The sequence below is a fragment of a genome, unplaced genomic scaffold, assembly GCF_019419815.1.
Source record: "Pyrus x bretschneideri cultivar Hongxiangsu unplaced genomic scaffold, Pyrus_bretschneideri_v1 Contig13, whole genome shotgun sequence".
Taxonomy (NCBI): Eukaryota; Viridiplantae; Streptophyta; class Magnoliopsida; order Rosales; family Rosaceae; genus Pyrus; species Pyrus x bretschneideri.
Window position 1 is genome coordinate 5,386,621 of NW_025999424.1, and position 60,948 is coordinate 5,447,568.

At 36.3% G+C, this 60,948-nt stretch overlaps 8 protein-coding genes across 10 annotated transcripts; 6 read left to right on the forward strand and 2 right to left on the reverse strand.

Moving 5' to 3' along the window:
• Nucleotides 1-333: 333 nt before the first annotated feature.
• On the reverse strand, nucleotides 334-2,733 carry LOC103942306 (lipoyl synthase, mitochondrial-like). The gene is made up of 4 exons (XM_048579108.1): nucleotides 2,201-2,733; nucleotides 1,891-2,102; nucleotides 1,311-1,690; nucleotides 334-707 (listed from the first exon to the last, which is right to left on the reverse strand). Exons 1-4 carry the CDS (start codon nucleotides 2,632-2,634, stop codon nucleotides 588-590), a joined length of 1,146 nt encoding a protein of 381 aa, XP_048435065.1. The 5' UTR covers nucleotides 2,635-2,733; the 3' UTR covers nucleotides 334-587.
• A 15,204-nt stretch (nucleotides 2,734-17,937) lies between these two features.
• Nucleotides 17,938-24,668, forward strand: LOC103942270 (protein STRUBBELIG-RECEPTOR FAMILY 3). 3 transcript variants are annotated; one of them, XM_009352461.3, is made up of 17 exons: nucleotides 17,938-18,380; nucleotides 18,586-18,776; nucleotides 18,966-19,095; nucleotides 19,191-19,262; nucleotides 19,760-19,825; nucleotides 19,960-20,031; nucleotides 20,123-20,194; nucleotides 20,284-20,355; nucleotides 20,429-20,494; nucleotides 20,622-20,687; nucleotides 20,794-21,224; nucleotides 21,324-21,730; nucleotides 22,565-22,836; nucleotides 22,942-23,080; nucleotides 23,585-23,721; nucleotides 23,812-23,968; nucleotides 24,210-24,668. In XM_009352461.3, exons 2-17 carry the CDS (start codon nucleotides 18,656-18,658, stop codon nucleotides 24,315-24,317), a joined length of 2,388 nt encoding a protein of 795 aa, XP_009350736.2. In that variant the 5' UTR covers nucleotides 17,938-18,380; nucleotides 18,586-18,655; the 3' UTR covers nucleotides 24,318-24,668. The 3 variants fall into 3 exon arrangements, with proteins under 3 accessions (XP_009350736.2, XP_009350742.2, XP_009350761.2); XM_009352467.3 differs by having other exon boundaries at nucleotides 17,938-18,139; XM_009352486.2 differs by lacking the exons at nucleotides 17,938-18,380; nucleotides 18,966-19,095 and having other exon boundaries at nucleotides 18,651-18,776.
• A 1,950-nt stretch (nucleotides 24,669-26,618) lies between these two features.
• LOC103942983 (secretory carrier-associated membrane protein 1-like) lies at nucleotides 26,619-30,856 on the forward strand. The gene is made up of 12 exons (XM_018646208.2): nucleotides 26,619-27,541; nucleotides 27,927-28,031; nucleotides 28,151-28,213; nucleotides 28,451-28,484; nucleotides 28,567-28,689; nucleotides 29,072-29,134; nucleotides 29,216-29,309; nucleotides 29,515-29,560; nucleotides 29,649-29,716; nucleotides 30,072-30,120; nucleotides 30,357-30,422; nucleotides 30,521-30,856. Exons 1-12 carry the CDS (start codon nucleotides 27,488-27,490, stop codon nucleotides 30,605-30,607), a joined length of 852 nt encoding a protein of 283 aa, XP_018501724.2. The 5' UTR covers nucleotides 26,619-27,487; the 3' UTR covers nucleotides 30,608-30,856.
• A 408-nt stretch (nucleotides 30,857-31,264) lies between these two features.
• On the forward strand, nucleotides 31,265-32,599 carry LOC108866956 (pentatricopeptide repeat-containing protein At1g73710-like). The gene has a single exon (XM_018646405.2). It carries the CDS (start codon nucleotides 31,265-31,267, stop codon nucleotides 32,597-32,599), a length of 1,335 nt encoding a protein of 444 aa, XP_018501921.2.
• A 461-nt stretch (nucleotides 32,600-33,060) lies between these two features.
• LOC103942982 (pentatricopeptide repeat-containing protein At1g73710-like) lies at nucleotides 33,061-46,321 on the forward strand. Its single transcript, XM_018646404.2, has 2 exons — nucleotides 33,061-33,957; nucleotides 45,974-46,321. Exons 1-2 carry the CDS (start codon nucleotides 33,071-33,073, stop codon nucleotides 46,308-46,310), a joined length of 1,224 nt encoding a protein of 407 aa, XP_018501920.2. The 5' UTR covers nucleotides 33,061-33,070; the 3' UTR covers nucleotides 46,311-46,321.
• Nucleotides 46,322-47,191: 870 nt separating this feature from the next.
• Nucleotides 47,192-47,571, forward strand: LOC103942260. The gene has a single exon (XM_018646412.2). The coding sequence runs from the start codon at nucleotides 47,248-47,250 to the stop codon at nucleotides 47,452-47,454; it is 207 nt and encodes a 68-aa protein (XP_018501928.1). The 5' UTR covers nucleotides 47,192-47,247; the 3' UTR covers nucleotides 47,455-47,571.
• Nucleotides 47,572-53,850: 6,279 nt separating this feature from the next.
• Nucleotides 53,851-57,139, forward strand: LOC103942248. Its single transcript, XM_009352444.2, has 3 exons — nucleotides 53,851-54,771; nucleotides 55,358-55,435; nucleotides 55,637-57,139. Exons 1-3 carry the CDS (start codon nucleotides 53,851-53,853, stop codon nucleotides 56,879-56,881), a joined length of 2,244 nt encoding a protein of 747 aa, XP_009350719.2. The 3' UTR covers nucleotides 56,882-57,139.
• Nucleotides 57,140-57,456: 317 nt separating this feature from the next.
• Nucleotides 57,457-60,614, reverse strand: LOC103942239 (protein ULTRAPETALA 1). The gene is made up of 3 exons (XM_009352437.3): nucleotides 60,260-60,614; nucleotides 58,540-58,864; nucleotides 57,457-57,837 (listed from the first exon to the last, which is right to left on the reverse strand). Exons 1-3 carry the CDS (start codon nucleotides 60,468-60,470, stop codon nucleotides 57,663-57,665), a joined length of 711 nt encoding a protein of 236 aa, XP_009350712.1. The 5' UTR covers nucleotides 60,471-60,614; the 3' UTR covers nucleotides 57,457-57,662.
• Between the last annotated feature and the right edge of the window lie 334 nt (nucleotides 60,615-60,948).

Genomic DNA, 60,948 nt, shown 5'->3' on the forward strand with positions numbered 1-60,948 from the left:
CCGAAAGATGCCCCGTACTCCACCACCCGTCAATATTCAATATGGTCCCCAGAGGAGATGCATGTGAGCTTGTGACCTACAAATTGAAAACTTCGGGCATCAAAGGCCCCAGACAAAACAGAATTTAGTAGCAGAATAGGACCAGTACTAAGTACTGGTACCAACAAACCGGTGGGACTTATAAGCAAAGAATATATTAACTACACTGTCCATTCCTTCATCATCACATTGTGTTAAGTTCTATAAGATACATCATCGTACGGCCGTTGCTTGCAATCTGCATCCGACATTTCGCGTGTTAAGTGCCAAAACTAGAATCCGAAACAAAAAACGAAGCACAATTCATGATTTTCTATTGAAGAATAAGCAATTATTCTTGTTATTAAGTATTAATAAGCTGATTCACAACTGACAATTACAATGAATTGAGAATACAACGGGAATTGATATCGTAACAAGACTGGGTAAGCTTGGGCCCTCTATAATCATCACTTGTACAATTCACAGACTGAGCCTGAGGGAGAAGAACACAGACCGGAATTTCATGGAAGACACGAAGATTTCATATGTAGGAAACAAACCACTCATCACGAGGCAGAAACATGCGAAGATTTAGCCCGGTCTGATTCTATCATAGATTTGATGTAGTATTCACCAGCTTTGTATGACGACCTTACCATGGGACCAGATGCCACATATCGAAATCCCTGTTCCATTTAAAATACACAGTAAGTTAAACTTGTATACATACAAGAGGATCGGGTGATAGTATGCTTGATACAATGAGATGTAACAATACCATGAGATGCTTGTGAACAAATTTATATAGGTGAGGCGGGCCAGAAGATCGTATGTTTAATAATGTTATGTTAAACACCCAATATAAATAGGTTGACCAAAAATCACATCCCCTCATTTTTTGGCAACAATGACAAGTTGACGTTCAAAGCCTTGAGTAGTTTAAGTGTTTCATCCCCTATACGAGTTAATTATATAAATCCTGCGTCTTCCTATGGTTGTATTGCAGTCAACATTTCTCAAAAAGTGAATACTAGTAAGTGAGAAAAGGAAACACCCTACGATTTCTCGAAAGTAGAGGACAAATCAAGTCAATAAGGAAATCCCTGAATGGAGTCAATACTGTTGCCATAGCCAATTAATAAACTGGTTAAAGTCACATGGAAGAGCTACTAATCATCCCAATGCTCAAACAATTACCACAAGAGAATCTGAAAATACCTGCTCCGAATGGAAACATGGAATCAAATAGCATAGCCAGTATAGTTAAGAACAAAAGGGTAAAAGTATACCATTTCCAGGCCAAGAGCTCGGTATCTCTCAAAAGCCTCAGGAGTAATGTATTCAGACACAGGCATGTGGCGCTTCGAAGGTCGCATGTATTGACCAAATGTCATAACATCGACACCTGCAGCTCTCACCTTCTCCATTGTCCTCACAACCTGATCAGGTGTTTCTCCACACCCTAACATTATTGAAGTCTTTGTAAGTGTTCCAGCAGGAGCATGGTCTTTGGCCATCATTAAAACATCTAAAGATTGTTTAAAATTGGCACGATGATCCCGCACTGCCCTCTGAAGCTCTTCAACCGTCTCTATATTGTGTGCAAGGACATCTAATCCTGATGTTGCAACTTTCTCTACACAGCTTGAGTCTCCCCGAAAATCAGGAACTACAAGGCAACAAATTAACATCACATATGAACTCTAATCACATAATTGCCAAACTTCACATCCATTAGCTTAATACCCACAACCTCTTAATCATACAGGCATACAAAAGGCAATATTTCGTCGAATCCAAATAAATGTTCCGAATTCCATACCGAGCTGACAATATCATCCTAATTTAAACTGAAGAACAACACCATACCCAAGGCCTCAATGAGCATGCTGGGTTTGAGCACCTTCAACTTTTGCACGGTCTCTGCAAAATGTCCACTCCCTTGATCGGGCAAATCGTCCCGGTCCACGCTAGTAATCACCACATAATCCAAACCCCAAGACGCAATCGCCTCGGCCACATTGGTCGGTTCATTAGGATCCGGCGGCGGCGGAGTCCTGGAAGTCTTCACATTACAAAACCTGATAATTTCAGCACAAAACCCAAAAATTCCCATCAACACATATAAACCAAAAGACACAGCAATGCTCTCACATGCGCGTTTCATCAAACAACTTGCCTGCAACCGCGCGTACACGTATCACCGAGAATCATAATCGTGGCCGTGGCGGTGCCAGTCTCTCCGCCGGACCAGCACTCGCCGAGGTTGGGGCACTTGGCCTCCTCGCACACGGTGTGGAGCTTCAATTCTCTGAGCTTTTTCTTGATCTGAGTGTACTTTTGGCCGCCGGGAATTGACTCCTTCATCCATTTCGGCTTCGGGAGAGGATTCTTCTTGGTTCCGACTTCGACGGAGTACGGGCCTTCGCCTTCCACGAAGTCCGTCAGAACCGGAGACTCGGCGGCGAGGCGGGCCCGGAGGCCCGCCAGAGTTTGTGGGAACCGAGAGGAGGTTGCGGCGGTTGAGGGCGGGGTTTGCGTGGAGGAGGAGGAGAAGGACCGGGCGGTCGATTTTAGGGTCCGAGCCGCTAGGGCCGTGAACCGGGTCTGCATCTCTCGCTGGATTTGCGATAATGCGATGGGAGATGGAGAGAGATTCAGATGGTTCGATGGTGGGGAAGAAGGTGATGAGATTTTGGTGGTTTGTTTGTTCGTTGGTTTGGTTGGAGCAGACAGTTTTGGATCTGAAATCAACGGCCCATGTTTGATTTGGTAATGGGTCTAAGATTTTGATTTTAAATTGGATTAGTTTTGGGCCACTGGGCCTGATAATTTACAATCAAAGGCAATCACTTCAATAATGACTAATTATGTTGCCATCGTAACTGAAGTGAAGTGATTTTCACACGCTACTTTTTTCTTCCTCTATAATCATGTTGAATTGTGCAAAAATGGGTGAGAGCTCTTAGTTTGAATTTCGTAGGCAGCAAGTTTAATGCTAATTTATTATGATGGTTATTGTGAGACTTAGTACAAATCTTTCATTTTTTAGTATACATCGTGATATTAGAAAAACAAGCAGACTGGTATTTGCATTCTAAAAATATAATATTGCCTCGTCATAAGAGTAATTTTTTTTCTAACTATAGAAAGTTTGGAATGCAAAGTTAGATTTTTAGAGTGCCAATAAGTATTTTAAAAAATAATAACTAATTATGGTTGTTATAAATAACTAAACGAAAGTGATTTCCACTCACTTTTTTTAGCTCTTTAAAAAAACACCTTGCAAACTCTTCGAGAGGTACATATCACACCATCGATAAAAATCATTTTATCACGTGATTTTTAAATGGAGTGGACTGTTGCGAGAAGCTTGTGGAGGTCCAGTTTGAATCCGCTCTCCTCAATATCGATTGTATAAGAAAATGGAGTGCCTTATCGACAAAGGAAAATAACTCTTTTGAAGTACTGAAAATGTTGAAACAAATAAAGACCTTTTTGAAAGAATAAATCATAAATTTGAAAAGAATAAAGAGTTATAACGCACTTTCCCTTACATTCCTGAATTTTCTAATTTTATTACATACGAGATTCTTTACTTTTCGTTAAATGATTCTCAATTATCAACATAAACAGTAATAAATTTGACTCAGTTAACTCTATGATACCATAACGATGGGATTTCATGTGATTGGAGAGGAGGGGCTCAATTAGTCGATTTTGGAGGTTGGTCCCAATAACTAGAAAATTATTTTTTTTGTTGGACTATATGGAGAATTTGATCATATTATATTCTCCCTACATATATATAAAGTAGCTTGATTATGGCGCGACTCCCACAGAACTTGTGGCTGCGATTGGTGGAGGAGTTCATGAATTTGGCTACTTTTTCCTTTTAGTCTATATAAATTTGACTTATATGCATGATAAAGACGTAAAATATTTGTATTGAGTTCGATACTAGGAATTAGACTCTAGCCCACCAAACTACAACACAATGGCCCCTGCATTTGATTCGGAACCTAACAGAATTTTATGTAGGGCTTGCCGCTTGATACCAACAACCATATGGTGCTAACTCTCAATCCACACTTGCATGTATGTGCATGGTTATGAATATCTCGACAAGTTGACTGCTAAATGTAGCACGAAACAATAATTTCTTTTTTCAAGAAAATCGTTACGTGATAGTACTAATTCAAGTGTTATAATTGTTAAAAATTTTGAGAATACGAATAATGTTTCTCCTACAAGAATTCACACAAGATGAATATTAGTAAATTATAATTTATGTTGACATGATAAATCATATAAATAATGAAACAACAATGAAATACTTATTTTTTGTAGCGTAGAAACCACTCTTCGTCAATATTTGATTAGAAACAAAACTTTAGGTTGAGGCATGTAAGTTACTGTCCTTAAGGGTAGACTTCACTCCTCGGCGACAATATCTGGATGTAGTAGGTTACGACGCCCTACCCTCCAAGACTTGTGATCTTTGTAGTGTGCACTCGTAATACTTAAATCGGATGAACAACTCAATTCCTTAGCACTTGAGATAATAGGTGATCAAATTAAAAAATCAAGGATTGAAAACTTATAGAATAGTAGAGAACTTGACTGGAACTACAATTTACCCCTTTGATTTACGCAACAGTAATATATAGTGCTAGTCACAAACAAAATGTTGGCCAGATAAAGGGAACTCGAGGAGCATTATTGCCCAATCAAATGCTAACAATAAACCTCCTTTAATGCATTAATTTTGGTTTGCAAACAAAACTGAGAATTAAAAGAAAAATTAAGAATGATATTAACATGATCAATGAAGCTTTGATATATGAATTGTGTTTTGAAATACCCAATTACATATTCTAATAATCTCCGACATATTTCAAAATACAGATCGCGTTCACTAGATGGGAGTTTGAGATACAAAAGTTTAAAGAGGAAATGAAGTACCAAAGGAAAGTGAGAATCCAAACACATCAGAACTGGTGTCTTTTGGACTATGAACTAGCCTTAGGACGAGCTAGTCGTAACTCACAAAAATTTGTTGAAAACTAAATTTTCTATGAACCAATGTTTATTTGCGTGAATCATATGACTAACCATACACATTAAATCCTCGAAATTGAGCTTGTTCGATTAGGTGGGCATGAATAGTTCATGCACCCACTTGGATATTCATGAATGCTCCAAAGAACTTGCCTAAACTCTCATAAAAAGCATCCTTACTCCTACACTCATATAGGTGAATCCATCAAGTACGCATTGCATTCAAGCATACCACCTATATATAGGGTATAGTATTCATTAAGAACATAAGTTCTATCTCATACACTGCAGTATTTGCACTATCTGCACTATAGGGATAGACTCTCGAAAATAACAACATTCGATCTAAATTGATAGTGCACACCCAACCAACAAGTGATTTGTTCTTACCCATACGAACCTACTTCATGAGATCTCCATTCATATAGGTTGGATTACCATCATTCTCGACAATTGTTATAGGCATACGTTTTATCCCCCTGATGTGATAATCAACACTAGCATTTAGCTTAGTAGATTTGTCAGAGGATTAGCTAGATCCATTTTCGACCTCAATAGGGGTTTAGTATACAAGAATTACTACTAATTTCTGGTTAATATAGTATATATAGTACCTTAAAATATTTAGTATATATTCAGAATATGCTTTTGTAATGGTCCATGAAACTTTTCGTACACCTGTTCAATTACATTAGGTTCTATTTGGTGAAATGGATGAGATAGATTGTGATAAATTAAAATGGACTTGAGTCCAATATATTGTTTGATGTGTCAAAATATAATATGGACATGACTAAACATGATGGGTTACAAGTCCATAATAGAGTGAGTTATTAACATATCTTTATACATGAGTTACAAGTCATATCTTATAAATTTTTGCCAATCCAATCCCATTTCTAAAGCTCAATCTTATCCACCCACCAAACGGGCTCTTACATCTGACTAGCTGAGTGTTAGTATCATATTGGCCACACATAATTTTCCATACCATAATTGGTAAGAACAAAATTAGTTTCTATTGTATTTCAAGATAAATCTGATGCCATGCATATGAACAAAATTTCAAGGAAGACATGTTTGCCAGGGTCACTATCAAATTTAAATCGTATGTTTTAGAGAAAAGGAGCATTTGGAAGTGCACCACCATAAACTATGATGTATGTTTACCATACACCTAATCATTTGTCACGTATCATTTCCCTTAATCTTAGTTAATATTTTTAAAATTTGAAAAAGTAACATTTAATGTGAAAGTTAATTAGAATTTAAGTGATAGGACATGTGACAAATAATGAAATGTACAATAAACATATACTATAGTTATCGTGATAAGCAAAAACGCTCCGTAGAGAGAAACTTACATACTTATAGCATATCCCCATACTTTCAAATATGTCTTATCACCTGCAAAAAGATTTGTTTGTATACACTATTTCTTACTCCTTTTGACACTCTTGTTCAATTGTACAATATGTGAGTGAGTGAGAGCTTTTAGTTGGAATTTCACAGATGCTAATTTATTATGATGATCATTATGAGACTTAGCACAAATCTTTCATTTCTTAGTATATGTTGTTGTGTTAAAAAAAAAAAAAAATTAAAGAAACTACTATTTGTGCTCTAAAAATTTAATTGTACACTACTCATAAGAATATTTTTCTTTCTAAAAATAAAAAGTTTGGAATGCACAATTAAATTTTTTAATTGCCAATAACAAATTCTCAAAAACAAAAACGAAATTGATTTCCACTCACTATTTTTCTCCTTTTACATCTATACTTTCCTGCTTATTATTTACCATTGAATTAAATATAATCCAGAAAGGATAAATAATTGGCCATAAAACATAACTGAAAATGTAAATAAAATATAAAAGTTTAATATTACTTATCGGTTTTATAAATAAACAAGATTCAACCAAAATGATAACAAATGGAATGTTAGCTTGCAATATCACGGGATAAAAATTGGTGCCCGTAAGATTATATTTTAGCTATCGACAAAAAAAAAAAAAAAAATTATATTTTAGCTCTTTGAAAATGTCTATCTTGCAAACTCTTCAAGAGGGACGTATGACAATTTCGATAAAAATCATTTTATTATATGATTTTCAAATAGAGTGGACCGTTGCGAGGGGCTTGTAGAGGGCTAATTCGAATCCATCATCCTCAATATTGCTTGTATAAAATCGTGTCTCATCAATAAACAAAAATAAAACGCTTTTGAAGTATGGAAAATGTTGAAACAAATAAAGACCTTTTCAAAAGATTAAATCCTAAATTTGAAAAGAATGAAAAGTTTTGGACATACTTCCACTCACTCACTACGAGATTCTTGTCATCACGTTAAATGATGCTCAATTATCATTCCACGTCGACGAAAAGAGAATAAGCAATAAGTTTAACTTAGCTAATCCTACGATGGGATTTCATGTGATTGGACAAGATGGGCTCAATTAGTCAATTGTGTAGGTTGGTCCTGATAAGTTGAGAATTCTATTTTTGTTGGAATTTAGAGAATTGATCATATTATATTATATTATATGTATATATAGGGATTCTCATTTTTCGAAAAAAATAGAGATTAAGTGTGAAACTCACTCCACATTAAATTTTAACTATCCAAACCATCTATTTTGTAAGTCTCAATTCATAGATCATCATTGCAACAATTGAATTCAATTTGAAACAATTTGCCTATTTAGTTATCAAGATCAAAATTCATTGTTTTTCGTATAACAAAGTATTCGTTCATTTCTTTGAATCTAATTATATTCTTAAATATTTCCAATTTGACTAATATTTTGCAAGGATTATTTATGAGGTACAACTTAAAATAGACGGTTCGGATCGTTAAAGTTTGATTTGGTGTGGACCCCACAACTAATCCCATTTTTATAAAAAAAAAAAAAAAATGGGGATCCCTTCCCCTTAAAGGCTTCCATATATATTACTTTAAGGGAAGGGATCCCTATTTTTTCATAAAAATAAGGATTAGTTGTAGGATCCACACAATATCGAATTTTAATGATCCGAACACCTCATAGATCATCTGTGCAAAATATTAGTCAAATCAGAAATATTTAATACATCTAATTGAGTTCAAAAAAATTAACGATTACATGTTATATAAAAAACAATGAAACTTTATCTTCATAATTAAATAGGCAAATGATTTTGGATTGAATTGAATTTTTGTAAGAATGATCTATGAATCGAGACTTACAAACTAGATAGTTCGGATCGTTGAAATTCGATGTGAAGTGGGCCTCATACCTAGTCCCCATTTTTTGAAAAAAATGAAGATCCCTTTGCATAAAGAGCCTATACATACATATATATATATATATATATATATATATAATGTACAACATAACGGTCCCTGCATTTGAACAGAACTTTATGTAGGGTTTGCCCCTTGATACCAAGAACCATATGGTGCTAACACTCAAATCATAAATTCACACTTGCATGCATATATGGTTATGAATATCTCAACAAGTTGACTACTGAACGTAGTGATATTGCTAATTCAAATGTTATAATATTAATAGACGATGAAATTTATAATGGTTCAAAATTAGTAATATCACGAAACATACCGCTAATACTGAACCTAGGACAAACTGTTATGTGGTGGAGAAGAAAACGAGAGGTCTTAAAATAGTGATATCAAAAGATATTTGATTCAAGCGTGTCAACTTGTGATTGGGCATGGATTTGGGCAGCCAATAAGCACATGAGCATCAACCTTAGGTCGAGAATCTATTCAATTGAATTGAAAGGGGCACCACCAGCACCAAAGATCCGATAAATAATAATAAACATTCTGAAAGAGTGAGATAGAAACGGTTTGTTGATGTCGAAAGAAGGATATGGATTAGGTAATGCATGGCATACATGGCTTTGTCACTGTTAGATACCTTTGGATATACATATATAGAGGGAATAGTTACTTGCCTTGTCTCTTTTAGGATGAATTCATGCCCTCATTTACAAATAATGTTTTTTCATTATAAAAGTTTTATAATCAGAACCATTGAATTTTCAACCTTCATTTGAAGGTATTTGAATGCAAATTTACCAGTTAGTCATCTGAGTGTGATAAATAAATTAACAGTTCATCATGAATATGTTACTTGATACCTAAATTGTTGATTTACGAGATACATTTGAATGATAAAACAGTTTCTGATCGAATAATTATTTGTAGGGTTGATCTTCAAATGATGGTTTAAAATTAAACGATTTCAATTATAAATTTCTAATATAAATATATATTATTTGCAAATGCAAGCATTACCCATAGAGTAATGCTATTCACACACTATTTTTTCCACTCACTTTTTTTAGCTCTTTAAAAAAATATCTTGCAAACTCTTCGAGAGGTACATATCACAATTTCGATAAAAAAAACATTTTATCACATGATTTTTAAATGGAGTGGACGGTTGCGAGAAGCTTGCGGAGGTCCAATTCGAATCCGCTCTCCTCAATATCGATTGTATAAGAAAATGGAGTGCCTTATTGACAAAGGAAAATAACTCTTTTGAAGTACTGAAAATGTTGAAACAAATAAAGACCTTTTTGAAAGAATAAATCCTAAATTTGAAAAGATGGAAGAGTTATAGCGCACTTTCCCTCACTTTCCTGAATTTTCTAATTTTATTACATACGAGATTCTTTACTTTTCGTTAAATGATTCTCAATTATCAACATAAACAGTAATAAATTTGCCATAACGATGGGATTTCATGTGATTGGAGAGGATGGGCTCAATTAGTCGATTTTGGAGGTTGGTCCCAATAAGTAGAGAATTATTTTTTTGTTGGAATATATGGAGAATTTGATCATATTATATTCTCTCTACATATATATACAGTAGCTTGATTATGGCGCGACTCCGACAGAACTTGTGGTTGCGATTGGTGGGAGAGTTCATGAATTTGGCTACTTTTTCCTTTTAGTCTATATAAATTTGACTTATATGTATGATAAAGACGTAAAATATTTGTATTGAGTTCGATATAACACTACGAACTAGACTCAGCCCACCAAACTACAACACAATGTTATATCGAACTAGACTCAGCCCACCAAACTACAACACAATGGACCCTGCATTGGATTCGGAACCGAACAGAATTTTATGTAGGGCTTGCCGCTTGATACCAACAACCATATGGTGCTAACTCTCATCAGTCCACACTTGCATGTATGTGTATGGTTATGAATATCTCGACAAGTTGACTGCTAAATGTAGCACGAAACAATAATTTCTTTTTTCAAGAAAATCGTTACGTGATAGTACTAATTCAAGTGTTATAGTTGTTAAAAATTTTGGGAATACAAATATTGTTTCTCCTACAAGAATTCACACAAGATGAATATTAGTAAATTATAATTTATGTTGACATGATAAATCATATAAATAATGAAACAACAATGAAATACTTATTTTTTTATAGCGTAGAAACAACTCTTCGTCAATGCTTGATTAGAAGCAAAATTTTAGGTTGAGACATGTAAGTTACTGTCCTTAAGGGTAGATTTCACTCCTCGGCAACAATATCTCGATGTAGTAGGTTACTATGCCCTACCCTCCAAGACTTGTGATCTTTGTAAGCGCGTGCTCGCAATACTTAGATCGGATAAACAACTCAATTCTTTAGCGCTTGAGAGAATATGTGATCAAATCAAAAAGCAAGGATTGAAAACTTATAGAATAGTAGAGGACTTGACTGGAACTGCAATTTACCCTTTTGGTTTACGCAATAGTAATATATAGGGCAAATCACAAACAAAATGTTGGCCAAATAATGGGAACTCGAGGAGCATTATTGCACAATCAAATGCTAACAATAAACCTCCTTTAATGCATTAATTTTGGTTTGCAAACAAAACTGAGAATTAAAAGAAAAATTAAGAATGATATTAACATGATCAATGAAACTTTGATATATGAATTGTGTTTTGAAATACCTAATTACATATTCCAATAATCCCCGGCATATTTCAAAATACAAATCGAGTTCACTAGAAGGGAATTTGAGATAAAAAAAAGTTTAAAAAGGAAATGAAGTACCAAAGGAAAGTGAGAATCCAAACACATCAGAATTGGTGTCTTTTGAACTATGAACTAACCTTAGGACGAGCTAATCGTAACTCATAGAAATTTGTTGAAAATTAAATTTTCTATGAACCAATGTTTATTTACATGAATCATATGACTAACCATCCACATTAAATCCTCGAAATTGAGCTTGTTCGAGCAGGTTGGCATGAATAGATCATGCGCCCACTTGGATATTCATGATTGCTCCAAAGAACTTGCCTAAACTCTCATAGAAAGCGTCCTTACTCCTACACTCATATAGGTGAATCCATCAAGTACACATTGCATTCAAGCATACCACTTAGATATAGGGTATAGTATTCATTAAGAACATAAGTTCAATCTCATACACTGCAGTATTTGCACTATCTGTACCATAGGGATAGACTCTCGACAATAACAACATTCGATCTAAAGTGCACCCTTGACCAACAAGTGATTGGTTCTTACCCATACGAACCTACTTCATGGGATCTACATTCATATAGGTTGGATTACCATCATTCTCGACGATTGTTATAGGCATACATCTTATCCCCTTGATGTGATAATCAACGCTAGCATTTAGTTTAGTAGATTTGTCAGAGGATTAACTATATCCATTTTTGACCTCAATAAGGGTTTAGTATACAAGAATTACTACTCATTTCTGGTTAATATAGTATATATAGTACCTTAAAATATTTAGTATATATTCAGAATATGCTTCTGTAATTGCCCATGAAACTTTTCGTACACATATTTGGTGAACTGGATGAGATAGATTATGATCAATTAAAATGGACTTAAGTCCAATCTGTTGTTTGATGTGTCAAAATATTAGATGGACATAACTGAACATGATGGGTTATTAGTCCATAATAAAGTGAGTTATTTAACATATCTTTATACATGAGTTACGAGTCATATCTTATAAGTCTTTGCCAATCCAATCCCATCTCTAAAGCTCAATCTTATCCACCCACCAAACGGGCTCTTACATCTGACCAGCTGAGTGTTAGTATCATATTGGCCACACATAATTTTCCACACCAGAATTGGTAAGAACAAAATTAGTTTCTATCGTATTTCATGATAAATCTGATGCCATGCATATGAACAAAATTTCAAGGAAGACATGTTTGCCAGGGTCACTACCAAATTTAAATCTTATGTTTTAGAGAAATGGAGCATTTGCAATTGCACCACCATAAACTATGATGTATGTTTACTATACACCTAATCATTTGTCACGTATTATTTCACTTAATATTAGTTCATATTTTTTTTTTAAATTGAACAAGTAACATTTAATGTAAAAGTTAATTAGAATTTAAGTGACATGACATGTGACAGATAATTAAGTGTACAATAAACATATACTATAATTATGGTGATGAACAAAAACACTGCGTAGAGAGAAACTTACATACTTATTGCATATCCCCACATTTTCAAATATGTCTTATCACCTGCAAAAAGATTTGTTTGTACACACTATTTCTTACTCCTTTTTACACTCATGTTCAATAGTACAATATGTGTGAGCGAGAGCTCTTAGTTGGAATTTCACAGATAATGAGTTTAATACGAATTTATTATGATGATTATTATGAGACTTAGCACAAATCTTTCATTTTTTAGTACATGTCATTGTGTTAAAAAAAAAAAAAAAAAAGACTAAACGAAATTCATTTCCACTCACTATTTTTCTCCTTTTACATCTGTACTTTCCTGCTTATTTTTTATCATTGAATTAAATATAATCCAGAAAGGGTAAATAATTGGTCATAAAACATAACTGAAAATGTAAAAAAAATTATAAAAGTTTAATCATCGTGACATAATAGTTACTTATCGGTTTTATAAATAAAGGTTCAACCAAAATATTGACAAATGGAATGTTAGCTTACAATATCACGGGATAAAAATTGGTGCCCGTAAGATTATATTTAGCTATCGACAAAAAAAAAATATATATATATATATATTAGCTCTTTGAAAAGGTCTATCTTGCAAACTCTTCAAGAGGGACGTATCACAATTTCGATAAAAATCATTTTATTATATGATTTTCAAATAGAGTGGACCATTGTGAGGGGCCTGTAGAGGGCTAATTCAGACCCATCATCCTCAATGTCGTTTGTATAAAAAATAGTGTCTTATCGATAAACAAAAATAAAACGCTTTTAAAGTACAGAAAATGTTGAAACAAATAAAGGCCATTTCCTCTCACTCGCTACGAGATTCTTGTCATCACGTTAAATGATGCTCAATTATCATTCCATGTCGACGAAAAGAGAATAAACAATAAGTTTAACTTAGCTAATCCTACGATGGGATTTCACGTGATTGGACATAATGGGCTCAATTAGTCAATTGTGTGGATTGGTCCCGATAAGTGGAGAATTCTATTTTTGTTGGAATATAGAGAATTTATCATATTATATTATATATGCCATTTATGTACATGGATTCTCATTTTTCGAAAAAAAAAAAAAAAAAAGATTAGTTGTGAGGCTCACTCCACATCGAATTTCAATTATCCAAATCATCTATTTTGTAAGTCTCAATTCATAGATCATCTTTGCAACAATTCAATTCAATCTGAAACAATTTGCCTATTTAGTTATCAATATCAAATTTTATTGTTTATTATATAACAAAGTATTCATTCATTTCTTTGAATCCAATTATATGTCTTAAATATTTTCAATTTGATTAATATTTTGCAAGGATGATCTATGAGGTACAACTTAAAATAGAGGGTTCAGATTTTTAAAGTTCGATGTGGTGTGGACCCCACAAATAATCCAATTTTTATTAAAAAAAAATTGAGGATCCCTTCCCCTTAAAGGCTTCCATATATATACCTTTAAGGGAAGAGATCCCTATTTTTTCATAAAAATGAGGATTAGTTGTAGGATCCACACAATATCAAATTTTAATGATCCGAACACCTCATAAATCATCCTTGCAAAATATTAGCCAAATCAGAAATATTTAAGACATCTAATTGGGTTTAAAAAAAATTAACGAATACTTTGTTATATAAAAAACAACGAAACTTTATCTTCATAGTTAAATAGGCAAATGATTTTGGATTGAATTAAATTTTGCCAAGGATGATCTATGAATCAAAACTTACGAACTAGACAGTTCAGATCATTGAAGTTCAATGTGGAGTGAACCCCATACCTAGTCCCCATTTTTTGGAAAAAATAGAGATCCCTTTGCATAAGGGGTCTATACATATATATACAACCAACAACATAACGGTCCCTGCATTTGAATCAGAACTTTATGTAGGGTTTGCCCCTTGATACCAAGAACCATATGGTGCTAACGTTCAAATCATAAATTTACACTTGCATGCATATATGGTTATGAATATCTCAACAAGTTGATTACTGAACGTAATGATATTATTAATTTAAGTGTTATAATATTAGTAGACGATAAAATTTATAGTGGTTCAAAATTAGTAATACCATGGCACATGCCTCTAATTGTGACCTAAGACAAGGTGTTATGTGGTGGAGAAGAAAACGAGAGGTCTTAAAATAGTGATATCAAAAGATATTTGATTCAAGGGTGTCAAATTGTGATTGGGCATGGATTTGTACAGCCAGTAAGCACATGAACATCAACCTTAAGTCGAGAATCTATTCAATTGAATTGAAAGGAGCACCACCAGCACCAAAGATCCTATAAATAATAATAAACATTCTGAAGGAGTGAGATAGAAACGGTTTGTCGATGTCGACAGAAGGATATGGATTAGGTAATGCATGGCATACATGGCTTTGTCACTATTAGATACCTTTGGATATATATAGAGGGAATAGTTACTTGCTTTCTCTCTTTTAGGATGAATTCATACCCTCATTTACAAATAACCTTTTTTCATTACAAAAGTTTTATAATCAGAAGATTGAATTTTCAACCTTCATTTGAAGGTATCTGAGTGCAAATTTATTTGAATTAGAAACCGGTTAGTCATCCGAGTGTAATAAATAAATTAACAATTCGTCATGAATATGTTACTTGATACATAGATTGTTGATTTACGAGATACATTTGAATGACTAAACATTTTCCGATCGAATAATTATTTGTAAGGATGATTTTCAAATGATGGTTTAAAATTAAACGGTTTCAATTATAAATTTCTAATATAAATATATATTATTTGCAAATGCAAGTATTACCCATAGAGTAGTGCTATTCACACACTATTTTTTACTTCACACATGCCCTTGTTTATTTTTTGTTCATTGTTCTTCTTCAATTTATTTAATCTGATGATTGAAAATTAAGAAGATACTTGTAGAATAAAAATAAGTGTGTGGATAGTACCATCTTTATCCAATATATACATACACACACTTAGCTTAGACTAGCATGCACTAAATATGTATAGATATCCAAATCAAATTCCATGTTTTAATAATACGAGTATGACTTTTTTTTTGGTCAAAAAATATGAGTGTGACCTAGCCAGCCTTATTCATAGCTAAAATTCAGTTATTATGTTGCTTTCTATGCTTTTCTCCTCCACTCCACTACCAGATATGCCCATTCATTAATATCATTTAATTTCCTTCCTCCAAATTCATGCATTATCTAATTTATTTTGTTTGTAAAAAGAAAATTCGATCGTAAAATCTCTCGTTCATTATTGCAACTATACTATGAATAGTTGGCCTTTTTTGTTTTAGACTTTTAATGTTAATAATAGTGTACATATTTCTGACACGCTTACGTTTTTTTGGATCTCGATTTTTTTCCTCTCTATTTTCCTTCCCCTCCCGTTCCTTCCTATTTGAACGCTCCATTTCAACATCTTGTGCTGACTTATAGAGAGAGAAAGGCAAAGAGGAAAGTGAGAGGATGAGAGGACGAGAGGGGAGGAAAGAAGATTTGAAGGGAAGATAATCCTGCTCCCCTTTTCTCTCTGTTGAATCAAAATGCTTATACAAATCTTAGACCAAATCACTATGTCCATGAAAAATAAGCTTTGTTTTCCTTTTGTTATAAAGGGGTGGAGCTCTTGACCTTACAATAAATTTTGAGACAATGATCACGTTTTATGATCACCATAAATTATGCAATAATGAAATCTCACACAAGCACATGAAATTATCTTAATTCTCAAATATGAATGGTCAGAATTAGTTCACGCGCGTATGACACTGCCTTCATATGAATTTAATGAATATTGAAAGATGAGAGCAGATATATTATACCGTAAATTGTGCCATGTGATATATTGATCAATAATTGAGTAAAACACATAAATATAGTAAACCTAATAGAACCTTAATTCAGCCGTGGTGTCGCCGTAATATACTATTTCTTCCGGGGACAAAACAGACACATTAAACTATGATTAAATCTGCTGACGTGAACAAAACGACACAAAAGTTGGCGTTTCAATTTAGTCGGTGGGCTGAATTGGCCCTTATCAGATAGATTCCCCTTTAAGTGACAGCTAAAATCTGCTGCCCTTTTTTCAGATACCCATTTTTTTCTCCAATTTTTCTTACAACTTCTGACTTTTCTGAAAAAAAGCAGATAAAATTGCTTCTTTCAAAAGCGCTTTTTCTGACCTACAATTTTATTTCCACACCCTAACGTTTATGACAAAAATATTCCAACGCTCCTCATCCAGACGGGCTTCTGGGAAAAGTCAAAACTTATGACCGTTTTCGAAATTTTGTTTACAGCGGATTTTTAAATATATTAATTTTTTTGGGCTTTCAATGAGCTAAACAAAAGGCCCATAGTAATCATCCGACGAAACACGTGAGGCCCATAGAAAACTGGCGGCTATTATTGACTGCATAGTAAGAAAACTTTTGAAAATTAGTTTTCCGGTGTCCCTTAATTTGTCAAGTTACGCGCGCGGGGTAAGCGTGGGAACACAAACACTACCATGGCAAATGTTTTTTTTTTTTTTTTTTTTTTGTCATCTAATTTCAGTCCAAATAAAACTTCTTGAGGTATTTTTCTTTTATTTAATTTTTCAAAAAAAAAAAAAAAAAAGAAAGGAAAGAAAGGATGGAAATATGGAATTAATATATGGTCTATTGTTTTTAATTAAGCACAAGTATTAGTAACATAACAAAAATGCATTCCTAGTTTTCTCCTTCGTTGATTCAACTTTTAAAGACTTCGTACATGATTATCATATGATCAAGCAACGCTCAATTTCTATTTTGTTGAAAATGATCTTAAGTTTAAATTCTACATTCAATTGTTTTTCAAAAAGAAAATCATAATATGTAAAACGATAGAATTTTGCAATAAATACACTTGCTTTTTCTACTTAAATTGAAAGTATTAAGAGATTACATAATATTTGAAGGCGTTGAACCTTATATTCAAAGAAGGAATTTTTTTAGACAGAGCACACAATTAATGCGTTCAATTTTCACAAAAAAACATGGTAGTCATTAAGTTTTTTGTTTTCATGCTTCTAAAGAGCAAAATACACCTGAAAAAAATATCTTCCCACGTTTAAGATGTGCAATTCATTAGCCACAAATTGAGATGGACTCACAAGATTCAAGCATCCTCACAATATTTATCCCAAAATTTACAAATGAAAGTAAAGTAAAAATATTTTGAGATATTATTATTCTTAGAAGATAAATCTCAAATATAATAAATGTACACGGGCCCCACAGAGAGCGTGGAATTGATGTTCACCCTTTTGCTTACAAAGAGATATGCATGACTTACACGCACACGCATACAGTGTTGAGAAGTTTAGAGAGAGAAAGATAGTGGAAGGAGAGAGAAAGAAAGAACAGAAAGTAGAGAGAGAACGAAGAGGGTTTCAGAGCTTCACAACACACCCCCTCCTTCCTCACTCTCTCCCCGAACTTTCTGCAGTTTCCTCTGCCTTTTTCTCCACCTCTTTCTTTTCTCCCAAGGCTTAAAAAAACAATTTCCGGTAAATATAAATCCAAATTATGACGCGATAATTATGTTCGCATCCCTCACTTCCATTGCTTGATCCATTGCATCTTAGCGTCTAAGGTTTTTTTATCTTGTCCTACTAAAAATATCCCGGATAAGCAATCACTTCCTTTTCCGCAAAGCTCTCTGCATTTTCCTGCATTATTTAATTCAATAATTTCCATTGGTTTCACTCAGCATTTGGTTAATTAGTACTTCACCTCTCCATTTTCTCTGTAAGTTCATCTCGTTGCTTTTTTACATGAACCATATGCTTGTCTGTATGTTGGATTCTCTTATGAGGTTGTTTATCTTTGAATTTTGGCAACTGGGTTTTCGTTTTCTGGGAAGTTAAGATCATGGGTTGTTTTCTGTTTATGTAAAGTATTAATATTTATTATTTAGTAATCTCTTTTAATTTGTTTTTTAATTGCTTTTCAGATTGGAAGATGATGTGTGAGTGATTGGATAGAGAAAAGGGGATTGAGAAGTAAACTAAAATTTGAGAGCAATGGGAAGGAAGAGATCTGTGTTGGAGCACAAGAAGTTGAAGATCTACGCTGAGGTTTCAGTGGGGTTGCTTTTGATCTACTTTGCTCAAGTTTCTCTTGGAGCAACTAGTTCTACTGATGGTAATTCTCTTCTTATTCGATAGATTTTTCGCTATAATGTGGCTTCGGTCTGGTAGTTTCGGAGTTCATATGCGTTAGTTTAGTGAAATTGTGTGTGGAAATATGTTTACTTGATCGTTTTTCTTACTTCATATGGTTAATTGGAGATTTAAACACTTATTGTATGTGTTTTACTTGTGGTTTGATCAGTTGCTGCAATTAACAACTTACATGCTTCGCTTGGCACGCCTGTTCTTCCTGGGTGGACTTCCGCTGGAGGAGACCCGTGTGGTGAAGCATGGCAAGGTGTTCAATGCAACGATTCTATAATATTGGAAATGTACGTTAATCTCTTTGCTCGGCTTCTTTTATTTATATAATTTTTTTTCGTAACCTGTTAATTGTCAGTGGTTTATGGTTCTGATGATTTTATAGTGTTCTTAATGGCGCTAATTTGGGAGGAGAACTGGGTGAACACTTGGGAATGTTTTCTTCAATACGGGCAATGTAAGTTGTACTCTCTTTTTCTGGTTGAACTTGATGATTGTGTACATGTGCGAGATTGCTGGTTTGTTATATCTTTTGCTCCAAATTAATTTTTTTCATTCACTGGCATTAAAATCCTTTACATTGTTCTTCATTTCAAGACAAAACAGGCAAAATGGGAGTGATATGCATGATGGGGTGATTGCGAGTAGATTTAGGTTTGATTAGTTTGTATGGGCTTTTTGTGTTTAAGGTCACCACGTATTTTTTTTACTCGAGTTTTTGACTTTGGATGATAGTGTGGGGTGCAAAGCTCATCACTAGATGGTTTTCAACATGCTCATTAGGATGATAGTGCGTTTGACAAGTGACTTGTTTCGATGGAGTGTGAGTGCGCTGCATATAGAATGCAAATTGTCGGCAAAAGATCGTACAATACTTGCCTCACATCATAATATGTAGCTGACCTTATGTTTTTGATACATTTGTGGACCTTTGACATGGGTGTTTGTGTGCAGAGATCTAAGCAACAACCATATCGGGGGAAGTATTCCATCCAGTTTACCTGCTACCCTGCAAAGCTTGTACGTCAACCCTCTTCATGAAATAATAATTTCGTACTGCTTATATTAAATACTAACCCCAGACTGCTGATTATTTCCTACCTGTTCTGCTCACATCCTTGTGCAAAAGATATGATAGTCTTTACCTTTGGCAGTTTTCTTTCAGCTAACCAATTCACCGGAAGCATCCCAGATTCTATAGCCTCGTTAGCTGTGCTCACAGCAATGTAAGTCATCAATTTGCTAGCTTTTGGTACAGCCCAGCAGCTCCCGGTTTTTTATATAATTGTTTCTAAGATATACTATTTCGCCAATCAGGTCTCTTAATAATAATCAATTAACCGGAGAAATACCAGATTCCTTTCAGAGCATTCCAGGGTTGACCAACTTGTAGGTTCTTATTCTGAATTTTTCGGAATTATACTTTGTATGACTTTTGTTAACTATTAGTAGCTGATATACACACTGACTTTTTGCAGAGATATTTCCAGTAACAATTTGAGCGGCCAGCTGCCACCCTCTCTAGGAAGCCTGACAACTCTGACCACTCTGTGAGTATCTTGTGTCAGGTTTTTATTATGCATGGTTTATCTCGATGAGTTGAGCTAACTCCTCTATTGGCAGACATTTGCAGAACAATCAGCTGTCTGGAACCCTCGATGTTTTGCAGGATCTTCCCCTAAGCGACTTGTAATCCTCTAAACAACTCATTTTGATTGTCATATACAGTAGTCAGAAGTTTATAGTTTTATCTTGCCTTCTGATTATGTCCACTGTTTCTTTCCCATCATAAATGATTTTCTGCCTTGTTGAACAGGAATATAGAGAACAACCTTTTTGCTGGACCCATACCTGAAAAGTTGCTGAGCATCCCGAATTTCAAGTGCGGTTTCACACACTGTAGACTTATCTTTAAATGAAGCTTTAAGTTTTATTGTTATCAAGGAAAGAGATTCTCCACGTAGCTAATTCTTATATTTTTAATGCAGAAAAGATGGGAATCCATTCAATGCTTCTCTTGCTCCAGTCCCTCCACCAACATCACCCACATCTCCATCGAGTCCGCCAGCACCTCCGCTAGCATTTTGGGGGCCACCTACTGGGAAAACACCTGGCAGAAGTCCTCCAAAAGCTGGCAAATCGGCTGATGGACCATCTTCACAAGATGCATCAAATTCTGGAAAGCCGAAGAAATTTCTAACTAAAAAAAGGGTGGTTGGAATATCAATTGGAGGGGCTTTGGTGTTTATTATTTTGATTCTAGCGATTCTGTTTTTCATGCCAAGACGTAGTAGACGAAGAGAAGAGGCTGACAGAATTTCCAAGCGGCATCAAATAGGTGCATATACAGGTGACAGGGAAAACCCTCCCAGGGACAATGGGTCCTTGGTGGTTCAACCAACCAATCAAATGCAGAAAGGTAAATTCTCTCACTTTTTTCTTCAGTTTAATTTGTTTCTTCAGTCGTCCATTTTCATTCATCTTATTCTAAGAAATTCACTAAAATTTTGGTGAACAGTTCCAAAAGAAGTTGTGAGGCCCAAAGAGGATAATGAGCCAGAAACCAGAAGAACATGGGCAATTCCAAAGCCAAATGATGAACAAGACAGAAAGGTACGTAGAATGGCCGCACCACCAAAGCGAGAGGATAGTTTGAGTGCACTTGATTCGTATTCAATGCCTCCTCCTCCTCCTCCACCTCCCCCTCCTCCAACACCGCCTGTTCAGAAGGTCATTGTGAAGCCAACTGTGCCTACCAAACTGCCTACACCGAAGCCTTCCACCAAAAGTCCAAATCGTACAATTTCTGCAAAGTCGTTTACCATTGCTTCCCTTCAGCAACATACAAACAGCTTCTCTCCGGATAACCTTCTAGGATCAGGCATGCTGGGAAGTGTCTATAGGGCACAGCTACCTAGCGGAAAGGTCTGTTTCTTGATGATGGCTTTTTCTTTTATTGCATCTTCTTAATGGCTGAGTTGTTGAATGAAATTTATGTTAGGCGCTTGTTGTTTTGCACCATTTTCGCAATTTTGTTGTGCTAGGTCCACCAGCATTGCTTGATAGTTTTCGACAGCCTTCTTGTTTACGGTTTATTTAGTATCTGCTATGTGTACTTCAAACAGCAGAGTTATTTTTGAACCATATAATTGATCTAGTAGCAAAATAACCATGTGGCATGTGTGCATCTAATTCTTTATATAGAGATTCAGTGCTTCATGTTCATTATGTGATAAGTTTCTAAAAAACCAAAAACCATTTTTCCCTTCCTTCCAAGAATATATGAATTGATATGTAGAGAGATCCCATTTTCATCGAGATCAAGTGTCAAACTTGATAGGCAATTTCAGGAAGACTTCGTAATAATTTTTTTATGAATTTCACTTTAAACAGATAAGATGTGGATATTTTACTTTATAAAGACTAAAAGTTGGTCAAAGAGGGGGTGTGATATCCACACACCCCTTTTTACTTCTCCCACACCTTTTATTTTTCAGCCGGATCGGATGAATTGAAGAAGATCAACGGACAAAAATTAATAAGGGTGTGTGAGAAGTAAAAAGGGGTGTGTGGATGGCACACCCCGTCAAAGAGTTGCATGAAGAGAATTATTTCATTTTTTTGGGTACTTTTGTATGCACGAAGACATTCTTCTCTCTTCCCGTGTCATGTGCTTCTATCTAAGGCGATCAAGCAGTTTCTGTTATATGCATAGAATAGTTTAGACACTGACACTATTCTTTTGGGATGCTTTTGCAGCTACTTGCAGTCAAGAAATTGGACAAGAGAGCTACCAGTCAGCAGAAAGATGACGAGTTCCTTGAACTGGTAAACAACATTGACAGAATCAGGCATGCTAATGTTGTCGAGCTTATGGGTTACTGTGCAGAGCATGGTCAAAGGCTTCTTATCTATGAGTATTGCAGTAATGGTTCACTGCATGATGCTCTGCACATGGATGACGAATTCAAGAAGAAACTCCCCTGGAATGCTCGTATTAGAATGGCACTTGGAGCTGCAAGAGCCTTAGAGTGAGTACAATTTCCAAATTTACTCATTTGCACGTCTTTTTCCCTGATCACAATGGTAATAGGAGATACAGTGAGTCTAACTCCATTTTTATTTTGTTTGAGAAGGTATTTACATGAAATCTGCGAGCCACCTATTGTACACAGAAATTTCAAGGCTGCCAACCTTCTCCTTGATGATGACCTTTCCGTGCACGTTTCTGACTGTGGCTTGGCTCCATTGATTTCATCAGGCTCTGTTAGTCAGGTGAGTCATTGTTCTACATCTTTTCCAGAGTTGCTGCTTTTTGTCTACAAAAGTGTGGGTCATGATTCATGAGTCATGACCAACATTGGCGATTTTAAGTTTTTTTTTCTTTCGGGGAGATGTATTGTATTCCTTTTTCATGGTTTTAATTAGTGGGAGAATTTGGTGTGATGAACGATTTTTCCATTTTGATTGAATATATAGAATAGATAAGTAGCCTTCAAATGAGGAGTATTGATGAAAAAAATAATGTATGAATGGAAACGATTCCTCTGCATTTTAGATGGATGTAATTGTGCACTCTAGTGCGAGCCAATATTCCCTATATTTTTGTAGCTTTTGGCCTGTTGGTTGGTTGACTTCGTCTTCTGATCTCGAAGCTTGTTTATTGGACTATTGGTCTTCCTTGTTACTTTGTTTTTGAAAAACATGCAGTGTCTCGATTGTCTACTTAGTGTCATCCTCAATGCTACTTACTAATGCTAACTTGTTTCTTACTTTCAGTTGTCAGGACATCTGCTAGCGGCCTATGGTTATGGAGCTCCAGAATTTGAGTCTGGAATTTATACTCGTCAGAGTGATGTTTACAGCTTTGGGGTGGTAATGTTGGAACTATTAACAGGCCGAAAGTCCTATGACAGGTGAAAAGAATGACAAATTCTTAATTGCATTCTCACTCCTTCCTGTCCACCTCTGATTTGATTTTGTATTTGAAAATTTTGAATTCACAGCACAAGGAACCGAGGGGAGCAATTCCTGGTTAGATGGGCCACTACCCAGCTTCATGACATTGCTGCATTATCGAGGATGGTCGATCCTTCTCTAAATGGACAATATCCTACAAAGTCTTTATCGCACTTTGCAGACATTATATCTCGATGCGTTCAGGTGAACATCATTTTGACTTCTTAAATTATGCAGTTAATTAAGACTTTGTTTTATGGAGTTTGGGACGTAATATTCTTCAACACGGGCATCATTCTGTTGATAGACATAAGATACCTGGTATCTCTATTCGGTCGAGATATAATATGCTTTAAATGCTCATACACTTAAGTTTTATTTACCACATGTTTACTAATTTGATTTCAAAGCGAACCATATTCCTGACGCGTATTATATTCTACAGTCGGAACCAGAGTTCAGGCCACCAATGTCTGAAGTTGTTCAAGACCTATTAGACATGATACGGCGAGAGCCTAATGGCAGTGGATCAAGTGAAGACTCACATTTATGAAAATAGACCTAATGACCACACTAGTATTGATGGGGGTGTACTAGTTGTAGCTACTGCTAGAACCAAGAAGAGACATCTGTGTAAACGTGCTGCAGATGATGGCCGGAACTATCACCATCAACATTCACATCACAAGCGTTTCCAGGGAGTGCTCGCTGCAATCAACTACGCCAGTTCTGGAATGTGAACAGCTCAACAGTCCGATTTTGGTGTTCATATTTTCAGATCATTCAATTATTATTTAAACTTGTGCAACGTCGTCTATCTTGCAAGAATGAGCTAACCCAATTGTTTAGCAATTATTGTTTGTCACTAGAAGTTCTTGATGGTGAATCATTTTCGGCTGCTGTATTTCTGTGATGCCTTGCAAATTTGATTTCTACCGGTTCAAATTGTTCTATTCCATTTCGTAACTGACGTGCACTGCGAATTTTTCACGGATTGAAACGCCGAATGCCCGAATCACTCATAAACGACGGCAGGAATTTGATTTGTTCAGCCATTTAGGCTCTTCACGCATCGGTTGACTGTAGTTTAAGCAACATGTTGCGACTGCATTAGTCAAGTAGTGAAGATGAAGTTAAAACTGGTTTCAGTTTGAATGTTTCAACTTAAACATGATATTAGGATGGACACTTCATTGACATGCTACTGGTACAACCAATTTGGCTGCATGTATTCCAATTTCCGCGTATCCACGTATTTGATAAATTATGCCGTACTCGTGAGGAGATGTATTGAGAATATAAAAGTTCTTGCATAGGTTGATTACACAATAGGTAGAAAAGGCAAAGGATTATATGAGCGTTATAGTCAATTTACTGTCTCGAAGAGTAAAATTTAATAATAACCAATGGTTAATTGTTTTCTCATAATTTTACTAATTGGAAACGTCCCAATGCAAGTTACAACAAACAGCTCAGTAAAAATTGGGAAAAGCCAAAAAAGCCCTTCAACAATAAGACAAAATCATAAAAGGAAAACCATAACCCTAATCCCATCAAGCGTGCCACCACCGCCGCAACCACTTCGCCGACAGCTACAAAATCAGCCGCCTTAAGAAAACCAAGTCCGCATTGAATTCATTTTGATTGGTCTTAATTGAAGCTATTTTAATTGGTGTTAAATAGTTAAAACAAATTCGATACCTTAGTGATTGTGGTTTTACTTAATCACCGCTTTGCACTCTCCCTTAATGCATTCCCACAATGCAAGCCTCAAAGAGTAGAACGCAAATAGCTCCTCCTTTTTCTTGTATAGATATATATAAATCCATTTAGGTGCTAGTCCAATCTAAATACATGACGATCTCATTCTCTTCTAAAATACAAATTTAGTTTCTATCAATATACTATTAAGAAAATAAATTGCTTCTTTTTAGCTACACCTCTTGAAACTCTATTTTGATTTCACTTTATCTCTTGTAACTAAAAAGTTATCGTTTTACTCCCTGAAACTCAAAATTCGTTTCACTTTGACTTGTAGATTCTCTCATCTCTAAAACTTATAAGTCGTCTTCTAAACATATGCCCGTTCCAACACTTAATAAGACTATGTCACATGTGTAATAAATTTGATTATAACTTTCTATTATGTGTTAACATTCAACAAGTAGAGAATATTAAGTTTAATAGAAATTGAAGAGATGAAAAAATAAAATAAAAAAGAAATTGATGAGCCTAGAGCACCCAAATCAAATCCACATAAGAAATTAACAGATCTAAGACAATGTGAAACAAAATTTGAGTTTTATAAAGACAACTTTTAAGTTTTAGGAGGCAAAATATGATCAAAATCGAGTTCAGAAGACAAAATGAAGTGAACTTCGAGTTTTAAGAAGTAGAGTTGTGACTTTTGAGTTACAGAGTGCAAGTGAAAATAAAATTGAATTTGGTTTAGCTAAAAATAAGCCAAAATAAATCTAGTGAGGTGACAGACTTAATTAGATAAAATCATAAAATTGTGCCTCCAAATCTTACTGACAAAGAAATGACTATTAAATATGACTTATTTTTTAGGTTTTTTTAATTAGCACCCCACATAATGTTAAATACATCTCATATTAAAATTTAATATTAAATCACTTATATATCTAATATGCAATGACAATTTTAACCTCATAAAGTTAAATAAAAAACCTAAATACACCCCAAATCACAACTTTAACATGTATATCCTACAATTATTTTTCTTCAACTCTCTCAAAACCAATCTCATCCTCTATTGTAGTATAAAACCTAAATCAATGAAACTACAAATACGTTGATCACAACGTTTAAGCCCAGGGATATTGATCAATAGCCTCCTGATTTTCATTCATTGTACCGCTATAGCTTCATCTCTGTATGAAATCAACAAATTTGCCTTGCTATGACGATTTTCGCAAAGGGGACTCAAAACTTGCGGATTCTCGTTATGATGCTTCAAATTACACCCAAACAGGAAGGGAGGGAGAGGAGCTTCCAAGTCAAGCTACTCGCCTTTTTGGCTGTGATACCAAAAGCTCTCGCAAATGCACATATGATTGTTTGTTTTTGTAGATACAATGAAATTCTTCAATCCAATGATTCATAGAGGCGTTCTATCAACCCCACATTCTTCTTCAACCTAGTTTCATTGAGTAAAAAAAAAAAAAAAAAAATGTGGAGTGGAGTGTAGGTAAAAAAATGTGGGGTGTATGTTGAGAATGTGAGGTGTGAGGGTATTAAGGGAAATTACGTCGGGTGTATTAAGATAACTTTCAATTGAAAAAGTAAATATATGATGTATTAAGTATGTGAGTGTATTCAACAATATTTGATATGCTAATATAATAAGCCATTTTTTACTTCCCAATTTTTAATGTCTGAAATATTACACGTGGAATAAAAAAAAGGCCCCACGCCACGCTTCCCCGCCAAACGCCTTCATATATAATATTTTCTCTAATTTTCCGTTTCAATTTTCCCAGGAAACAAACAGCTCCCACTAAAACCAAGGCCGTACGTACACTCTTCGTCTCACCAATCGACCACAATAACCTCTCAATCTCTCTCTCTCTCTCTCTCTCTCTCTCTCATTTTTCATGATCGGCGATTCCAATTCCCGAAGCCTCTAACTCTCGCATTCCCGACTAGGAATCCCATTGTTATCACAGAGTCCCCAGAGCGTGGATCTCCTGGTTCGCTCCCATGAATCGATACGATTCGAACCCTTTCGCCGACGAGGAGGTCAATCCCTTTGCGGTGAGTTCCATTACAGGCCTGCATTTACGTTACGAGTTTTTGGAATCGGAATTGCTGATATGTTGAAACTTTTTTGATCAGACTGCGAAATGTTCAATGCGTTTCCCGTTACTCTTTGGAATTTGATTCCACCGGGAATTGAATTCCGCAATGTAGCTTGTTTTGATTATTCGATGATCCATTTCGGTTCTTAGAAAACGAAGAAAAGGAAAGAAATAAAATGTTTGTGGGTTATGTGAAATTGGAGAATCTGATCTGACTGGTTGCATCCTAGTTGGTATCGGTTCACTTCCGGTAGATTAGAGTAGTTTAGAACATCGCATTTGTAAAGAAAGTTCCTTTCGTTTGTAACTTTCCATCTTATTACTTTTTGTTGAATTTGTAGAATGGAGGTGGAGGTGTTGCCCCTGCAAATCCAAGGCTTTCGCCCCTTCCTCCGGAACCCTATGATCGCAATGCAACAATCGATATTCCTCTTGACAATTCAAAAGTAGTTAGCATATGGAAGATGTGGAATCACATTGTCAAGGCTTTTTGTTCATCTGTTATTAACTTATTGTACAAGCAATTAATGGTTTTCTGTTTTTCTTATTATTTTTGTTGCTATAGAGTTTACAATCAAAGGAGAAGGAACTCAAAGCTAAAGAGGCTGAATTGAAAAAGAGGGAACAGGTAATATCTTACAAACAAATTTCCCAGACCATTACACGCATTTGTTGCAAAGAGAACAAGAATAATCAACCACTTTCGATTGAATGTTCTGGTGAACAAAATATTTGATCCAAGTTTTTATTTGGACACCATTAAGCAGTCCTTGCAACATTGATTTGAATGAGAATTTTTATGCTTTTAAACAAGTTACTCTTCTATTTAGTAAGTGGAGTTTACGATTTTATTGTCCTTTTCCAGGAACTAAAGCGGAAAGAAGATGCCATAAAACAAGGTTCACCCTTTTCTGATATGTGCTTGTGAAAAACTATGACACCCAAGTCCAAATTTGTGATTTCCCTTGTTTTGTTCTGCAGCTGGAGTTGTTATAGAGGAGAAGAACTGGCCACCATTTTTCCCCATCATCCATCATGACATTGCAAATGAAATACCAATCCATCTACAGAAGATCCAGTATGTTGCGTTCACAACATATTTGGGTAGGTTAAGTTTTATTTATTTGTCTTTGTGATCGTTCACACAGGTGCCTCAGTTTCCAGATGATATTTGATTGCAGATTTTTCGTTGATCGCTTTTTTTTGTTGTATGTACTTTAGTAGTTTAGGGTTTAAAACTGCTTACAAAAGTTATAACATTGCCAGAAAAAGGAATCTAGAAGCAATATAGATCGAATGATTTGTTCAAATTTACTCTTATAATTCTCAGAGTTGGGTTTTGCTTTTGCATTATTCGATTGGGTTGAGACAATCTTGTTGAACTTTTTATATCGTACCTTGTTTTGGTACCAAAAGATCTTCTAACTACTAAATGAAAAAAAATTCTGTAGTTGTTTAAGTTGACTAAGTTTATGGCACTGTTCAGGTTTGATTGTGTGTCTCTTCTGGAATATTCTGGCAGTTACTGTAGCCTGGATCAAAGGAGAAGGTTTGATCTGCGACTTAGTGTAGACCTATTAACCATTATAAATGAACTCAAAATTTGGTCTGAACTTGTATCCTCTTGCAGGTGTAATAATTTGGCTTCTGGCTATAATCTACCTCCTAGCAACTGTTCCTGTAGCCTATTTCGTCTGGTATCGCCCTCTTTATCGTGCTATGAGGTACTTACGATTCCATGGATATGACCTTGTTGTATATCACTATGCCTGAACTGTATATGAGGCTCAAGGCCTATGCATTTAATGATTGTGCACTTCTCGGTCATTTGTCCGACATATCTTTTATCTTATGCTTTTTTTCGTCCTGTTATTTGTTCATCCTAACATATTAGGTCTCATAGTTGTAATTGTGTACCAACTATTACAGGACTGATAGTGCTCTAAGTTTTGCTGGGTTTTTCTTGTCTTATCTGGTGAGTTTTTTTTCTTACTGCAGTTATATTTTCTGCATTCAAGATGTGAAAATTGGCTCACTTTTGTGCCCTGATTTTCTTTTTGCAGCTTCATATTGCTTTTTGCATTTACGCTGCAATTGCTCCTCCAATCTTCTTAAAAGGGAAATCTATCACGTAAGTTTTCTTTACTGTGCAGTCTACAAGGTTTACTTATCGCTCGGTTACATTCATTCTTTCGTTTAGGGAGGAACGAGGCAGAAATGAAAAATGAATAAGGGATGCATCATTCAAAATCATAATTTTCAGCTTAACATTGCTTTAGTGGATAATTTGCATCCATATGTGGGCTACTTCTATAAGTATGATTTCGTGCAGACCTTGTTAGCTAAACTTTTCTCCCAATATTTGGCTTCTTGTAGTCGTATTCTATTTCCGCAATGAAGAAATGTATATTAACCGTATTTCCTCCTGAACACTGTTTTCTTTCTGCTCTGAAGCTCATTTTTCTGCGGTGTGATCATGTTGACAGGGGTATTTTGCCTGCAATAGAACTGATGAGTTACAACGTTTCGGTTGGGGTAAGTTTCAGGCTTTCAGTATTAAATGTTGGCTTCCATATTGTCCTCAAGTAATTGCAAGCGGCAGACAACTTTGTTTTTCAGCTAGACAGCAATCTAGCAGTGTTAGTCACACGAATTTTTCAATTCAGTTGAAAAACTTGAACTGTTGGATTGCTCCGTCAGTGGTTTGATCTTGAAGTTTTCTTTTGAGTTGATGACGCGGTGAAGACTCAGACTTTGTTTCTTCATTTCAGATACTCTACTTCATTGGATTTGCGTTGTACGTCTTGGAAACGCTTCTCAGCATTTGGGTTATTCAGGTTCGACGATTAACAAACTTGCATTCTTCTCTTGCCCTTGACTCTGCGTTTCTTCCCCCTCTTCGGAGAAACTGACTCTTCGTGCGTCGTTTTTGCAGCAAGTATACACGTATTTCCGAGGCAGCGGAAAGGCAGAAGAGGTGAAGCGGGAGGCTGCACGAACCACCATGATGGCAGCAATATGAAGTGGCCAAAATCTATGGACTTGGGATAGTAACTTGTTAGGAATTATTTTATTGTCGGTCGATGGTTTCTTCACAAACCAGATGATTTTCGGGATAGTTAAACGTAACTTGTTAGGCTGTGCAGTCAGATGGATGTTGCTCTTTGGTTTCTTCGTGTGTAGTTATTGTCTCTACAGTTTTGAATCTGCTACAACTTCAGTTTCTGTATTCATTTATAAAGAACTCAAACCTATAACTTGTTCGGTAACTGTTTTCACTTTCAGCTTTGAAACTATTTTATGATCAAGAGTATATGACATAAAATAAATGTACTTGCATTTTGATTTTAAATGCTTCTTGACCATCAAAAGCGCTTCTGATTCTAATTGAAAAAGAAAAAAAAAACCAAAAAAAACTTATAAGTGTTTCCCCTTCATAAAAGTACTTCAAGAAAAAGCACATGTTAAATGCATTTTAAGAAAGCGCTTTGTTTAAGCTGCAATTGAAATTCAATATAAGGATTCAAAATATCTGGTCGGTTTTAGCCCTGAGGCTCATATTGTTCCTACACCAGAGGAACGACTTCCAGGGGCTGCAGCAGGAGAACCCCTAATAAAACTCTGAGCTGAAAAATCCGTCGAGCCCCCACCGCCGAAGAGTCCTAGGAGAAAGCAGGCAATGATGCTTCACAGCCAGAGTTACAGCTCCATGGAATTAGGGCAAGAAAGTTTCCAGAGCTCAATTCACAGTCGTCGCACTTTTTCACCAAGTAAGCTTAGAAACCCCCATCAATGTCCTTTCAGAGCTAGGGCTTTTCTAGAATTTAACTTACCCAATTCTCCGAATTTCGAAAAGATTGTGAATTCACGAGCTCAGAAACAGAATTTGAGAGGTTCTAGGGTTTTTGTAGGGTTTAAGATTCAGTGTCATTCGAAATCTTCGGTTTTGCCCACGAAAGTTTCTTCGATTAACGGTAAGAAGAAGGGGTATGGAGGCGTGTTGTCTACGATTTTGCGGTGTATAGAGTCCGAAAATGATGTTGAAAAGACCCTTAATTCGTTAGGTGAAAATTTGAATCCGAAAGAACAGACTGTTATTCTCAAGGAACAAAAAAGCTGGGAAAGGGTTCTGCGTGTTTTCGAGTGGTTCAAGGCACAGAAAGAGTATGTTCCCAATGTAATACACTATAATGTGGTGCTTCGGAAATTGGGTAGGGCTCAGAAGTGGGATGAATTGAGGCTTTGTTGGATTGAAATGGCGAAAAGGGGTGTTCTGCCAACAAACAACACGTATGCAATGCTCGTTGATGTGTATGGGAAAGCCGGACTTGTGAAGGAAGCACTTTTGTGGATTAAGCACATGAAACTGAGGGGAATGTTTCCGGATGATGTTACAATGAATACGGTTGTTCGGGCCTTGAAGGATGCAGGAGAGTTTGATAGGGCTGATAAGTTTTATAAGGATTGGTGCACCGGGAAGATTGAGCTCGATGAACTAGATTTGAATTCAATGGGTGACTCTGTGAATAGTTATGGCTCAGAGCCTATTAGTTTTAAGCATTTCTTGTCCACTGAACTTTTCAAGACAGGTGGGAGAATTCCCACATCAAAGGTTACGACCTCATTGGATACACAGAACTCTGTTCAAAAACCACGACAGGCATCGACATATAATGCTTTGATTGATTTGTACGGGAAGGCAGGGCGTCTGGATGATGCAGCGAATGTGTTTGGAGAAATGATGAAATCTGGGGTCCCAATGGATGTCATAACTTTCAACACTATGATCTTTACTTGTGGAAGTAATGGGCATTTGTCGGAAGCGGAAACTTTGCTTAGCAAGATGGAAGAAAGGGGAATTTCTCCTGACACAAGAACTTATAACATTTTTCTATCTCTGTATGCCGATATGGGGAACATTGATGCTGCTCTGAACTGTTATAGGAAGATCAGAGAGGTGGGTCTTTCCCCCAGATGTCGTCTCTCACAGGACTATTCTTCACGTGTTATGTGAGAGAAACATGGTCCGAGAAGTGGAGACTGTGATTCAGGATATGGAGAAATCTGGTGTGCGTGTCGATGAGCATTCTGTTCCTGGTGTCATCAAGATGTATATTGCTAAAGGAAAGCTTGATCGGGCTAAGTTGTTTTACGAGAAATGCCAGTTGAGTGATGAGTTATCATCAAAGACATGTGCAGCAATTATAGATGCATATGCTGAAAGGGGATTTTGGACCGAAGCTGAGGCGGTATTCTGTAGGAAGAAAGACTTGGTAAGACAAAAGAAGGATGTTATGGAGTATAACGTCATGATCAAAGCTTATGGTAAGGCAAAGCTTTATGATAAAGCTTTTTCACTCTTCAAGGACATGAGAAATCATGGGACTTGGCCCGATAACTGCACGTATAATTCTCTCATTCAGATGTTCTCAGGAGGTGACTTAGTGGACCAGGCAAGGGATGTTTTAACTGAAATGCGGGGGAAATGGGTTTTAAGCCACACTCTCTAGCCTTCTCTGCTCTTATTGGATGCTGTGCTCGCCTTGGCCAGCTTTCTGATGCAATTGATGTGTACCAAGACTTGGTCAATTCGGGATTAAAACCAAATGAATTTGTATATGGTTCTTTGATCAACGGATTTGTAGAAAATGGCAGAGTTGAAGAAGCATTGAAGTATTTTCGTCACATGGAAGAGTCTGGGATTTCTGCAAATCAAATAGTTCTTTCATCCCTCCTAAAGGCATATAGTAAGGTGGACTCCCTTGATGGAGCGAAAGTACTCTATGAGAGGTTGAAAGATCTAGAGGGTGCCCGAGATATTGTTGCATCTAACAGCATGATCGATCTTTATGCAGACCATGGGATGGTGTCTGAAGCCGAATTGATTTTTGAAAAACTGAGAGCCAAGGGTTGGGCAAATGAGATAACATATGCGACCATGATATATCTTTACAAGAGTGTGGGCATGCTTGATGAAGCCATTGATATAGCAGAGGAAATGAAACTGTCAGGTCTGGTGAGGGACTGCGGTTCATTTAACAAGGTAATGTCATGTTATGCCATTAACGGGCAGCTCCGTGAATGTGGGGAATTATTGCATGAGATGGTAACTCGGAAACTCTTGCCAGACGTCGGGACTTTTAAAGTATTATTCACAATATTGAAAAAAGGTGTTTCAATTGAAGCAGTGACGCAGTTAGAGTCATCCTACCATGAAGGGAAACCTTACTCTAGGCAAGCTGTCATCACCAGTGTCTTCTCTATGGTGGGTATGCATGCTTTGGCGCTCGAGTCCTGTGAGAAATTCACAAAAGCTGATGTAAAGCTCGATTCTTTTCTCTATAACATCGCAATATATGCTTATGGGGCTGCTGGCACTACTACAATATATACTATCACCGGCGGAGGAAAAACCGACGAGAAATCAAATTTTTGTCGGAAATTTGGCACAAATCCGACATTAAACAATGTAATGTCGCATTGGAATAGCGACACTATTGCTAGCGTCGCGAAAGGGCTTCAGTGTCGCTTTTTGGGCTTAATCCGTCACTACACAGCGTCGGTTTAAAGCGACATTAACATAGCGTCGGTTTAAAGCGACGCATACTCAATAAAATTAAATAAATAAAATATCCCTACTGTCGCTTTTAATCGACATTATAATAAAATTAAATGAATAAAATATCCCTTAAACCGACGTTAGATAACAATTAAATAAATAAAATATAAAATCTAGTAACGGTCTTAACCGACACTATATTTGTTTATAATAATAAAAAACATACGGCCAACTGCATGCAATTTCAATTAATTCCAACTTAAATAAATTATATAATCAAAATAATAAATTTTAAGATCTAAATAAACATTAATGAAAATAAATACCAAGAACAGTAATGTCAAACTATACATCTAACATTCCACATAAAATACAAAAATTCTTCCGTCGTAACAAACACCAAATCCGACATTACAAACATAACATAAAAAAACAAAAAAATAGAACGATTATAGTGTCATATTTAACCGACAAGAAAATGAACCAAATAAACTACCCAACCGAATCTGCACCAGAACGTCGTCCAGACCCTTCTGCTTGAGAACCTTCTCCTTGAGATCCTCCTCCTTGAGATCCTCCATCTGATCCAAAAATCCTCGACAAGTCCACATCAAATCCAACACCTGCAAGCATTCCAGAAAACCCTCCAGCTGGAACTTCAGGAAAAAATCCACTAGGAGCAACCATCTCAGGTCGATATACTGGCACTTGATAAGGTGGCTGCTGCATGTATGGCATGGGCGGCTGCTGCATGTATGGCATGGGCTGCGCAGGCATCGGATACACAGGATATGGAGGTTGCTGATTATGGCCAGCATATGGATATGCAGGGGGAGGCTGACTTTGGCCCGACTGTTGAGGAGGTTGACTCTGGCCTGATTGTTGGGTTCCCGGGCTATACGGTGGTTGTGGCTGAAATCTTTGAAAAAACCATGCAAACAACTGATTTTGCTTGTTCTCTAGATCCGAAATCCGTTTATTATTATTTTCGTCCCTCATTTTCAACTCATTATTTTGAGTCATCAGCAACGCCATTGCACTCTTAGATGATCTCCTGGAGGAAATTGATGTAGAAGATGAAGAAGAGGCATAAGACACCATATCAGGAGTCACACCATGACCGTATCCTCTGACTCTATTATGCCTCTCAGGACCCATAGTATCAACATAAACTTGGGTCCTAAGATCTTCATTATCCTCCTGGCCCGACTCAATCAATGTTTGCAGATTGCTCTCCATTGTTGACTTGCATTACAATTTTTAAAAACAAAAATTCAATCGTAAAACAGAAAAATAAGCTATAGATAATAAATACTAATAAAAACAAATACTAACACGAAAAAATCAATTACCCCTGTACGCTCCGATGTTTCATCAATCCATGTTTTATCTTTTCATGTATGACATTCACGAAAAAAGGTTACAGGATCTGCTTCTTTCCCATGCTTCTTCCGCTTTATCAAAAATAAAATTTCATACAAACAACTTAAGCAAACCTCATACTAAAAATAAATATAATTATTTAAAATTAATCATCTCTTCAAAATGTACAATCCATACATATTCTTCCCGCACTCTTGCAAAGGATTTTGTACCAGTAGTATGGTTCATTGATTTCAATCCCCGATTAATCTTATTTTTTTCAGCAACCTCCTGAAAAAAAACGAACGAAAAAAAAAAAGATTATATTAGGCAACTTTAAAGTTATAACGAAATAAATCGTGTAAGGTTTACCTTTGTTTTGTCTCTATTCCAATATGCCAACAAATCATCCCACTGGGCAGGAATCACATCAGGAGGAGGCTCGCTGCGCACCTTTTCTGCTCTTTTAGTATAATACTTTTTTTTAACTTATTTCTAAACTCTTTGTGCGCATGCTCCGCAATCTTAAGCGTCATATGACGGATCAAAGGCATTTTTACCATATCTGCATCTTCAAAAAAAATATTTCCCTACATACATAAAAACAAAAAACAAAAAAAATCACGCTAGTCAATTATTATTACAATCATTGACCTATTCTTCTATTTTCAACTAAAAATAAAAACATCTATACCTTTATTCTATTCCAGAAAGCTTCCTTATCTTCTTCCGTAACCTTACGCCAATCTTTCTCCAACGGCAGATTTCTATAGTCCCTAACCTCCGCTGCTACATGTTTTGAAAAAGCACTAGCATTATCGCTAATGCATTTTCCAGACGAATCAAACGAACAAAGCTGTTTCGTCCATTTAGGAATTGAGGGTCCACGCCTCCGTTGAGATGTACCTTGTTAATACAAACACACAATTAAAAACAAGGAAACAAATGTATATTTTCAGATTAGCAATAATAATAGTTCAAACACACACAAAAAAAAAAAAAAAAAAAAAAAACTGAGACTAATAACAATTCAAAAAAGAACCAGCATCCCCCTCGTCCTCTTCCAAATGAAGTTCCTTAGAACGTTGATCTTCACGGGAATTATCCATTGCAAAACTTAATGGAAGGAGAAGGAATATGGCTGAAATGGGGGAAAGAGGAAGCCAGAAATGGGGGATAGAGACGAGAGACAGAAGTGGTATCAAGAAAGTAAAGGGAGACAAAGAAGATTAAATATGGATAACAACTTAGCGTCGAAAGAAGATTAAATATGAACACATTACGTCGCTTAAAACCGACACAATCACTGACTAAACCTCCCCACACGTAACCTGACATACTTTTGACAGAAAGCCTGCACTTTTGACAGAACACCTGCCTGCACATTTGACAGAAAGCCTGCTATTGCGTCGCTTTTAACCGACGTTATCTAGCATAGCGTCGAAATAAGGGCCTAGTGCGTCGTTTAAAACCGACGTTAGTTTGCATAGCGTCGAAATAAGCACAGGTTTGTGTCGCTTAAAATCGCCACTATATCTGATTCGACCTATATTATAGCCTGACATAGTTTTGACTGAAAGTCTGACATAGTTTTCAGTCATAGGTCACTTTGCGTCGAAATAAGGTGACATTGCGTCGGTTTTAACCGACGTTAGCCTGACAGGTTTTCTTAACGTCGAAATAAGAGCAAGTTTGTGTCGAAATAGGAAAACATTTGCGTCGAAATAAGCATTGTGTTTGACAGAAAATTAGTCTCGAAAGTATAATTTTGCATCGGTTAAAACCAGTCCAAGCATGAGTTGACATGCCACTGACAAAATCTTCCAACCCATTCCCCTGCAAAAAAACCGGGAAACCTCCCACCCAACATAAAAATAAAATTTTAACTTACAAAAAAAAAAAGGAACAAGGATAAAAACAAAAACAAAAAAAAATAAAAAAGTTTAACCCAAAATTAAAAAATAATTAGTTATGTTATCTCATATAATATTTTAATAAATAAATTTATTAAGTTGAATCAATTTTTTTTGCACTGTAATTGTTATTTTAATTTGTTGTTATTTTGATAATTTTTTGTTGTTATTTACTAGAATGGATTAGATGAACATAATTTGAGTTGTTATGAGAAAATGGAATGAATAATATTTATAAGCATTTATGTTAAATTAACAATATTAAATATAACATAAACTTATAATATTGAGTAATATAAGAATATATTATGTTAATTTTTTTTTTTTGCACTCTAATTGTTATTTTAATTTGTTGTTATTTTGATAACTTTGATAACATTTGGTTGTTATTTACTAGAATGGATTAAGCACCATTGAATCCAAATCAAAGTTGGAAGTGTGGTGATATGTAGAGTTGCTCCACATCGGAAAGTTAATTACCCTAGAAAGCTTAGAAGAGTTGAGTCACTCTCTTGTTACTTATCGCTTCAACTTTATTCATAATATTAGAGCATAATAGTGACTTGGCATACAAGTAAACTAAGTTCATAGGGAATACGAAAAATCTAACCCAAGAAGACTTGGAATCCTAATCAGATTCTCCTATGTACACTAACACATGTGCTTCATGTTATCTTGTTAAATTGTCAAGGTCTTAAGCTTGAATATTCGGCACAAATGAAATAGTGTGTTTGATAATCTAAAGAATTGTCCCTAGTATTAGAAAGTTAAAAAAAAAAAAAAAAAACCTTGCAAAGACGTAACGTTGATCAATTGCTTTTGGAGCTTCCCAAAGAAACCTCCTATTTAAATTACGGTTGCCATTGTAATTAATATAGTTGATAATAACTAATATATATATATATATAGTGGTTGTTGAAGCCTTGATCGAAATTGGAAGGTAGCACATGCAATGAGGAAATGTACTTGATCATGACTAATTAAAGAGGGCAAATGAAACATACTCGGAGTGGGTGATGCATGGAACATTATAAAACCAGTTTAATCGTTGTCTGCATATCTCGAGACATATTATTACATGCATGTTATAAAGGTGTGCGTATATTGATCACGTGCAATGTAACATTCAGGAAATGCAGCCTATTCATTTGTACTAAATATGTTATTGTTAATTATTTTATAAGATATATGTAAGATAAGATGTCTACCTAAAGCACATGTTTACCTTATAGAACTCCACTGATCATAAAATACTTGTTGTACCAATTTTTAATCAAGTCAATTAATTAACTCAAAGATTGTCAGGGTCATGAACTTGTAATATTTTGACCACGTACGTATATATAATTGTGTGTGACCGAATTAATTATAAGATGAGGACCTCAGGACATGAACGCAAAGGTGGAAGACAGAAATGTTGTTATCTTATATATAAAAACGCACCGTTTTTGTCCAAAAATGGAGATAGTAAGCCAGTTTGCATTGTGATGGCTGACAATGATATCATAGTAGAGATTCTGCGACCAAGTTAAATGTATTTAGAGAATTTCTCAATATTTACATAAGTAACAACAAAAAATTTAGTTATAGTGGGACTACATAACCGTCGAAATTTTTTGTCCCGTTATTTCATCCCAGAATGTTTGTTTATTGCGATTTTTTTCGTATACGATCTCGAATTATATACAAACATGTTTGACGGTTGGATCGTTAAAATTAGTTTTGTAGAATGCGTATCCTATCAAAATGATAGATTCACTAACACTTAAGAGTTCATTCAATGTATTCATACAGGGGTGTAAAACAGTTAAATTAATATATAATTATATATAATTATTGTAGTTTTTAGGGGTGTAAAACAGTTAAATTAATATATAATTATTATTATTAGGGGTATAAAACTGCAAATAATAAAAAATAATTATACATAATTATTATTATTAGGGTGTAAAACAGTTAAATAATATATAATTATTATAGTTTTTAGGGGTGTAAAACAGTTAAATTAATATATAATTATTATTATTAGGGGTATAAAACTGCAAATAATAAAAAATAATTATACATAATTATTATTATTAGGGTGTAAAACAGTTAAATTAATATATAATTATTATAGTTTTTAGGGGTGTAAAACAGTTAAATTAATATATAATTATTATTATTAGGGGTATAAAACTGCAAATAATAAAAAATAATTATAGATAATTATTATTATTAGGGTGTAAAACAGTTAAATTAATATATACTTATTATAGTTTTTAGGGGTGTAAAACAGTTAAATTAATATATAATTATTATTATTAAGGGTATAAAACTGCAAATAATAAAAAATAATTATATATAATTATTATTATTAGGGGTAATGCATATGATTGACAACAAGTATCTTGCGTCAAAATAGTCTCTTATTGCGTCGAAATAGGCTAGGGTTGCGTCGGTTCAAACCGACGCCAAGTCTGACATACATGTCATAAGGTTAACATTGCGTCGAAATAGGCTAGGGTTGCGTCGGTTCAAACCGACACCAAGTCTGACACACATGTCATAAGGTTAACATTGCGTCGAAGTAGTGTCATATTGCGTCGGTTAAAACCGACGCCAATTCTGACACACCTGAAATATGCTGTCGGTTAAAAGCGACAGAAAACAAGGGAAAAAAAAAAAACAGAAATATAATTTTATGATACAATATCATAACATACAAAATAAAACAAAGTCTAATTAATACAAAAAATAATTAACAAAAAATAATTAATATATTTATTCCCTGTCATCATCTGTTAGCTCTTCGTCGGTATTGGCATGATTAACGAACCCGGTAGGCAACGCTAATGATTCAAGAAAGGGAGTCTCTTCCACGCCAACCCTTGTATGGAAATTTTCATTATCAAGAATTCGATCATCCAAGTTCAGCGTGGCATAATCATCAATAGCATTACTATCCTCTAATACGTCAAATAAATCTTTTGGCTGAGTTCGAACAACTACGTGCCAATCTTTTTCAATCGTATCCTCCACGTAAAATGCCTGTAATGCTTGTGATGCTAGTATGAAAGGATCCTCTTTAAATCCCAATTGATTGAAATTCACCATAGTAAATCCATATTGATCAGTCTTCATTCCTCGTGGACTTTCACTATTAACCCATTCACACTTAAATAACATCACAGCTCGACCCCTATCTCCTGCTTCAGTAGGACCACAATATTTGACCTCGAACATATCTACAACTCTGCCATAACAATTCACTTGCCCAATTGCTCCAGGAACATTTGCAGGTACAAAGACACCACAATTTTGATTCTTATGCTTATCATCCACAGATTTTATACGAAATCTAAATCCATGAACAATGTGACTTTTGTATCTACTCACAACCCTACTAGGATAATTAGCTAGCCAATGCAAGTCTTGAGATATCAATGTGTCATTAGCATCATATCTTGAATTCATCTGTAATAAGTATGAAGATAAAAATTGACAGAATAACTATAAACATGTTATAATTAAAATGCAAAACAATAAATAAATAATATGATTGTTATATCAACTCACATGTTGCTTGAACCATTCTGGAAATTCTTTCTTGCTTAGCTCCTTAATTTGTCGCATAGTTAACCTTTCTCGACGATGTTTAGTTTTCAAGAATTCTTCATGTTGCCTACACAATTATGTCCAATTTAGATAATTATTTTTTCAAAGTTAAGAAAACCAATAAAACATTAAGACGTATGATTAAACGTTCTTACCTTCTAAATGGGCTAACCTCATCACAATTATTTAGAATGTATCTATGGCACTGATCAAGAACATTTAGATCGAGCTTCACATTTTCTCCTGAACCCATATAACATCCTTTCGAGTCAAAAATTGATAACCCACCAGATACTCCATGTCCAATACCATCTTCATTTCGGCCTCTACGGGTACGACGAGACTCAACGTCTCTAAGATACATGGAACAAAATGACAAGCACTCATCCACCAAATATGCTTCAGCAATAGAACCTTCAGGACGACCCTTATTACGAACATAGCGCTTCAGTGTTTGCAAATACCTACAATTATAAAACGAAATACAAATTATTATAATTATTAATTAAAGTTATGACTACAATTGTAAAAAAATTATAAAAATTTATTCATTACCGTTCAATTGGATACATCCATCTATATTGAACAGGCCCTGCAAGAGCTGCTTCATCTGCCAAGTGAACTGGGAGGTGCACCATTATATCAAAAAATGCAGGAGGGAATATTTTCTCAAGTTGACATAATGTCAAGACAATTCTTGAATTCAGTTGCTTAAATCCTTCCTCAGACTCCTTCTTACTACATAACTGTCTGAAAATTGCACTCAACTCTAATAAAACAATAGTAACAGCTTTAGGCAAAACCGGGCGTATTGCAAGCGGGAGTAACTGCTGCATTAAAACATGGCAATCATGACTTTTCAACCCATGTATTTTTCGTTCATTCACGTGCACACATCGCGACAGATTTGATGAATATCCATCTGGGACCCGAATAGTAGACAATACTTTACAAAACGCAGTTTTTTCTTCTCTTTTCAATGTGAACAATGCTGGAGGTCGAAATGTTCTATTTCCTTCTCTACGTGGGTGTTGACTATGTCTTATGTTCAAGAATTCAAGATCTGCACGTGCCGCCAATCCATCTTTAGACTTTTCTATATCTAGCAATGTTCCCACCACACTGTCACATATATTCTTCTCGATATGCATAACATCAAGATTGTGTCTAATCAACAGATGCCTCCAATAAGGTAGTTCATAAAAAATCGATTTCTTCTTCCACTGACTGTTACTACTTGTACTGCTCGAAGCTCTTCTTCTGCGTTGCCCAACTGAAGCATCCTTGTTTGGTTTTCCAAAAGTAAATCTCAATGTAGAAAGTTCTTCGAGACATTGTAAACCAGTCCACTGCCTTGGTGCACTACGATGCTCTCGACGACCATTAAAAGTGATGGTTTGCCTTCGAAACCTATGATTATCTTCAAGAAAACGTCGATGCCCCATATAACAAATCTTGCGACTCGCTGGCAAGTAAATAGATTCTTTATCATGCATGCAATGTGGACAAGCTTTATAGCCATGTGTACTCCATCCTGACAACATTCCATAAGCCGGAAAATCACTTATAGTCCATAACACGACAACCTTCATCGTAAAACTTTGGTTGGAATACGCATCATAAGTGGGAATGCCCACCTCCCACAACTCATTCAGCTCGTCAATCAATGGACGCATGTATACATCAATCTCTTTACCAGGACTGCGCGGTCCTGGTATTAACAAAGACAATAACAAATTTGGTTGCTTCATGCACATCCAAGGTGGCAAATTATAAACAGAAAGCACCACAGGCCATGTGCTATGATCATTCCTCATTTTCCCAAAATGATTAAATCCATCATTGGCTAACCGTAATCGGACATTTCGAATTTCTGACGCAAAATCCGGATATAAATTATCCAAATGCTTCCATGCGGGAGAATCTGAAGGATGTCTCATAAACTCATCCTTAGGACATTCAGTTGCATGCCATCTCATATGTTCAGCCATATGCTTCGACATAAAAAATCGTTGCAATCATGGTTTTAAAGGAAAATACCACATAACCTTAGCTGCGACCTTTTTCCTCGAACTATCCTCTGCATTGGTAATTTTATATCTTGATTTACCACAAACTGAGCACACGGTCAAATCTGAAGTATCTTTCCAATAGATCATGCAATCATTGGGACATGCATCAATTTTCACATACGACAGCCCCAAGTCATTTATAAGTTTTTTTGCCTTATAACAGGATTCAGGCAAACAATCCCCTTCAGGCAACATTCTTTTAATTAACTCCAGTAAAGTGGTGAAGATCTCGTCAGGCATTCCCGCTAAACACTTGATCTGATACAATCTTACAACTGCTTCCAATTTCTTAAACTCCTTACAACCTGGCCACAAATCTTGATCTGCCTCTTCAAGCAACTTAAAAAAAGTCTGCACCTCTTCTGGACGCCCTTCCCCAATAGGGGGTTCAGTAGATGGCCCAACACCTTCTTCTGTTAATGGTTGAACAAATACATCATTAAGAAAATCATGCATGCCAATCACCTCATCTCCTGTTTCTTCTTCTCCAATTCCCACATTTTGCTCTCCAATGTTTTGCTCGCCATGATGTCGCCAACAAGCGTTTTTATAATCTTTATCCATATCATACAATATGAGATGTTCAACAATGGTGTTCCTAACAAAAGTATATTGATTACAACATCTTTTGCAAGGACATCTAAACTTATCAGGACCAACACCATTTGCAACTGCTTGATCCAAAAACAAATTAATTCCAGTTGTATACGCTTCAAAATTTCGGGGTATTGTCAACCAACTCTTGTCCATATTTTACCACTTTACGAAGGTAAAATATTACGTTGACACTAAGATGCCTACAATCTTTCAATCCCTATCATGTAGGCATAACTATCAAAATTTTCAATTTCTATCTTTCACCCCTCGAACTCTATCACGATTGCAATCTTTTAATTTTCAACACCTATTATAGTAAAAACAAATTAAAATAACAACAAAAAGTTATCAAAATTATGCTCATCTAATCCATTCTAATAAATAACAACCAAAAGTTATCAAACTTATCAAAATAACAACAAATTCAAATAACAATTAGAGTGCAAAAAAAATTAATTAATATATTCTTATATTCCTAAATATTATAAGTGTCACATCCCGGCCCGGGCAGGACCACTTCCCGGGCCCGCTCCACCACCGTAACACGATATTGTCCACTTTGGGCTTACCATTCCCTCACGGTTTTGTTTTTGGGAACTCACGAGCAACTTCCCAGAGGGTCACCCATCCTGGGAGTGCTCTAGCCCTCTTCTCGCTTAACTTCGGAGTTCCTACGGAACCCGAAGCCAGTGAGCTCCCAAAAGGCCTCGTGTTAGGTAGGGATGGGAATATACATTTAAGGATCACTCCCCTGGGCGATGTGGGATGTCACAATCCACCCCCCTTAGGGGCCCGACGTCCTCGTCGGCACACACGCGACCAGGGTTAGGCTCTGATACCAATGTCACATCCCGGCCCGGGCGGGACCACTTCCCGGGCCCGCTCCACCACCGTAGCACGATATTGTCCACTTTGGGCTTACCATTCCCTCACGGTTTTGTTTTTGGGAACTCACGAGCAACTTCCCAGAGGGTCACCCATCCTGGGAGTGCTCTAGCCCTCTTCTCGCTTAACTTCGGAGTTCCTACGGAACCCGAAGCCAGTGAGCTCCCAAAAGGCCTCGTGTTAGGTAGGGATGAGAATATACATTTAAGGATCACTCCCCTGGGCGATGTGGGATGTCACAATAAGTTTAGGTTATATTCTTATATGAAAGGTTATATTCTTATATGAAAGGATATTCTTATATTATAAGTTTAGGTTATATTTTTATGAAAGGTTATATTCTTATATTCTTATATTCCTAAATATATTATAAGTTTAGGTTATATTCTTATTAGAGTGGAAAAAAAAAAATAACATAATATATTCTTATATTACTCAATATTATAAGTTTATGTTATATTTAATATTGTTAATTTAACATAAATGCTTATAAATATTATTCATTCCATTTTCTCATAACAATTCAAATTATGTTCATCTAATCCATTCTAGTAAATAACAACAAAAAATTATCAAAATAACAACAAATTAAAATAACAATTAGAGTGACAAAATTAATTAATTCGACTAAATTTTTATTAATTTAACAAAAATAGTAGAATTTTATCTAAGTGCTTAAATTATAATTTTTAAATAAATAAACTTGTGTATTATACAATTTAAAAATTAAAGAAGTTAGTGATACAAACCTGATTTGTTGAAGAATTTCGACGTCAACAATTCTTTATGTACTCAACCAACTCAAATAAATTTCCTACAAAAATAAATTGTAACTAAAAATTAAACATAAGAGGAGAAAATAAAAATATTATAAGCAAGAAAAACTTACTGTTGTGAAAAGGAACAAATGAAGTTTGAAAACCAAAGGAGAAAGCTGAAAGAGAGAGAACACGGGAGACTTTGTAAAAATTGGAAGAACGAATAAGAAAAGTGCAAGAGAAGAAAAAGAAAACACGGGGGAGAGGATATAAAGACCATCAATGTGTCGCTTACAACCGACACTGGTTTTCAAAATATATGTCGCTCAAAACCGACGCAGGATTTAAAATATTAAAAACAAGAATTAGTGTCGCCTAGAAGCGACACCCATAGTTTATGTCGCTTAAAAGCGACACTATTTTATTTAAAGCGACGTCGGTACTTAAAAATATTAAAATATATGTCGGTTATAAGCGACACTAAATTTTGACGTCGGTTTAAAAGCGACATAAAAATTTTATGACGCTTATAAGCGACAGTAAATACGACGTCATCTTCAGTGAGTGTCGCAAATCTCTTTTTCGCCACTATATAATATTAAACCGACACAACAACTGACACTATTAGGTCCTTTTGTAGTAGTGTGGGGAGATCGACGAGGCTCTGAACATGTTCATGAGAATGCAAGATGAAGACCTGGAGCCAGACGATGTAACCTATATTAACCTAATAGGTTGCTATGGAAAAGCTGGTATGGTCGAAGGTGTGAAGCGAATATACAGCCGGTTGAAATACGAAGAGATAGAGCCAAATCATTCCTTGTACAAAGCTGTTATGGATGCCTATACAGATGCCAACAGGCATGACCTTGCCAAACTGGTTAGCCAAGAGATGAGATATGAGTTCTACTCAGAACAAAAGACGGGTTCCGAAACTAAAGATGAGTCCGATGAGGCTACTTCAGATCTTGAGGATGTGTAATTGTTTGAAGGTATAAACTCCTTGTGTTGTTACACTGTACAGAAACAAGTTCATGCATCTAATACCGTATTGTATAAATGTACCGGATTTGACGAAACATGTATTGTATTTCCCATCTGTGTAGTTACACTGTACAGAAACACATTTGTTACTGCAATTTTGTTTTCCAATATGGTAGGGCAAAAAGGGAACCATACAAATTTCTTTTCCCCTAAGCAACAAGATGTGTACAAGTCAATTTTCCCTTCCAATTTTCTCAGCGGCCAAACAAAAGTTAAAGCTCCCTTATTTTTCCTTTGTCAACCGTATTTCCATTTTTATTTTCCACTTGGACGACAGATGGGCGTTGGATTTTCAAAGATTTGACCATAAAACTCGGCCAACCGAAGCCCATTCCAAATCAACTTCAATACCTACTAACTGCCACACACGTTCACGGATAAATTTTTCATTGGGATCGAAATACGGATGGTATACTACGTACTTTTATATATGTGGTGGAATTTTTTATTTTTTAAATTATTAACTTTTTAACATATATATCATACTATTTGCATAATAACATATGATGTATCACATCGTGTTCCGATTACATTGAAAAATCTCTTCATCATCTAACGCCCATATTAATCACCACAGCATTCTGAAACCACCATTTCCCACCACGTGTACGGCCATGATCTCATGCTCTCATCTCTAAATTCCCCAGCCAGCTGGCAAAAATGTACTGGCCTTGTTGCATGAGCCATGATGCCCTAAACCCCGAACTCATCCAACGGTCAGAAACAGCAATGGCAACAAAACTTGCTCGATCTATAACTTGTCTGACGCACATATAAGCAAAATTTTCATTTCTTATTTTTCAGCTTCCAAAACCAACATCTCACATTTTTGGTTCTCTCTTCAGAGGTCAGTTAAAAGCCGAAACCGGAACAGAATGGTGGTGTTTTGTTTTCTGGTGGATCAGAAGAGGCAAGTGCAGGGGAGCAAGCCGGCGGCGGGAATATGCTCGCGGTGCGGCGGAGGAGCGAGCGTGGCGGACATGAAGACCGCTACAAGATTTTGTTACGTCCCGTTTTATTGGAAATCTTGGAGGGCCATAATATGTACTTTCTGTGGAGCTGTTCTTCGTTCTTATCGATAAATTATTGGCTAATTTGCATGTTTCTTCTAGCAAAAGGGTGATTTGTTAATTTGCATGTATAGCTAGCTAGCTAGGTCTTTAGTAGTTTAATTTAATGACTATTTGATTTTCGGTATCTTTTACTTTGCGTTATTCATAATTCTCAGTTCAATCGTCGTCACTCCAATCCGACGCACCAAATGCCGCTTAAACTTGTTGCTTTTAGACACAATTTTACATACGTTTAGCGCACTGCATCAAACTCTAACACAAGCTAATGACTATATATTCGAGAATTAACCCAATGAGATGCGCAATTCTATTTCTGTCAATTTTTTTTATTGTATCTCTATATTTATATTTGGCTTGCGGGTGGTTGCGTTCATGGTTCGGAATTTAAGTAGAGACAGTTGAAGGCAGAGGCCAGTTGGAACTTGCAAGTAGACAATCAATTTCAAGGGGTTAAAAACAAGTAAAAGATGCATGCTTTTTTATGACATGAAATGAAGGCAAAGTTGGTGTTAGGTTGGGGGTGAAACTGAAACCATAAACCTTGTGCTACGTATTCACGTCGTCTATCATTTTCAGCATAATCTGGCTCCTTCTCTCTGCAATAAATACTAAAGAAACTAATAAAAAAGGTTTGAAAATTTTAAGTTTTAACTAAAAGAACAAAATAAAGAGTAAAGTGAATAGTACCTGAATTGACTTTTTAGTGTAAAAATATGGTTTTTCGTTAAAGTGAACAGTACCGGAAGTTTTTCATTAAAGTTCCCTAAATACTATGCAATTCCAATATACAAGTAAAGAAAAATATATACTAATCTTTTGATTGTTGGCAAGTGTTTTGAGCGTCCTCAAAACGGTTGTAGAGGTATACACATCACAATATTGCTAGACATTGTCATTGCAACGTTCTGGTTTAATAATGGATTGTCATGTTGAAAAATTATTACACGTAATAATGTATTATTGAATAGGAACATCACATCATAATAGACTCGTTTTGAGTAAGTCGTTTCCTCCAAACAAATGTGTGAAAGGAGAAATAGAACTTTGCGTAGACATTGCGACAGCTAATAGAAATGGAATTAAACATTTATCGGACGTGATCGGTTGGGTGGCAGCTAGGACCTTAGAATAAATGCTATGCCATGCTACATGAAGCAGCCAGGACCTTGATATATGTTGGATTTGTGGTACGGTTTCTTGTGAGCCCTCTAAGAAGAAGATGGTGGACATAAACGAGTTGTGGTTGATAATGTCGCAAGAAACAGAAACATAAACCAGGTACCACACACAACTAGAAATTATAATTTTGCCGCCAAAGCAAAATTTTGTCGGCACAAGAGTCTTTTCTCGACGAAAATTTTAATTTGTCGATTGAATACTCACACTAGAACCAATTTACAACGCCAATCTTAGCCGAGAAAATTGGAACGTTAGCCGACGATCATTTTGTAGGCTTAAATTCGATGTCCTGATGAATTTTGTTTTGACGGGTGAACTCTGGTGGGAACTTTTCTTGCTGTATTGAAATATTAGCCGACAATGTGAGGCAACAAGGTATTTCATCAGCAAATTGATAAGAGAGCCAACAAAGTATGTCATTGGCAAAGTGATAATAACTATATGTGATAAGAACAAACTTATCAAATTCCCAAGGCAATCCTAACCTATTTTGTCGGTTCACATCCACCAATTGCTCTTGATCTCCCTCCCATATTCTTCCTAATCCTATTTTGTCAGTTCACATCCCCCAATTGCTCATGATCTCCCTCCCATATTCTTCACTCTTAGCGCGCCATCCGATTTCACTTTTGTGAGAATTCCTATTTATCTTGTAACAACTTGGCAGGGTCTTTCCCCCTCAAAAATAATTTTGACGATCCTAAATCCCTAAGTTTATATATTAGGGTTCTCGCACTTTTAACTGACTCTCATTCACGTCTCTGCTTCTATCATCTCTCTCTTCTCTCGCTCTCACGATCATCTCCATAATTTTGCAGAAGCAACAACCAGTCTTAACGGTGAGGATATAACTAAACTATTTAATATATTGCTTAATTATAGTTTGGTTCAAGACCTTTAGGCTACCATTACTTTTTGTTCTAATTTTTTCTTGTTCAGGGCATGTTATTGTTCGATTCTTGTAACTTAGGGTGCACTACAAATTGAAGTAAAGATTTTGATTTGGATTTTTTATGCATCAATGTCTTTGATTTTTATTCTTACCAATGAATTCCAATGCACTATATATGTGTGTGTATATATATGTATTTACATTTAACTTAAACTTGGTTCTTTTTTTTTTCTTTTTTGTAGATGCCAATGATTAGCCAAAAAAGGAAACGACCTCTTGTTTCAACAAGAATCCCGCCTCTGCCATCCTAGTCACGATCTACATCTGCTATCGGACTTTTGACTGAATATAAGGTTTTGTTATTTAAGAATCTAGTTGCTAACATGATCCATTTTTATGGCTACTTAATTTCTTCCATTTATAGTTGATCTTATATATTGATAATTACTATCTCATTCAATGGCAAAAAGCAGATGTAGACATGGCAAAGGTTTCTTGATGACACAAGAGGTCGTTTCCTTTTTTGGCTAATCATTCGCATCTACACTAAAAGAAAAAAATAAAAAAAATAAAAATAAAAAACCAAAAACAAAAACAAAAACCAAGTTTAAGTTAAATGTAAATACATATATAGATGCAGCGCATTGGAATTCATTGGTAAGAATAAAAATCAAAGATTTTGACGCATAAAAAATCCAAATAAAAAACTTTACTTCAATTTGTAGTGCACCCTAAGTTACAAGAGCCGAACAATAACATGGCATGACCAATAAAAAATCAGAACAAAAAGTAATGGTAGCCTAAAGGTCTTGAACCAAATTATAATTAAGCAATATATTAAATAGTTTGGTTATATCCTCACCATTAAGCCCGGTTGCTGCTTCTACAAAATTATGGAGATGATCGTGAGAGCGAGAGAAGCGAGAGAAATGATAAAGGCAAGGATATGTATGAGAGTTAGTTAAAAGTACGAGAACCCTAATATATAATCTTAGGGATTTAGGATCGTCAAAATTGTTTCTGAGCGGGAAAGACCCCGCCAAGTTGTTACAAGATAAATATGAATTCTTATGAAAGTGAAATCGGATGGCACGCTGAGAGCAAAGAATATGGGAGGGAGATCATGAGCAATTGGGGATGTGAACCAACAAAATAGGAATAGAAATATTATGGGAGGAGATCATGAGCAATTAGGGGATGTGAACCAACAAATAGGAATAGAAATATTATGGGAGGGAGATCATGAGCAATGTGAACCAACAAATAGGAATAGAAATATTATGGGAGGGAGATCATGAGCAATTGGGGGATGTGAACCAACAAATAGGAATAGAAATATTATGGGAGAGAGATCATGAGCAATTGGGGGATGTGAACCGACAAAATAGGATTAGGAAGAATATAGGAGGGTGATCATGAGTAATTGGGGGATGTGAACTGACAAAATAGGTTAGGATTGCCTGGGGAATTTGATAAGTTTGTTTTTATCACGTAGAGTTATTATCACTTTGCCGATGACATACTTTGTTGCCTCTCTTATTAGTTTGCTGATGAAATACCTTGCCTTACATTGTCGGCTAATATTTCAATATAGCAGGAAAAGTTTCAACAAGAGTTTATGTAACACCCTGACCCGAAAATTTTATTTCTGAAACTAATTTCGGTGATAGGCCAAATTAAACTCTTGTTTATTTAACTATCACAAATCACAATTCTTTATTTAAATTTCTTAATCACTCACAAAATCTATAACCAATATTTACTTACCATAAACATAAGATTAAATTTTCAAATTATTCACCAAATTTCTTCTCTTAAATCAAATTCCCAATAAAAGATTAATCTCAATTATTGAAGGCTGCATCTATCCCCTGTTAGACTGCCTACGTACCCTTAAGTGGGATCAAGCCTTTCACAGTTCACCATTCATTCTTTTATCCATTTCCGAAAATATTATTGTAACGGAAATATTCAACATTAGCTTTCATAATCGAATCGCATCAAATGGGTACCAATTATGGATTTAAAATATCAAAATTTGCATGAAAAGGCAGCGTTGGCCCACTGGTCACGCGCCATCGCGGGTGGTGGTTTCCGACGAACGGAAACCAAAGTTTCCGACTAACTCTAAAAATTACCAAATTTTACAGGCAAGTAAATTTCAATGAGAGGAACAACTTTCATATATGGGCCGAAGTCCAATTCGGCTAAAAAACACCTTCTGCCGGAAAACCCTTGAAATGGTGAGCTTTAATTCTTCACATCCGTAGCTCCACCGCCCCCAAACTTGTTTGGGCTTTGTTCCTAGGCTCAATAGGATGCTAAAGGTGATGGTGATCGAGGGTAAACATTTCAGAAATGGTGGATCAACGGCAAGGTGCCACCGTACCCACCGGTGTGGGTTTCACCAAACCAAGGCCAACTCTCATCCTTTTTGGGGTGGAAATTGAAGAGGAAAGGCCAATGTGAAGTTTCCAAGTGCTGGCTCAATGAAAATCGCCAGAAAAACGATGGAAAACCACCGGGTTAGCTTCGGGTCAAAACCGGGTCCTGGTAGGGGAAACTGGTCGCGCGGTCACTTTTTCCCCCTCTCCTTTCTCTCCTTTCCCCTCTCCCGATTCATTCCCTATCTGATTTAGCAGTTCCCCCCATTGGTCACTCCTTTTTCCTTCCCCTTTTTTTTCCTTCTCTCGTATTTCTCTCCCTTTTCACATCCTTTCCCTGGAGCCTTCCAGATTTATGGTAAAATGACTATTTTGCCCCTACTTTCGTTCGTTTCTATTTCATTCGTTATAATTCCGTTTGTCGAACGGTTTTTGCCTATACGCTCGTGGAATCGTCCTATATCCAAATATGTCAAGAAATAGGATAAAATATATGAAAATAAAATACGTTCTCGTAAAATTACGCTTAGTCATTTTCGTCTTTTCCACTTATCGATAAATTTTTCGAAGTAAGTTATAATAAATCCCGGAAACAAAATTCTAAAATTTCTCTAATCAAAATTTTCATAACCATAAATCTATTTATTCCCGATTTACTCCACATATTCATATATTTTAAATTTTCAAGATATTACAGTTAACCCGTCAAAACAAAATTCGTCAGGGCATCGAATTTACGCGTACAAAATGATCGTCGACTAACATTCCAATTTTCTCGACTAAGATTGGCATTGTAAAGTGGTTGTGGTGTGAATATTTAGCCGACAAATTAAAATTTTCCTCAATAAAGGACTCTTGTGCCAACAAAATTTTGCTTTAAAGACTTATAATTTGTCGGTAAAATTATAATTTCTAGTGGTGTGTATTAGCAGTTGTAGGCCTGTGCTGCCGGGCATGTATATGTATATATAACATAAAACCCCATGTTTGTTGCATGTAACGGATTAAGATTGTAATCAAATTATCAGACCCAACCTTTAAATTCATATACAGTTACAAATACATTCTGTTAAGATTAAATTCGAATTGAAATCTGATATATTGACATGTCTAGTTAGAAAAAAAAAAAAATCAAATTCTATGGGTTAAAAATAGTAAAAGATTTTTGAGACATTTTGATCTTTCTAATTTTAGTCTAAAATGTCACATGAGTAATAAATATAAGTGTACAATCAACGAAAATAATGAAATTGAAGCCATTTGACCGCTTGAACAAATGGTTCAAAATGGTTGATGAATATATGGAAAATTTTAATACATTTAAATGCAAAAGTAAAATAAAAAAACTAAGCAAATGTCCTACGAGTAATAAATATAAGTGTACAATCAACAAAAATAATGAAATTTGAGTCATTTGATCGTTTGAACAAATTGTTCAAGCAGTCAAATGGTTCAAAATGGTTGGTGAATATATAGAAAATTTTAATACATTTAAATGCAAAAGTAAAATAAAAAACTAAGCAAATTACATCGATAAAATTGATAAATACGATAAACTATATATCATAAGTTGAATATAATAAACTCAACATAATATAAGTTACATTACGTACAACATAAACTCCAAGTAACAAAGGTGCTAAATGCAACAACACAACAAAGTCTAACCTCCTAATTCCCTTACCCTAGGATTTTGGTCCTTGATGAACCTCTCGAAACGTCGTCGTAGGAGATCGTTTTAAATTTTATTTTTTGTTAAAATAACTAATTTACCGAACACTCCGCCATCTTCTCGTCTGAAAAATGTTCAAAACCCTAGCTAGGGTTTAAGCACTCTCCTGACCGTTTCCAACCCAAACCCCAAAATCTATAAATTCGCTTTCTTTCAGTACCCATGGATTTTCACTCATCTAGTTCCCCCGCCCAATTTCTTCTTTCTTGCGCTCACAGATGGTAGGGCTCATCCCTCAGCTAACACTCGAAGACCTCGATCCAGCTTCAAAGCCCAAGTATTCGAAGGACCCGCCCGACTCCGTTGATCCCAGAGACCTTTCGGTTGCAGATTCGTTCTTGGATTTTGATTCCATAGAGGATTGGTTCAAGAATATTGATATGGCGGAAACAGGGCAGTTTAAGGCTGAGGCGGTTGACGCAGAGTATATTGGAGGTGGGTTCGAGCCGGCGGGTGATGGGTCTGTGCCGATTGATTATGGGTCTGGTTGTGCGGTGAAGGTGGAGGGTCAAACGTTGGAGAATTCGGGTTGTTTGATTGCGGAAGAGTTGGGGAAGGTTAATTTGCTTGGAGGGTGTGAAGAAAGTTCGGTTCTTGATGGTGGGAATGGTATGAAGAGTGAAGTAGTGAGTTGTGATACCGGGGAAATGAAACCGGTGAGTAATGAGAATGGGAGTGAGGGTTTGAAGTCGAAGATTGAAGGCGGGAATGGGATGGGCAGCGAAATGGTGAGTGGGAATGGTGGGAAGAGTGGAGCAGGGAATGGTGAGTCCGAGAGTGAAAGCTCGGAGTCTGAGAGTGAGAGTTCGTCGTCGTCGTCATCGTCATCATCTGAGAGTAGTAACTCTAGTGATGATGACAGCAGTGATGATAAAGAGGAGGAAAATAGGAAAGGGAAGATGAATGTGGAGGTGCAGGAGAGCAACGAGGGTGGTGAAATGGAAGAAGGTGAAATAAGGGATGCTGATGGAGGGGAGGAGGAAGATAAGATATTCGGTATGGATAACGAAAGTGAGGATGATGATGATGAAGATGAAATGGTTGCTTGGGCCGATGCTGAAACTTTTGACGAGGGAGACGGCGATGAGGATGATGTTGGAGATCTGAAGGGACCCATTAGGTCCAAGAATGAGCTTGAGGTAAGAAAAAGTTCATTGGTTATCTCGTACTTTGAAGCCGTGAATGGATTTGTGCACATTTCAATTGAGAAGTTGATATGAACATTCGGTGAGAGGTGGACATAGAGTTCCTATTTCATTCGTTAGGTCGTTACTGATAGATTAGCTTAGATGAGGAGTACATGTTGATTTTGTTTTAGTGGAGATAAGAAGATAGACTCCACTGTGATAGTGGAGCTGGCTTGTCTGACTTTGGTTTGGGATTGGGGAAACGAAAGGGTACTTGGGATCATCTTTAAGCTTGCAAGAAAGTCGTATTCAGGATTTTCAGTATTTTTGTCTAATATACAGAATTCTCTTTAGTAAATTGAGTACCTTGCTCAATCGCTCTGGAATTAATAACGCATTGTAAAAAATTTAGCATTTCTGATGTTGCAGTACTTGCAAATTTTTTTGGAATTAGCTTTTCTATGTTTCTTTTTACCATATTCTCGATTCTATGATATCTTAAAACATGCAATGCTTGCTAAACCTTCAATGAAATTAGCTTTCTGGAGTATCTAGTACTGCTTCAAATAGTTTGACAGGATTGCTTTGAATTTCGCAGGTGCTTCCCCCAATTCCTCCGGTGGAGGTGACTTTGCAACCACATCATCAGATGCAACCTGTGGGAGTTGTCTTATCGGTAAGCTCATAAGGATGTGAAAGCTTTTTTTTATTTTTTTATTTTTAATCTCAATTATGCAAGGAAGCCGATATTGTAACATGAACTTTATCAATCTCTAGTGTCATTGAAAATTTAGAATCTAGTGACACTCTAGAAGGTGCTTATTGTGATTTGTGGTATTGTTGCCTAATCGGTTTGATGCCAATTTGAATTTTACAGGTTCTTGGTACCCAAGTCATCGTAGAAGGGGTAGAGAAGCACAACCCTCTAAACGAGGGTTCGATTTTGTGGGTAACTGAAAGTAGATCTCCGTTGGGGTTGATAGATGAAATCTTTGGACCTGTCATACAACCTTACTATGTGGTGAGATTCAATTCAGAAAGTGAAATACCTAGTGGAATACAAACAGGAATTTTGGTCTCTTTCGTTCCGGAGTTTGCGGATCATGTGCTTAATAACAAAGATGTTTACCGAAAGGGTTATGATGCATCTGGTGCAAATGATGAAGAGATATCAGATGAGGCAGAATTTTCAGATGATGAGAAAGAGGCTGAATACAGGAGGATGCAAAAAATGTCAAAGAGGGGAATGAAGGACCAAAATGTTGGCAATAAGAAAAACAACAGAAAACGGGGTAAAAATAAGCCGGGACCCTGGAAAAATGGTCAACCTTCACCGCAGCAAACACCAGTGGATGTGGTTAAGCAGCCTCCCAATCAACACCACCATCCTTTTTCTCCAGGTGTACCATCTTCTGCTGCAGTATCACAAAAATTGGTTAGTCGGACTGGATTAGTTCCACCATTTCCAGCTCCTACACAGGTCGCTGGTATCAACACAACTTCAAATGGAGGTTGGGCAAATGGAGTGCCGTTTCAGCCACAAAACACATCCTTCCCTAACGGATTTCCAAACAATAGTTTTCCAAGTCTTCCACAGTATAATCCTCAATATCCTTATCAAATGTCTATTCCGAACAGAATGCCGTTCTATCAGCAGGCTGGTGCTGTCTTACCGGGCCAACAGTTGAACGCCTTTGCAGGACCTGCGTATTCACAAGGGATGATGGGTCAACATGGGTTCAATCAAACAGCCTTTGGGTTAGGTTTACAGGGCCAACCCATACCAGGCCAACAATTCAATGCCTTTGCAGAACCCAGGGTGGGTCAACTTGGTTTTAACCAAAACACGTTCGGGATGGGATTACAGGCCCAACCTTCTCACCCAATCTTCAATGCAGATCAAGGAATGCCATCAAATGGATTACATTCCGAACAAAACCATAATTTGCCACAATCCGTCGCAAATGCGGGCAATGTGGACAGCCAGCAATGTAATCAGGGCGCACCTTCTAATCATGGAAGGAGACCCTCCCATAGAGGGGCTCGTAATTTTGGAAGGAGACCCTCCCATAGAGGGGGTCGTAATTTTGGAAGGGGAAGAGGCAGGCAGCAATCGAGGTGAAAGTTATGGCATGCTCTGCGGCACCCAACACACTGAAGTTAAACTACAAGTAGGCTTTGAGAAGAGCCATCGTTCGAAATCGCTTGTTTTTATGTATTCGGTTTTTACCGTATTTGCTGGTCCAGTATATGAAAGAACATAGATGGTGAACATGTTCTCGATTTCCTTACAATGCAATATCCACCTTAGTTGCATGTAATTTTGAACATCGACAAATTTTGGTCTGTCTAGTAAAAGCGTCGATAATTTTGAATTTAATCCTATCAAGCGTACTTATTTTGTTGTGGGAGCAAATTTTCAAGCCCCAAATTTATAATCTTGCAATAGTTGGTTACCAAAACATGCGTTACCTGAAGGCGTTACCTGAAATTGATCCACAAGATAATCTCTGAAATTAAAAATCAATTAATATAATCCCCTAAAAATGAGTAACATTGATTTGTGACATTCATTTTCAAAGATAACTTTGATTGATTTTCAATACTAGAGACCATCTGATGGGATGAGCCAATTTCAATGACCATTTGTGATAAAAACCCATAATTTAAGGAAAATAGAAAAGAAATATCACCTACTAAGCATGAGAATAAATTATCAAATTAGAAGGTTCTAAATCAGTCAAGAGAACAAGAGACATTAACTCGGGAAATTGTCATTGGAAGCTGCCTTTTTTTTCCAATGTGGGGAACGGGGAGGGGTAGGGGGTTGCTTTCAATGAGGCGATATGGGTACAAGTAACCCATATGATCAAAAGGGAATAGCAGGACTGCAGGGATATTATTCAAGTTTTAGCATTCCTTGTGAAGTCAGTGCAGGTCTGGCAGCTGCAATCCGAGAAACGACAGATTTCGCAGCCAAAGCACACACAAGAAGTACAGCCTTGGCATGTCGGAGAACGGCTGCAGCCTCTATATACCCTTCGACTTGCTCGTTCTTCTTCATCATCACATGTTATTCTGAAATATAGACAAACATTCACATTTGAATTACTGAACCTTCAAAACATATGTAATAACTACAACAAACCAACCATTTTTTTGTATATTGGGTGTGTGCACTAGTTTACAACCTACCATCTTAATCTAAAATGCCTACTGGTGAATGTCAAGGAATAACATCGCCACTTATATTTACTCCCCCAATCGAACGTCCCTATGTGCTTCCTAACGTTTTATTAAATGTGTATTTCTCAACCTTAAGATAACTTGAATGGCAACAAACTACCATTATTGGATGGGTATATGCGTACAAACACCACCTACTCTACCCCAGAAAGTAATAACTACTCAATTTTCCGGAAATGGTGCCACAATCCATCCTTAAGCAGCTAATCCGGCTAATTTCTAACTACTGAATCAACGAAGCTGGATGAACAGTATACACAAACATAAAAAAAGCGATCAATATAGAAGCTACAATAAGCAACCATTCAGTTGTTCTAAAAACTGTCAATAAAACAGCATATTGAAACCAAACTACACTATATAAACATTAGCATAACGATTAAACAGAAACGATATTCATATTATTTCACATTTGTGAGATAAAACTATAACTAGTGTATGGTTCATGAATGGTCGATGGCCTATAGCATAAGAGAAAAACAACTCGATCAATACCAAGTAGAAGTATTTGTTCAATGTAAGGGAGGAACATACTTGTCATACGGCAGATCAGCACATTTCCAATTCACATCAGCCAAAGCATCATGGTAAACCCGACATTCCTCTTTTGTCCGGAGGCGAAACCTGCGCTCCTTGTTGCACCTAGTACAGGAAACAAACTCATCATGGTGACAAACACGTCCATTGTTGGATCTGTGGGAACCATTAGCACTTTTTGATGCCTCGTTATGGTACTTGAGCAGCACCGTTTTACACAGCGGAACCTTCTTCCCGTTATCAATCACCCAAACATTATTTTTCCATTTCCTAGCAGTCTCTCTTCCAGAATGCTTTTCAAATGCAGCAGGAGTCAGTTTTCCTTGTGATTGAAATAAAAAGGAAAAATAAATAAGATGGTTATAATACAAGAGTTGAGCTAAAACAGAAACAAAAATCCTGGATATAAGCACGAAACCTCAATCTGAGCTTTTGTCATGACCATTAAACTAGTTAAACAATACTTAAAACGCATGCATCCCAACGTGTACCATTTTCTGGATATTATTAACAGACCACACGAACTACATATAGCTAACTCAACTACATAATTAAATACTAATGGTTTCACCTCTATCTTGTTGGAACCACAAAAAGAGCCGACAGTAAATACACGAAGGTTGTAAGCAGGTGGACTCCATTATTGGGTCAAGACTGTGTCTTAAGGCAGCAATTTGCTTTACAAACAGAACAACTGTCCTTGATGGACTAAGTTGTTTTATGTGAGGAAAAGATACCGGCAATTCAATGAACACTAAAGACATAAGAGTCTTGTTACGAGATGCCCTAATCTTTCGAGTGTGTGCCAAATTCAGACGCAGGAAGCAAACTTGTGGAATTATCACAAGGACTATATTATGGAAGAATAAGATATGGCACGCCCAAAAGCTGCAATTATGTAAAAGAGGATGCACCGCTAGGTTGTCAGAAAGAGGTATTCTTGGAAACTCCACGCCATAGTGCTTACAGATAATAGCATTGTAGAAACAAGACCAGAAGCGCATAGAGACATCAGATAACACAGTCAAGCTTGAAAGTTATAAGGGTGGCTGCTCATGAAATAACACATTGGATTAACTGTCAATGCCCATAAGCCAAGTATGAAAAAGCAATTTCATCAACCACATTAGTGCTAATTACATCAAAGACGAAAGAAAGATACGCAAAGCCCTACAATAACTAAACCATGCTATGCAACTCTACAACATCTTACTCTGGAAGAGAAAGAACAGAACTCAGGACATATTCGAAACCAAAACCTCGAAAACCAAGTTTAATTACGAGGTTGCGATCGCCACGAAAATGGCAATGTAGGTTTCATTCTCAATACACCAACTTAAAGAAATACTCTTTACTCCACAAACAAGCCAGAAACCATCTGAACTCGACCATATGAAGCAAAAGAGTAGACAAACATATAGCTACCGTACACCCAACACGGAGAAGGCATTCGGTCAGACAAAACAACATACACCTCAACTGTATACCCAGCAAAAATACAATGAACAACTTCCAAAGCAAAAGCTCGTCGTCATCAAATACAAACCCAGCAGATTAACCAGACCAGAAATGGACAGACAGACAGAAAGCCATCAACGTCAAAACCAGTACACGATGAACTAAAGAAGCTCAAAACGCAAACAACATGCATTAAAAATCAAAACCCTTTTCCCCAAAAAGCAAGTGAGAGAGAGATCAAAAGGGCAGAGAGAAAGACCTTCCTGACAGCCAGGGGTGCACTCGCAGGTGATTTCGAGGTCTCCATTAACGAAAACCCTAAGCCTCCCAACAGCATCGCCATATCTGTGGCTGGTGCAGCCGCACGTGACCTCCATATGGTCCGGACCTCTCTTCACCCCGCTCATCTCTCTCAGCTCATCGTCGCTAAACAGCACCAACCCACAGTCTCTCTCTACCCCATTCGCCATTTTTCCGCAAAAGGTGGAGTCTTGATCGAAACCCAGAAATCCCAGAAGGTAAAATCGAAGGAAAAGTCAGAAAATATGGAAGAAAATCAAGGAAAATAACATGGGTTTTCTGGGCTGTATCGGGAACAAGAGAAAAAAAAGGTCGAGAAAAAAAAGCCCAGAAAACCACAAAGAGAGAGAGAGGGGGGAAGGGAGAGGCGAGTGCTGTAATTAAAAGGGTTTCTAAGACGCACGCATATCCATGGATTTATTCGGAGAGATCTGGTGGAGGAAAACGTCGAAAGTTATAGTATTTTTGTAGATAGAAAGATAATAAAGAGGGAGAGGCGTTACGAGTTTGATAGAGAGTGTGGGTGAGATGAGAGAGAGAGAGAGAGAGAGAGAGAGTGAGAGTGAGAGGTTGGTTGGTAATGGGGTTTGAATGAAATATGAATGAATGAAATGAGCTGGCTGTCGTGGGGTGGAGTTCAGCTGAGAA

Coding starts and splice junctions, on each gene's coding strand:
- LOC103942983 (XM_018646208.2), top strand. CDS start 27,488: ATGAATCGATACGATTCGAACCCTTTCGCCGACGAGGAGGTCAATCCC. Junction 29,135..29,215: donor AGCCTGGATCAAAGGAGAAG/GTTTGATCTGCG, acceptor ATCCTCTTGCAG/GTGTAATAATTTGGCTTCTG. Junction 29,717..30,071: donor TTAAAAGGGAAATCTATCAC/GTAAGTTTTCTT, acceptor TCATGTTGACAG/GGGTATTTTGCCTGCAATAG.
- LOC103942306 (XM_048579108.1), bottom strand. CDS start 2,634: ATGCAGACCCGGTTCACGGCCCTAGCGGCTCGGACCCTAAAATCGACC. Junction 2,103..2,200: donor ACGTGTACGCGCGGTTGCAG/GCAAGTTGTTTG, acceptor TGAAATTATCAG/GTTTTGTAATGTGAAGACTT. Junction 1,691..1,890: donor CATGCTCATTGAGGCCTTGG/GTATGGTGTTGT, acceptor GTTGCCTTGTAG/TTCCTGATTTTCGGGGAGAC.
- LOC103942248 (XM_009352444.2), top strand. CDS start 53,851: ATGGTAGGGCTCATCCCTCAGCTAACACTCGAAGACCTCGATCCAGCT. Junction 54,772..55,357: donor GGTCCAAGAATGAGCTTGAG/GTAAGAAAAAGT, acceptor TGAATTTCGCAG/GTGCTTCCCCCAATTCCTCC. Junction 55,436..55,636: donor CTGTGGGAGTTGTCTTATCG/GTAAGCTCATAA, acceptor TGAATTTTACAG/GTTCTTGGTACCCAAGTCAT.
- LOC103942239 (XM_009352437.3), bottom strand. CDS start 60,470: ATGGCGAATGGGGTAGAGAGAGACTGTGGGTTGGTGCTGTTTAGCGAC. Junction 58,865..60,259: donor CACCCCTGGCTGTCAGGAAG/GTCTTTCTCTCT, acceptor TTCAATCACAAG/GAAAACTGACTCCTGCTGCA. Junction 57,838..58,539: donor GCTGATCTGCCGTATGACAA/GTATGTTCCTCC, acceptor TCTATATTTCAG/AATAACATGTGATGATGAAG.
- LOC103942260 (XM_018646412.2), top strand. CDS start 47,248: ATGGTGGTGTTTTGTTTTCTGGTGGATCAGAAGAGGCAAGTGCAGGGG.
- LOC103942270 (XM_009352461.3), top strand. CDS start 18,656: ATGGGAAGGAAGAGATCTGTGTTGGAGCACAAGAAGTTGAAGATCTAC. Junction 20,356..20,428: donor CTGACAACTCTGACCACTCT/GTGAGTATCTTG, acceptor CTCTATTGGCAG/ACATTTGCAGAACAATCAGC. Junction 21,731..22,564: donor CACAGCTACCTAGCGGAAAG/GTCTGTTTCTTG, acceptor ATGCTTTTGCAG/CTACTTGCAGTCAAGAAATT.
- LOC103942982 (XM_018646404.2), top strand. CDS start 33,071: ATGGGTTTTAAGCCACACTCTCTAGCCTTCTCTGCTCTTATTGGATGC. Junction 33,958..45,973: donor ATATATGCTTATGGGGCTGC/TGGCACTACTAC, acceptor TTTGTAGTAGTG/TGGGGAGATCGACGAGGCTC.
- LOC108866956 (XM_018646405.2), top strand. CDS start 31,265: ATGATGCTTCACAGCCAGAGTTACAGCTCCATGGAATTAGGGCAAGAA.